Source organism: Malus domestica, chromosome 17, assembly GCF_042453785.1.
Source record: "Malus domestica chromosome 17, GDT2T_hap1".
Lineage (NCBI taxonomy): Eukaryota > Viridiplantae > Streptophyta > Magnoliopsida > Rosales > Rosaceae > Malus > Malus domestica.
This window is the reverse complement of record NC_091677.1, coordinates 19,659,119-19,730,722: the sequence shown is the minus strand read 5'-3', so window position 1 is coordinate 19,730,722 and position 71,604 is coordinate 19,659,119. Positions and strand designations below refer to the sequence as shown.

General features: G+C 37.0%; 6 protein-coding genes and 1 long non-coding RNA gene across 20 annotated transcripts in view; 4 read left to right on the top strand and 3 right to left on the bottom strand.

Annotated features, from left to right (window-relative positions):
• Positions 1-17,053: 17,053 nt before the first annotated feature.
• On the top strand, positions 17,054-19,760 carry LOC114822678 (uncharacterized). Of its 2 annotated transcripts, none has more exons than XR_003770835.2 (4): positions 17,054-17,248; positions 17,508-17,607; positions 18,176-18,512; positions 19,279-19,760. XR_003770835.2 is itself a non-coding variant. In XM_029097586.2 (4 exons), exons 1-3 carry the CDS (start codon positions 17,216-17,218, stop codon positions 18,389-18,391), a joined length of 309 nt encoding a protein of 102 aa, XP_028953419.1. In that variant the 5' UTR covers positions 17,054-17,215; the 3' UTR covers positions 18,392-18,512; positions 19,279-19,760. The 2 variants fall into 2 exon arrangements, 1 of the variants encoding a protein (XP_028953419.1); XM_029097586.2 differs by having other exon boundaries at positions 17,508-17,567.
• A 14,877-nt stretch (positions 19,761-34,637) lies between these two features.
• Positions 34,638-40,154, top strand: LOC114822711 (inactive protein kinase SELMODRAFT_444075-like). 7 transcript variants are annotated; one of them, XM_029097716.2, is made up of 10 exons: positions 34,638-34,761; positions 36,074-36,452; positions 36,949-37,103; positions 37,191-37,285; positions 37,430-38,469; positions 38,642-38,802; positions 38,906-38,982; positions 39,084-39,231; positions 39,319-39,468; positions 39,598-40,154. In XM_029097716.2, the coding sequence occupies exons 2-10, from the start codon at positions 36,272-36,274 to the stop codon at positions 39,868-39,870; spliced, it is 2,280 nt and encodes a 759-aa protein (XP_028953549.1). In that variant the 5' UTR covers positions 34,638-34,761; positions 36,074-36,271; the 3' UTR covers positions 39,871-40,154. The 7 variants fall into 7 exon arrangements, with proteins under 7 accessions (XP_028953549.1, XP_070672767.1, XP_028953548.1 ...); XM_070816666.1 differs by having other exon boundaries at positions 34,665-34,793; XM_029097715.2 differs by having other exon boundaries at positions 34,665-34,855.
• A 3,808-nt stretch (positions 40,155-43,962) lies between these two features.
• LOC114822712 (uncharacterized) lies at positions 43,963-44,851 on the bottom strand. Its single transcript, XR_011577749.1, has 2 exons — positions 44,712-44,851; positions 43,963-44,188 (listed from the first exon to the last, which is right to left on the bottom strand). It is a non-coding gene; the product is annotated as an uncharacterized lncRNA (long non-coding RNA).
• Positions 44,852-45,226: 375 nt separating this feature from the next.
• On the bottom strand, positions 45,227-46,093 carry LOC139187450 (PRA1 family protein F3-like). Its single transcript, XM_070816667.1, has one exon. The coding sequence runs from the start codon at positions 45,960-45,962 to the stop codon at positions 45,402-45,404; it is 561 nt and encodes a 186-aa protein (XP_070672768.1). The 5' UTR covers positions 45,963-46,093; the 3' UTR covers positions 45,227-45,401.
• Positions 46,094-52,887: 6,794 nt separating this feature from the next.
• LOC103453554 (phospholipase D alpha 4) lies at positions 52,888-56,115 on the top strand. Its single transcript, XM_008393094.4, has 4 exons — positions 52,888-53,062; positions 53,370-53,930; positions 54,008-55,205; positions 55,554-56,115. The coding sequence occupies exons 1-4, from the start codon at positions 52,970-52,972 to the stop codon at positions 55,997-55,999; spliced, it is 2,298 nt and encodes a 765-aa protein (XP_008391316.2). The 5' UTR covers positions 52,888-52,969; the 3' UTR covers positions 56,000-56,115.
• A 3,653-nt stretch (positions 56,116-59,768) lies between these two features.
• Positions 59,769-60,820, top strand: LOC139193407 (uncharacterized). The gene is made up of 2 exons (XM_070816407.1): positions 59,769-60,035; positions 60,293-60,820. The coding sequence occupies exons 1-2, from the start codon at positions 59,769-59,771 to the stop codon at positions 60,818-60,820; spliced, it is 795 nt and encodes a 264-aa protein (XP_070672508.1).
• Positions 60,821-65,701: 4,881 nt separating this feature from the next.
• LOC114822546 (protein FLX-like 3) overlaps positions 65,702-71,604 on the bottom strand; it is a 7,432-nt gene continuing 1,529 nt past the window's right edge. For 2 of the 7 annotated variants that reach the window (XR_011577765.1, XR_003770611.2), the window contains exons 3-6: positions 71,571-71,604; positions 70,894-70,973; positions 70,519-70,742; positions 66,540-67,557 (exon numbers count right to left, since the gene is read on the bottom strand). The exon at positions 71,571-71,604 is cut by the window's right edge and continues 112 nt beyond it. Coding sequence is in view for 2 of the 7 variants with exons in the window: in XM_029097044.2 (XP_028952877.1) it covers positions 70,659-70,742; positions 70,894-70,973; positions 71,571-71,604 (198 nt within the window). In the remaining 5 variants the exon portion in view is untranslated. Of the gene's footprint in view, positions 66,436-66,539; positions 67,558-68,897; positions 70,148-70,336; positions 70,743-70,893; positions 70,974-71,570 lie in introns of those variants that run through there. The other 5 variants (XM_029097044.2, XM_029097043.2, XR_011577764.1 and 2 more) reach the window with 4 other exon arrangements.

The window sequence follows — 71,604 nt, the reverse complement described above, 5'->3', positions numbered from 1 at the left end:
AATTCTTCTCACCGATTTTGTTTTTTTTAGAATTTTTATTTTTATTTTTAAAACATGATCTTTTAGCCATACAAAAAGATAAAAGGTTCAGATCGTTGATATCACGTTCAGATTTTGTGGTTAGAAAAAATATTGCTCGGAGTTTATAAAGTATTTAAAACTATATAGCATATCGACTCAAATTTCAATTAACCGTAAACATCGGAACGTAACAACAACAATTCGAACTATTCACTTTTATGCATCCGCTAAGAAAATCATATCTTCAAAAAAGACAATCTGAAAAACGAAATCCGGTGAGAAGAATAGAGTGTAAACGAAAATTAACAGTTAAATATAAATCTTGGGTTTAGGGATTATGGTGTCGAATTTTGGAGTTGACCCCTTCACGAAAGTTGTAAAGTTTGTCATTACGAGTGATTTTATATTTTTTCTTTACATTTTTCACACTTCTATATTAATTATTAATTTTTATTAATTTTTCACTCAAACAATAAACACTATTCATGAGCATTTAGAGGGTTTTAAAAAATCTAAACAATGATGTAGCCATCATCTAAGCGTAAAAGATGCAACACGAGCGTTTGTATATTTTTTTTTCACATTTTTCACACTGTTACATATATTAATATGAATTTTTATTTATTTTGCATTTCCCTAAAAACACTATTCACATGTAGGGTTTTAAAAATTCAAACAATAATGTACCGATCATCAAAGCATGAAAGATGCGATCACAAGCGTTTGCATTTTTGTTTTCACATTTTTCACACTTGTAGATAATTATTATGAACTTTTTAATGGGCTTTGGAATTTTTTTAAATCTCCCTTATGTGAGATTAAATATTATGGCTTTTGTAATAAAGTTTTTTTAGTAGTTTAAAATTATCTAACTAACTTTTTTCTTTTCGGGGTGAAACGGATTACCCGCATATAAGCCTGTTAAGAACCCGTTTTAACTTGTGACCCGACAACGATCAAATTAGTTAACGTGTTGATTCGAAATCTGTTATTTTCGCGTCATTTCGAATTGAGTTAACAAGTCGTATAATGAGATTTTTAAATATTCTCTCCTTCCACCAAAAAATTGTGGTGGAAAATGACAATATTTAAAAGCCTTGTACTATGAGGCCCTCTTTGTGGTTCTCAACTTGTGCCCTAGAATCTTATGCATGTGAATTTGTTCTCATCGAAATTAAAATACGAAATTGAAAAAAAAAATGGTGGAAAGTGATACGTTAACGCCTTGTACTATGAGGGCCCGTTTGTCATTTTCATCTAGAGCCCTAGAATTTTAGACATATTAATTCGTTCTCATCGAAATTAAAATAAGAAATTGAATTTTCATTACTCTCACTCTCACACATGTACTCACTAAACATTGGAGAATCAAAAACTAGGTCAGTGACAAGAATTTAGAAGTAATTCAATAGTTGTGCCTGTTAAATCCTTATAGCTGTACATCTCATGCTTTATTCATAAAGTGCATATAATACATCGTAGCGTGATAATGTTTTTGAAATTTAAAACGCTCCATGATGAGTTGATATTATATTATATATTTTATCCTATTCCTAGTTATAATTTAGTGGTTATGTTGTGAGAATTTTGATACTTTGATTTATATTTTTAATGTAGGACATTCAACTACCTCTGGAAGAAAACATGATCAAACGGACGAATTTTGGAGTGATTCAAATTGGAGGACGTTCATGTGTCTCTCAACTTGTTCATGTCAAAGTTTTATAATTTTATACCGAGCAGTTTATTTATGACGATGAAATAAAAAAGCAGCACGTAATGCTGTCAAAGTAACATTTTGGACTTATTTGGGCTTTTTGGCATTCAAGATGGTGTCTTTTGGGTTTGAGACCTTCTACAATTATGTTCACAACATTTCAAGCTTTAATTCAAGTCATTTTGAGCCTGTTTTGGAGCCCTAGAAGTCCAAAAACGTGGTTGATTTGTGGCTGGACAGATCTCCCAAAGTTAGAATAGGAATGTATTTCCTAGTTATTCTATTATGTTTCCTAGTTTTTAGAAGACCTTTTCTAGTAAGGATTTTAATTATGTAGTAGTATAAATAAGGTTTTTAAGCCATTAGGTTTTAAAGGACAGAAGGAGAGGAGAGGAACACATTTGGAGAACTTTGCTAGGCTTTGACGATTTGTATTTCAAGGTGTTTTCTATCCTTGTTTTTAATAATATTTTATTTTATGATTGTTCGTCTAATTTTCATTTGTTAGGGTGAGATCATGAGCCTTGGGAAGAATATGTAGTTTCTTTTCAATTTACTTGTGATATTATGCGTAATACCTTGAAAATTTAAACATATGAATTAGATATTCATAATTATGAATATGTGGAGAAAATCGAAAATAAATCGATTTATGGTTATGAAAATTTGATTAGAGAAATTTTAGAATTTTGTTTCTGTTGTGGTCTATTTTTATCTAACAAAGGGAGAGGGGCTGGCGGCACAGGAGAGAGGGAAGAGAGATGTGTGTTTGTAGAATTGTAGGGGAATGTGTGTTGTTATCCCTCCTACATTGTGCCTTTATTTATAGTGGTAAAGGGAGAGAAGATATTCCTTCTTCTCCAAGTAATACAAGTTGTAATAGGAAAGGATAACTAGAATCAAATCTAATCTAGGATTTACACAATCATATTTAAACTAGGAATGTTCACAACACTCCCCCTTGAGTGTGTAAATACTCAAGGTAGATTCAACATCATGCAGAAGTTAAGGAAGTCGACTCATCGGCACTGATTCCAAGGAACAACGCTTATTCTCAATAAGGTAGGAATTTGCATAAGTAGTAAGTCTCACTAAAAAAATCCTCTAAGACTATGGCAAAAACCCGAGTAGGGACAAAATCCATAGTCTAAGGAAAAATGTATGAGAAATGCAAAGTCAAAAGAAACGTCTACAGAACATCATCAGGGATATGACCAGCCCGAGGTGGGTGCCTCGTTAAAACCTAGTTAGGTAGTAAAAACCCATTGGGAAAAATGCTCCTAATCGTAGGGAAAAAGAGTACATTACGATCAAGCAAGTATCTACAAGATACTCTCCCTGAGTTTGACATAATTCCAAAGAGAAATAGCAAAGTTACAACTCAGAAAGTTTACGTATACCAATTCCATGAACAAGCTTCTTAAACGTCGCCTTCGGCAATGATTTGGTGAAGAGGTCGGCCAGATTGTCTTATAAACGGATTTGCGTGACTTCAATCTTCTGATGCTCTTGTTGTTGATGTGTAAAGAAAAACTTCGGCGCAATGTGCTTAGTGTTGTCTCCTTTGATGTAACCCTTCTTGAGCTGTTCGATGTAAGCTGCGTTGTCCTCAAAAATCGTCGTCGGGGCATTAACGGCGGGATGAAGATCACGGGAGCTTCGAATATGGCCCACTACTGCTCTCAACCAAAAGCATTCTCGAGTTGCTTCATGTAAGGCGAGAATTTTAGCATGGTTAGATGAAGTGGCAACTAAGGTATGTTTAGTTGACATCCAAGAGATTGCGGTGCCTCCAACGGTAAAGACATAACCCGTTTGAGAACGCGCCTTGTGCGGATTAGATAAGTATCCAGCGTCAGCATAACCAACAAGGCGAGAATCAATCCGATGAGCATAGGGTGTGGCATCACTCGAGGATTCGTAGGGATAGAATAAGCCCAAATTCGTAGTACCCTTAAGGTAACGGAAGATGTCTTTCACACCAGTCTAGTGTCTACGTGTTGGTGCATTGCTGTATCTTGCCAAAAGATTAACAGCGAAGGAGATGTCGAGTCTAGTGCATTAAGCTAAGTACAATAAAGCGCCTATCGCACTTAGATAAGGAACTTCAGGCTCCAAAATCTCTTCATCATCCTCATTCGGACGAAAGGGATCTCATTTTGCATCTAGCGTACGAACGACCATAGGAGTACTCGAAGACTTCGCTTTATCCTCATTAAAACGGCGCAACACCTTTTGGGTGTAGTTTGATTGATGTACTAGGATTCCATCCGACACCGAGACAATATCGAGTTCTACCTAGATCTTTCATCTCAAATTCTGACTTCAGGTGCGAAGCAATTCTTGCGAGCTCTTCAGGAGTTCCAATGAGATTCATGTCATCGACATATACTGCAACAATCGCAAATCCGAAATGTGACTTCTTAATGAACACACAAGGGCATAGTTCGTTGTTCACATATCCATGACTAGTCAAATACTCACTCAGACGGTTATACCACATTCTTCCTGATTGTTTCAAACCGTAAAGTGAACGCCTCAGCCGAATTGAGAGCGTGTTCCGGGGTTTGGAAATATTTGAACCAGTTAATGTAAGTCCTTCGGGAACTTTCATATAAATTCCGTATCAAGATCCCTATAGAGATACGCGGTTACTACGTCCATCAGCTGCATATCCAATTTTTCGAAAACTACCAAACTGATAAGGTTGCTAAAAGTAATCACATCCATAATGGGTGAGTAAGTTTCGTCATAGACAATCCCGGGGCATTGCAAGAAACCTTGTGCTACAAGACGAGCTTTGTAACGCACAATCTCGTTCTTCTCATTACGCTTCAGAACGAAAACCCATTTGTAGCCAACGAGCTTCACATATGGAGGAGTAGGAACTACAGGTCTAAACACCTTACGTTTCGCAAGTGAATCGAGTTCGACTTGGATTGCTTGTATCCAATTTGACTAATCAGCTCTACGTCGACATTCATCAATGGAACGTGGTTCAATGTCATCGCTCAACATGATCTCAGTAGCTACTGCAAATGCTAATGCATCGTCGACAATCATCTCATTTCTACGCCACACATCATCTAAGCTAGCATAATAGACCGAAATCTCACGATTCTCGGGAGGAGGATTCGTCTCTTCAAGGACACTTCCGTAATCTAGAATTTCCTCATGAGTTGGGTAGAATGAGTAAGCGATAGTCGGATTCACGGTAGGCTCTTCAGGACCTTGTGCCGTGGTTTTCCTCTTCCGGGGGTGTGAATCCTTTGAACCAAAGGGTCTTCCACACTTATGTGTAAGGTCAGATGATTGGCTAACCGCTAATGTACGTGGATCACTAGAATTGGCGCCCCGGGCTTCCAGAAGGGCAGTCCGTCGTACATTTGGTACATCCATCTTTGCAAGCGTATTCGAAGCTGGAATATGTTATCTTGTCACGCGCGCTAGATCGGTGAAAGAATCTGGCATGCTCTAAGCAATGCTCTGGAGATCTAATATGGGCTGCACTTCAACTTCGGACTGAGTGGTGTGGGGATCTAAATGAGACAAAATGGGAGTCGTCCACGATAATTTGCGTCGTTCATTAGGAACGTTGACGTTCTTATCTCCCCCTAACAACGGGAAGACTATCTTATAGAAGTGAAAATCTACGAAACGAGCGGTAAACAGATCGCCTATCAAAGGTTCTAGGTAACGAATAATCGAAGGAGAATCATATCCGACATAGATTCCCATCCTTCGCTGAGGCCCTATTTTTGTACGTAAGGGCGGCGAGATCGGCACATATACGGCACAACCAAAGACGCGCAGATGCGATATGTCGGGTTTCTTATCCGGTGACCAACTGAATGGCACTAAATGGTTATGTCACAACAGGCCTCAGGCGGACCAACTTTGCTACGTGCAATATTGTATGGCCCCAAGCAGGGATCGAAAGTTTGGTACGTATGACCAATGATCGAACAATCATTTGTAAGCGCTTAATGAAAGCCTCTGCCAGGCCTTTCTAGGTGTGAACATGGGGTACAGGATGTTGAACTTCAACCCTAACCGACATGCAATAGTCATCAAAAGTTTTAGATGTGAATTCTCCAACATTATCCAATCGAATAGATTTGATCGGATAATCAGGGTGGTGAGTCCTAAGCTTGATAACGTGAGCCAACAGTTTGGAGAATGCAGCGTTCCTTGTGGACAACAAACACACGTGTGACCAACGTGTGGAAGCATCAACCAAAACCATAAAATAACTAAATGGTCCGCAGGGAGGTTGAATCGATCCACAAATGTCCCCCTAAATCCGTTGTAGAAAAATGGGAGGATTCGAACGAATCTTGTCATAAGAAGGCTTAGTAATAAGCTTTCCCATAGAACATGTTTGACATGCGATTTCATGGATCGAACCTAAGCTTCAGGTTAGTGGATGCTCGTGTGAAGATTTGAGGATACGGCGCATCGCTATTCGTCCAGGATGTCCCAAACGGTCATGCCAAAGTGTAATTTTATGCGCGGTCCCTGTGGTAGGGCCGGCCACATAGTGGCATTCTATGGGGCGTATGGTCGTAGTATACAGACCACTCGGGATACGCTCCATCTTCTCGAGAATACGCTTCTGGCCATATTCGTAGGAAGTTATGCATAGAAATTCAACTCCGTTTTCTACGTGGGTTTTAGCGTGGTAATTGTTATCTCTAATGTCCTTAAAACTGAGTAACATTCTTCCGGAACGTGGAGAATAGAGTGCCTCAGCAATGGTCAAGATTGTACCATTGGACAACATTATACGTGTCTTACCGTATCCTTCTATCAGGTTGGATGTGCCTGAGAGGTTGTCAGAGGTGCATTCTTAGGTATGAAGTTAGTGAAATAGATGCGTTCACGCAAAACAGTGTGCATGGTTGCACTATCTGCCAGACAACTAACTTTCCCACTAGTCATACCTAGAATGAAAAATTAATTTGAATCGGTCACATGCATAAAAGTTTATAAAAACAAATATCAATTCAAAATAATTTCATTTATTCAAGGTTTAAAACTTAATATCCAAAACAAATTGCCAACTAATAATCTAAAACATAAAGGAAAATTGTTCAAAATCAACCAAAAACAAAGGGGGGTTCGGCGGCCACTAGGTGGAATTCGGCCCCAATGGTCTTATTTTAACTAAAAAAATAAGTCTATATCTAAGATTCTAATCTTCCATATGAGTGGTATCCTCCTAAAAGTCAGAAATCTCCATTTTTGTAGTCTTCGATTCGTCCACTTGCATGAAGTTTGAACGACGAGAATGATATTCATCTACAACCTTCTTGGGAGCTCGGCAAACACGGGACCAATGGTCCTTTGAACCACAGCGATAGCACATATCGTCATCTATGGTTTTGGGTGCTTTGCCCTTATTCTTGAAGTTTGGGGCCTTGGGAACGAGGTTTGGGCGCTTCTGGGCTTTGTTTCCTCCCTTGGGTGGGCCTTGGCTCTGTTGACCTTGGTGGGATGGCTTCTGGCTGCCCCTACCACGCCTCTTGTGGCATTTTGGGTGCTGATTAGTGTTATAATGTGCTTCAGGCATAGCAGTAGCCCCAGTAGGTCAAGCTTGATGATTCTTCATCAACAGCTGGTTCTGCTTTTCAGCAAGAAGTAAAACAGAGATCAAATCCGAAAACTTGGTGAACTTCTTAGCTCTATATTGTTGCTGCAGGACAATATTAGAAACAGAGAAGGTCGAGTAGGTCTTTTCCAGGAGATCCTCTTCAGTCAAAGTTTCATTGCAAAACTTGAGAAGTGATCGGATTCGACAAACTTTAGAATTATATTCATTCACAGACTTAAAGTCTTGGAAGCATAAGTGCTGCCAGTCGTGTCTTGCTTCAGGCAAGAATATGTCCTTTTGGTGATCGAAACGATCAGCCAAAGCGACCCATAATGCACGTGGATCCTCCTCAGCAAGGTACTCAGTTTGCAGAGCGTCATGGATATGTCTTCGGATGAAGATCATAGCAGTGGCTTTTCTAGCTTCGCCAACAGGTTCATATGTTGCTTCTTCAATAGCAGGATGCAAGTTCTTTGCAGTGAAGTGGAGCTTCACATCTTGAACCCACTTGAGGTAGTTCCTTCCAGAGACCTCCAAAGCGGTGAAGTCGAGTTTGTTCAAATTCGACATGTTCCTATCACAAAATAGATTGACAAGATGTGGTTAGTGTAATGGAGAAAAAATCAATCCATTCACATAGAAGTAGAACATATAGGTTCTAATAGACATGTATTGGTTTAATTTTGCATGAAAAACTTCGGGTTTCATGGGTGATATGTTTAAGTGAAAACTTCAGGTTTTCAAACAATGCATGTTTATAAGAAACTTCAGGTTTCAAAGTAATTATGAACTTCAGGTTCATATATTCCTGCAGGTAAACACAAATATATATGCAAACAAATATGCAACAAGTATATTCAAAAATATAACTTTAGGTTTAAAATTATAATTGAATTAATTTATTTATTTGGACTTCAGGCCAAAATAAAATGTGGGGAAAAATATAAAACCCATTAGGTCTAAAATAATTTAGACAAAAGAAATTCGAGGTCCAAAAGAAAACACTAAGCCACGGGTGGCTTGAAGAATTGGTCCGTGAGACATATGCCCAAAAAAATTAGGCTGGGGAGGGTCTCGGGGTGAGCTGCAGGCTCACGGGGTGGACTGGGCTGCTTTAAGCAGCCAAAAACCTTTTCTTTTTTTTTTCGCGGGCCGCTTCAGGCTGGCCCAAAAAAAAATTCCTTTTCTTTCGGGCTGGGCCGCTGCAGGCGAGCCCAGAAAACAAAAAAAATTGTTTTTTTTTCTTTCGCACGGGCCGAGGGGCTGGAACCCACTAGGGCTCTGGTTGATGGGAACAGAACAACCCAGCGGTGCTGGGTGTGCTTAGCCGAGGAAGAAGCCAGGGTTTTAAACTTCGACGCCACTGTAGGTGGCCTAATATTGGACGGGAAGACTTGTGGATACCCTTCTGGGGTGTTTTCGATTATGAATACAACATGGAGATATTAAAATCGCAAGTGTTCCAATCAAAACCTAAAAAAAAATTGAATCGAAATTTCAAAAAAATCTCGATGAGATTCCGGCAAATCTCAGTCTAATTTTTTACGTGGGACGACTGCTGGTCGTCGGCGACATGAACCAAAGGTTCAAGGCAATGGCTGCAGGCCATGCCGAGGTCGAGGACACCGTGAAAGGTGTCGGGTTTTGTTGATTTTAAACCTCGGAGCTTGTGGCTCTGTGGGTTTTTATGGGGAGAAGGAGAGTTGCATGCTCTCTGCTTGTGTGAATACCCCATCTGTAGGATGGTGGTCACGGGTTCGATAGAACCCAGGTCCCAATCACGAGAAGAAAAAAAGTGTTTTTTCTTTTCAATTCAATTAGATTATATGCATGTATAATTCAATGAATCACATATTTACTTTGATGCATATGCAAATAATAGTTTCAATGCATGTACATATGTAAGATTTAATTCATGGAAAATATCAAATTCACATAATTGCAGCAATTTTGGTTATGAGGCATACACAATTTATGTAGAATCTAAAATACGTAAAACGTAAAGTTGGGTCATGCATCATGGTGAATGTTCATGCTATCAGGGCTTGCAAAATATCGAGTTAAAAGTCTTTGTTTTGAAAGAACCTGATTGCGTGATGATATGGATGAACTGGTTTGATGTAGAAAAAAAAATTATCCAACGTCAGATTCCTAAGCGTAGCGGTAGGAGCGTGCTGATAAATTGTTGTGGTCTATTTTTATCTGACAAAGGGAGAGGGGCCGGCGGCACAAGGGAGAGGGAAGAGAGATGTGTGTTTGTAGAATTGTAGGGGAATGTGTGTTGTTATCCCTCCTACATTGTGCCCTTATTTATAGTCGTAAAGGGAGAGAAGATATTCCTTCTTCTCCAAGTAATACAAGTTGTAATAGGAAAGGATAACTAGAATCAAATCTAATCTAGGATTTACACAATCATATTTAAACTAGGAATGTTCACAACAGTTTCTGGGATTTATAATAATTTACGTCGAAAAATTTATCGATAAGTGGAAAAGACGAAAATGTCCCTAGTTGACTAAATTTAATTTTACGAGGATGTATTTTATCCTCATATAATTTATCATATTTCTTGATATAATTGGATGGAGCTCGACCCTACGAAAGCGTGGGCGAAAACTGTTTGTGAATCGGAGTTGAAATGAAGAAATTAGAGGTTAAAAAAAAGAATGAAGAAAAAGAGAGAAGTCTGGAAGCTGCCAGATGGCAGCATGAGAGAAGAAGGAGTATTTATTAAGCCATATGTGGGGCTGTGAGGGGGGGAAGGAGGAGAGTGCCCAATGAGAGGAGAGAAAGGAAGGGAAGGGAGAGAAGGAATGAGCATCGGATCACTAGATCCGGTTTCCTTTCTGCGATCCGACCCGACGAAAACAAGGGTTTCCGACTTCTCTCCAATCAAATTCTGGCAAACTAAGCCATGACGCCTCCTAAGAAATACTCCACAACCCTCCCTCTACCTATTACAAGCCAAAAATCGGGTGAAATTAGCTTTGAAAATAAGAAATCCCGTAGTTGGGTGCGACGGGTTTGTGGTGGCGATACACTAAATTTGAATGTAATTCCGACCACCACCACTATAAATGGACTCCTAGTGAACCCAGGTACATTTCCCAAGCCTTGGTTGGGCCGGCGGAGCACTGGTGGCGACGAATCGAACCACCCAAGTTCTAGGGTTTCCGGCGAGTTTGAGATGAATTAGGGCTTTTCCTGGCCAAATTCTACTTTGGTACAGGTATAAAAGTTGTTCCCCTTGACTTGCTCTACATTTCTCTAAAATTTGAGAATTTTTAAAAATAGTGAAATTTTCAGGCGGGTCAGGGCAACCGACCCCGCGGCAGAGCGTAGTGAGCCGATGCCGTCTTTTTAAGCTAATTTCGATAATCTAAATCCATATTTGATATGAATTTGGTGTGATTCCCTTGTTTGAACCTAGTTAGTGATTGTTAGTTACTTGAATGTTTTTCGGAATGAGTTAGAAAATGAATTGGTGAACTACGAAGGGCTTGATCCCGCTCAAGGGTACGTAGGCAGTCTAACAGAGGTTAGATGCAACCCTAAATAATTGAGAATTAATCTTTTGTTGAGAAGTTGTTTTAATAGAAGAAATTTGGGGATTTAATTGATAATTTAATCGTATGTTTTGATAATTAAAATTTGGATATAGTTTTGTGAGGAATTTGTTTTCTTTAATTTGCTAATTTCTTTAATTATTAAATTCGTTTTTATTATTTTAAATCACAAAATCAACATTTTCTCAAACTTCGTTGTAAATAATTGATTAAGATTTGGTTTGATACAAATTATTCATTCAATCTCTGTGGAGAACGACCTTGCTAGAGCCATCTATACTATGATAACCTTGTACTCTTGCAAGTATTTTTAAGTGTTTTTATCCCTACTTTTGCAAGTGGTAAAAATCCTATCACTCCATAACTAAGAACAAAATTTTTGAATCTCTGACAAAGTTTTAATGTCGCCATGCAGGCTTGGAACATTGGTTCATGATATCTTAGCTTACCTAGGAACGATGTATCGTTTGCTTAAAATCTCATATGCATGCATCAGCATCGAAGAGCAAGATCACCAAATAAAACAAAATAAATATCTGTTATTTTTGCACGAGAACAAACCAACACAAAACAAAACAAATAGTATTATTATTCAAATAAAACAATAATGTTGCTATTTTGGAAAACAGTATCAAATTCCCAGGTTCCATGCAGAGACTGCAGAGAAGAAGGATTCAGCACTGCACGAACTACATATATTGGCCATGGTTGAGCCGTAGTTTTCTGCTTTGGAGACAAGAAAGGCCCAGCAGCATTCAATGACTTTGTAAAATTATATAAAACAACATCAATATAATAAACCCAATGTGTTCATGAAGCTCAAGACTTATTTACCCTTATTAATTTATCAATATTCAATTATTGGGTTAATTATATAGTTTGCAATTCGAACAAGGTTTGGGGGTTTGAAGTTCCAATCCAAATTCAATCCCTGTGTTTCGAGCTTCAATTTCTAGTTTAATCTGTATGCAAATTCGAGTCGACTTTTTATTCCAAATTGAGTTGAGAAGTACACTCGAAGTTGTCATTTCATACTTTGAATTCAACATGAACTCTAATTCGATTAAATAGTAATTTTAAAGTTATATTAGTTAATTTGTTATATGTAAAATGTCATACCTTCTTATATAAATATAATCACGATTTGTAACACATTAAAAAGTTTAAAACAAAAAACAAAATATTTTTTGCACACATTTTTTTATACAACAATATATTTACATTAAGGATGAAAAATTTGGTTGTGTGAAATTGCATTTCTGCCCATATTTCTTATTCATGTTCTGTTTTAATTAGAGGGTTAAACTGGTAATTTCATAGGATTTTAGTTGACAACGAGTTTTTTATTAATTAGTAAAGATTATTATTATTATTATTATTATTATTATGTATATATATAAAATGAGAGCCCCAATTTGGTGAAGCATTTGATAAACCAAAAATGCCCTCACTTCATACACTATACCAACGTTAACTGTCCAATAAAATTAGGGTCAAAATTGTAATATAATACAACGAAATTCTACTGTGCGAATAATATATGCACTCATCTGAACAATGACAATTTTCAACCACTAGATAAAAATATACACACTTAAAATTCATTGTGACCCTTAGATCAATCCTCCCACAAATACTGCATCACATTCTATCTTTCCACCAAAACCAAAATAACAAGTAAATTGATAAAAACTGACAAACACTCCCTCCAAATTAGAGTAGAACTGTCAAACACGTTGTCGCACAAAACAGAACACCGGTTGCAGCAGTTGCAAAGATCGGAGATAGAACCGCCAATCTACCACACGTTCTAGAGGGGATAGCGATTATTCCAACCCCAAATGCACAGAAAAGAGGAAGAACTCACTTTCGTCTTCTGCACAAACCTCTCATCCACGTGTTTTTCCAGAGTTTCTTCTGCATCCACACTCAATTTACACAAATTCAGGTGATTTTTTTTTCATAATTTCTACCCTCCAATTAAGTAATATTACCCACATGAATCTGCTTTTCCGTTTGTTTTGTTTATTATTCTATATAATTTAATAAGGAAATTCGAATCATTGATGGCGTAGGATGGGATTGCTGGGCGTTCAAAATTGCTCAGTGATTAGTGTTTAATCGACCACACTGCTTATATTATTTAAACTTAATTGTTGTCATATGGGTTTTTCTGGATTCCATTTCTCTTATTTATGTGATTTGAGTCAGTGGTAGTCAGGTGCATGCAATGAGAGACATTTGAGGCTATAGCTGGGAATTTGGTTTCTATCAAATTACTTCTGCAATTGGTCAGAATTTATAGGAGTTACTAAAATTACCCCATTACCAGTTTCTGTTTTACTGTAGTTGGTAATGATTTGTAAGCAGATTGTACATTGAGGTAATGTGTGAATTGAATTCTGATGGTTAAACTAATACGACAAACTGGTAAAAAACCATCACTGAAAAAAGATAAAGCATCACAACTGTAGAGTTTTGCCGAATGAAGAATTAGAACCGCGACGTGGGATTCAACCACCCTCCACGTTCTGCAAACTACAAACCAGATTGACAAAGACTCTTCCTCTACAGAGAACGAGGGGAGGGAGAAATAGAGATACATATTGACAAAGACTCTTCCTCTACATCGACTGATTCTTATCGCAGGTAACTTTCAAACTTGATTCTCAATTTTCTATGTATTCCTTCCAGCGTTTGTTCAAACTTTCAAACTTGACTCTACTCGCCGTGATCAACAACTGCAGCTTCTTGAAACAGCCTTTCACTCGCTATAAACGACAAGTGTGGCTTCTTTACCAGTATGTTTATTAGTCTCTTTTCTAATCAAATTCATTGCCATTAATTAACTGTTTCTCATCGATCATTCATTTCTGATCATATTTTCAATTTCCGTTCTATTCCGATTTATACATCTTTTTCAATTGTGTATGAATTATTTGCTTTGATGAAGCAGAATTAGATTTGCGTTCATATTCAATTCTAATTAATTGACGATGTCCTTTGAGAGCGAGCCCAAACTATCTAGCGATTCGATATAATCGGAGAAAGATTTTCCAGGGTGAACCATATCCTTTACCCGACTATTGAGCCATACAGTTTCTGGTTTCTTAAGGTTTCGGATATCCACTCAATCTTTTGGGACCTGTCTGGAAATCCCCACAGCCATGTGACTTGCGATTCTTCTTCTTAATAAACGACTTAGTTTTTGCATTTTTTGTTCGAATTCAAAGTTTTTTTATACAAATTTGAAGCTTTTCTTCAAGCTTATTCATTATATAGATTCCGAAATTTTTAAATCCTCTCAAAGTAGTAGGGATTTGGAAATGAACTCTGCTAGAGAAGGCGGCTTGCGTTGAAATTACCACAATAACAGTGTTGGGTTGGGAATTTTTTACTGGTTTTTTATTTAATATGTTTTGAATCTTATCTTGCAGCCTGTTGTTTTTCTTCATGGGGTTCAGGAGGAGGAACTTCACCAAGTATTCAAAGTAATCAAAGATTCTTCAATCCCGAGTTTTACCGATCATTCTGTTTGATCAGGTTGCTACTTCACCCTTTATGATAAGTTATTAGATGCATTTTAGTGTGTCCTGCATTTGATAACTGAGTTATTTCGTTATTGCTAGAAAGGTAAATTTTACGCTAGATTGCGATGCAAGGTATGTAACTCGATAGTTTGATGAGTTTGAATTATTTTTTTTATTAGGGCTGTTGCTACTTTTTTAATTACGCTTGACAATTAGCCTGCTTGATCAGGGGTATGATCGTTGTGAATGCCGTATGATTGCAATGGCAAAATTTTATTGATTCAAGTGTGAAATAGATAAACAAATAAGAAAAAACCATGTTCATGCGTAAACCATGTCATTGTCATTGAAAAAACTATAGGTAACCCTCTAAAAATTAATAGATGAAGTCAATGGAATTGAGAGCTATGTAATCCAAGTCCCAGTTGCATATGTTATTGGTGCATTCAAGAGCTAGCTAATTGAGGAAGAAATTCAGAGGTTGATGTAAGTTGTCTGCAAAGCATCATAACCTAGGGTTGAAGCACTTAGCTTTTCTCTACCCTCTTCCATATAATTAGGATTACAAGTTGTTTTAGATATTCAGTTAATTTTGAAGCCCTTGTCAACGTTTCAGTTGCAGAGTTTGATTTATCAATTATCTGCTAAATGCATAGAATTTCATCTTTTTTACTTTCAATTTTGGGTCAAATGTTGGGAAATTTTTACTGGTTTTTTTATATAATATGGTTTAAATCTTATCTTGTAACCTGTAGTTTTTCTTCATGGGGTTCAGGTGGAGGAACTTCACCAAGTATTCAAAGTAATTAAAGATTCTTCAATCCCGAGTTTTACCGATCATTCTATTTGATCAGGTTGCTACTTCATCCTTTATGATAAGTTATTAGATGCATTTTAGTTTGTGAAACTAGGAAGGGCATTCTTTTTGCTTAGTTGTAAGATACTTGAGAAGCCGAATATTACACTTAATCAAAGAACCGAAATGGCAATGTGCTATTTCACTTTGTTTCTTTGATGACTCAAAATTGTAATATGATTGAACTGAATGATTACCTGTTTTCATTTGCATCTCCATATTCATTTCTTTCATTTTTAGAATCATCAACTCCATGATTACCTGTTTTCTTTCATATATGTTTTTCTTTTACTAATTTATGTTTTAACTTTTCGTTCTCTTTCAATTTTCGTAAATCTGAGTTTTAGAAAACACATACAATTCATGTTACTAACAAAACTTTTGATGCTTTTACACATTCATTGGGATTGTGTAATGGTACAAGATTATTGTGTCGTGGTAATTACCAAAATCTTATTGATGCTGAAATTCTAACTGGACAATTTGCAGGATCCAGAGTTTTCTTACCAAGAATCCCTCTCAAAAGTACTAATACTGTTGGGCTTCCATTCGAACTTACAAGAAAGCAGTTTCCAGTGAAACTAAGTTTCTCTATCACTATAAACAAATCTCAAGGTCAGACAATACCACATGTAGGCGTTTACCTTCCAAATCACGTCTTCAGTCATGAACAATGATATGTGGCTTTATCGAGGGGGGTCTCAAAGTCAACCACAACCGTGTTAGTAAAAAATGGCTCCATAATTAGCCAACAAGGTGTATTTACACGGAATGTAGTATACAAAGAACTCTTGCTTCATTCCAGCTAATTATGGTGATTTCTAATAGGTAACAACTTTATTAACGATAACCTTTCAGTATGCATTTCTCACTTATCAATTAACTCTTTTTATTTGATTTTTAATTTTCTCACTATCATTTGTAGATTGGCAATGAAAATTTGAAGCATCAATCATGAACAAATGGGTGGAAATTGCAGCATTGATATCAAAATGGAAACTTTCTTTTCAAAAGAAACAGTGACATATAGACTCTATGGGTATTGTGAATAATGTACATATTGTTATGCAAGATTTATATTTTGACATTTAAGTTGTTTTGTATTTTTCTACGAGTAATGTTTTCATCTACTCTTTTTTTTACATCTACTTACTATTGTCCATGGACTTTAGGTAGGAACTTGCGTCTAAAATCCCATGTTGTTTGACAAGTGCATGAATAACATTTAAATCATTATGTTACGGAAAGTAAAAACGGAAAACGTGATAACTTTTTAGGATATGCATGATAAAAAAAGAGTTCCTCTTTGCACAATACATTTAAAATATATCTTGACAATTACGATGGGAAAAACTAACACAATACACCTTTAGGGGCGCGTAGCACCTGTGATGTAAAAATGCCTCTCGCATGCACATTAGTGCGTGCGGAGAGGCCAGTTATTATTATAAAGGGAGAAGGCCAGTTTAGTGAAGCATTCAAAATGTCAAGAATGCCCTCACTTCAGGGAAAAAAAAACACAAAATCATCCTAATAGAATACGGTTAAAATCGTAATACGCAATTATAATAGGGTTGAAATCGTAATACACACAATATAATATTCAAAGATGTTTTTACAACCGTTAGATGAAAGACATCCCCCATTCAAACAAATTGTGACCCTTCAGATGAAAGACCTTCTACAAGCAGTTGCTACAATGGAAACTGGAACCAACCGCACGTTCAAGAGGCCACAACGGCTTACTCAATCCCCACTATTCATAGAAAAAGGAGAAACGAACTCAACCGCACATAGCCGTTTCTCACATCGTCTGATTTATGCTTCTTCTTTGTCTACTTTCATCGTCTTTAATTTCCTATTCATTTTGCTCAGTTTTTGTTCAATTTCGATAAGGTATTACAGCTCAGAGCCGATTTGCAGATTTTAAAAATGGTGGACGCTGGGCAAAAAACGCTTGGACAGGTAATTCAATTTCAATGCCAAGACCGTTCGTTTCTTTTGGATAATTTTGATCTTCTGCTGATTTCGACTGAATTTTAAAAAAGAATTAATTTGCTTAGTTTAATTTGTAGTTGTTCATTTCTGATGAAGAGCTGTGAATGTTATGAATTACTACAGGTTTAAACTAACGATCTATTCAACAATATGAAATTGCTTTGTGTTTTAAGATATTCATCCGAATAAAGTTTCGTTATTTCGTATGGTGGACATCCATTTGCAGTTCGGAGCCGATGTGCGTATTTTGAAGATGGTGTATGCTAGGCCAAAAAGGCTTGGACGGGTAATTCAATTTCAATGGCAAGACCTTTTCTTTTTTTTGAGTAAGTTTGGTCTTTTGCTAATTTCGACCAAAAAAATTTAATTTGCTTAGTTTAATTTGTAGCTTCTCTACTCGAAGCGTCCTCCCTCCTCCTACTACCCCACATCACTCTCTTTTGGAAGAATTTGTTTATGAATTGAGAAATTGAATTGCTACTTGGAAATTCGGAAAATTTATGGTCTTCGTATGGTATTTTAGGTTTAGGATACAGAAAGATTGTGTCTTTGATGTATAATTAATATTGAATTTGATGAACTTGATTAGATTTTGCATTGTTTTAGGCCACTGCATATTAAGTCTGTGATAAAAATTAGGGATTGTTTGTGTGATTTTTTCCGTATTCATAATTGCTCAGCATAATCAAAAGTAGAGTTTTTTTTTTTTGGTATGCTGGTTTTCAGGTACTCTGTATTAGTAATTGCTTATTTCAAAAGGGAATGTGGGGATATGATAGAGATGTAACCAAATTTCCAATCTTCAACCATTAACTTTTTGTATGTAAATTTTTTATCACGATATATTTTTTGGAGTAATTAGTTTAACAATTGATATTTGTTGTTTTGGTATAGGAATATGGTCAGTCAGGCGATGAATATGAGGATTATGAGGACAATGAGAATGGCGAAGAATATCAAGAGGAAGAGGAAAATTTGGAAGAGTTTCACCCCCACTACATTTGCACCTTACAGTTTCCAGTTGGATTGAAATCCTCCATCTTCTTCCATATGCTCACCAGTCTCCTCCAACGGAATATTCAAAAGGATAAACATGGGATGAAACTGTAAAGCAATAGGCAATTTTGCGAGAAAGAACACAAACTGTAGAGCATAATGGGTTCCTTTGTTTCTTTGCAAATGAATGGAGAACTTTAAGGCATTTCTCATGTGGATTTTTCTTATAGAAAAGGTATGGTATTCTGTATGATCTTACCTTCTTTTTTTTTGGAGTGTCGTGTGATTGTTTTCTAATAAACTTAGGCTATCCATGTTTTTTTTCCTTATCTCTTTCCTATGTTACTTACTGTAGGGATGCATCTGAGTGGTTTTACATGAAATCTAAATGGGAAAAATAAAAATAAAAAATCCTTCTGAAGATAACAAAATGTATACTTATGGCAAGAGGATCAAAGTGCTCCCACACTTCTGATTCTAATGGAATGCACTATGATTACCCAAAAACCTTACACAGTTAAAATAATTGCACTAATTATACAAGAGAAGTTAAACTGTAAATCATATTCAATCATGAGGACAAATAACCCTGCAGAAAATTGTTCATGCCCATAATGTGGTCATCCGAACTTTGTATTGACTGGTCCATTGATTTTTCTGAAGGAAATCAGAATATAGGCATGTTGCTTGCGATATGATTGACATAGTTTAATTAGATTGAAACCAGACATACCCATCTAATGTATATGTTGTATGCATTCATCATCTTTAGGGGCGTGTAGTGCTCATGATTAAAAAAGGCCTCTCACATGAGTGTAAGCGTATGTGGAGATATAAGGTTTTGATCTCCCTCATTTTGATATATGATTGGATTTTTATTGTAGTAGATTCGATTTGGAAAATTACAGTTGCTTTGCTCTTAGATCTCCACGATTGTTTTATCTGTTATTGTTTCATTTCTTTTCATTCCGTGTGTTTTTTTTTTCTTCTTGACTGGCCAGGAACAAGATAAAGCTTTTTGATTGTTTGGATCGACAAGGAACAATAAGCATTTTTGCAAGCCATTTGAACTCCATCTAAATAAGAATTCAAGACTGTGTTGTCTTGCTTAATCAGGTTTTTGTTTTGGGTTTTATATATCTTAATTTCAAACAATTCTATATGGCTTCATTTGTATGCTTTTACTTCAAGTTTGGGTGAGAAGTTGGACGTCTTCTTCATTTGAAAAATAAATAAATAAATTTCCTCTTTTCCATGGTGATCAATGCAAAGAGAATGAACCACTGGAGATCTGCTATGCCAAAGAGAAAACAAGTATGGAAGATGGAGATTAGTTCTTGACTGCTCTCATTGTGGAGGACAGAAGTATAAACATTAAACACAAAGGTTTTTTAATTATATGTGGATTGAGGAGAAAAATATAAGAGTATATGAAATATAATTTTGCTTTCCGTGTGTAGTGAATGGAATAACAAATTTCTATATAATTTTTGTACTTCTGCAAACAAGTACCGTCTAACAGCGAATTGTCAATTTTACCTGCAATTGGTGACAAACAACATTTTTAATGTGTACAACGTTTGACATGCCAATGTCTAAAACCTAATAGAAATTTATAAGTTCAATTAGCATTTGATTAAAAACCAGTGCCCGTAGAGAAAATGATATCAAACCAATGTTTTCGAAGCAGCTGGATGAATTCTAAAAGCCCGTGCTACAAATTGCTTTTCACTGGTAGGATTTCATTTCCTTGCAAACAAAGTTAACTTTCAATTCCAGAGATTCTGGATTCTAATTCAAGATCTTTGGTTTCGTTCTTATCAACAGACAAGGCCTTGATAATTAACGCCCGTAGAAAAAGGATATCAAAACACTTTTGTAATTCATCGTCTCTGCATAAGATTGCAATCACTTATATCTAATACGTACGACCAACAATCAATTCAGTTTTATATTCAAAGCTTCACCATTTTCTCTTGATACATTTTTTCTGCATTTTGTACTGTAATTGCAATCGTACGCATTCCTTTGCTACACCAACTTCGGAGTGAATTAAGGTTTTTTCTGCATTTTGTATTGTACTACATTTTTCTACAAGTTTTTTTTTCAAAAATACAATGTCCAAATTCATTTTAGTTGTACTCTATTTGTAGTGCTGATGTTGCAGAATTTATTGTCATCATTGAATAATGGATTTCAAAGATAACAACATGGGTAATGCTAGGTAGACTAAATTTGTAGACAATATTTGTGATTTTATCTTTCTTAATAGTCGGAAAAATTCAGATTTCATACTTATTTGTTTTGGTGCGTGCGATAAAAAAACATTTGATAATGTGGCACCAATGATAAAAAAAATAATAACAATGGCTACAAATTGGCATACGTGGTTTCGACATATGTAAAAGTTCTTTGGGTGTAACACCCAGAATTACAGAACAATAAGCCTTGACTATGTGCGTTAATTAGAAAGCATGGTTATAATAATAGTTTGTAACACAATCGTAGAGAAAAAAAATATCAAAAAGAGATGATTGAAAAAAAGAAAATAATAAGAAATTGTCATTCTCACATGCATAACCAAAGTAACACATTTTTAGGGGCGCATAGCACCCATGATGAAAAAATATCTCTCACATGTGCATGAGCGCGTGCGAAGAGGCTAGTTATTATGTAAGTAAGCGATCCATCAGTTTAGAACTGCGTGCAAGGCATTCGAGGATTAAATTTTGTAGCAGGCTCGTGTCAGATCCATTTAGTTTCATGATTTATATTTAATAACATGTATACTATAGTCTTTGCATATTTCTGTGTGGCATTGGGTAGTAGCTGGAATTATGAACACAACCGATGTGGAAAACTTGTCAAGGAAATATATTGATTGTGATGTTGTAATGTTCTGAAATTTTGAAATCGTTTTTGTATGCTCAAAATTACCATAATTCTGCACATGTTACTATGCCGTGATGTGATTTATTAAAGACGATAGAGAATGTGTGTACATTTGTCAAATATAACATGTACGCTCAAAAGAAACACAACTTCACAACTACAAACTCATCAGAAATACACTACAATTATGCAGTTATGAAGTATCCACATCTAACCAACATGAAAGACAACACTCGAGAAAATTAAACATTACAAGGCATAGAACTGTCGTAAAAGCACTTTGAGAAAATGACTATACCACCGTCTAATGTTTTGTAATCGTTAAAGCATTGTTATGTGTCACCTATATCATAAATCGAGCTTCGTTTTCAAATTCCTTTTCCATGTATACATTGTGACAACCCGTCCCGAATTATTATATATTTTCTCCCCGAGAGTGTAAAATGACGATAATGCCCTCGTGGTTTAGTGATGTGAATGTACATATTCAGATTTAAATTGATTTTCTTGCTGACGTAATTAAATCGTACTCGACATCATGAGCGCGTTGCCGCGAATTAGGGTCGAATCGGTTCCATAACGAAAATGTTACGATGATTTTAGAGCGAGACTTGGTGGAAATATTAATTTTGGTTGGTTTCATTTATGTTTGGGCCACATAACATTTTCTCTTCCTTTCTCTCATGGCAACCCAATCAAGGCTTGTTGTTATTTCTTTTTGGCCAATCCGTGACCACACATATACACACACACACACACACGAACGTACACCCATACCCTCACCCTCTCCTTTTTTCTCGATTATTCTCTGTCCGTACACCCAAAACCCTCACACACACACACACACACACATCCACTTTCATCAAAACGCTTCAGATCGAACATAGACTTGACACCATCATATTCCTCCTGACCTCACGAGTCTACCCGTACTATTAGTTCAAAGATTAGACGTCGAGAACCCGAGAAACCCGAGCTCCAGCGAGGGGTCCAATTTCCTCTGACGTGATCGCGAAGGATTTATCTGGTTTTGAGACTCAAGAAGGTACTAATCTAACTTCCCTAGTATTTTGGAACAATTTTGGAGTGGTTTGAACATCGGAACACTCGGGTTTGCGAAGTTGCAGGTTTAGCTGGATTTTCCAAGCTTTATTCCAATCACGTTCCATTGATTTTAGGACTCCTCACAGGTAAGGTTATGTTCTACTATTTGAGGGCTTCAAATTCATATAAAATTTATGAATTTTGGTGGAGAGATAACAAAGATATTGAAGTTTGAAATTTCTCCAGTTTCCGGCGTAACAGACGGCAACCGGCGACGGCGACGACGAAGCCACCGAAGAAGGAAGAGAATATTCCATCAACTTTGACGGAATATACTGACAGCGTCAGGTAACTCCATTAGTTTTTAAATGGAATATTTTGTTATTTAACGGAATATTCCCTAACGCCGTTAGGGATTCCGTTAGTGTGCCAAGCACGTGTCTGCGAGTGGCCGGCATGTGTGGCCGTGCCTTGGTCTGCCGCGTGAGGGCGTGTGAGTCGTCCAAAAATTATTCTAAAAATATGGGGGTGTTCGTGTTGTCGAATAGATCACGTTGGTATATTCAAACACGTCATTTGAGGAACGTATGAGAAGTTATTCCTAAGGTTTGTGTATGTGCTTTAAAATTAATGTAAAATTAGTTATTTTGCATATAGGTGAGACGTACCCTGAGGACGAGTGTGGACAAGCAAGGCTAGGGGGCTACGATCCTACTACTTATCAGTGAGTGGGCATTTTCTTTATATATATATATATATGATATGGTTTCCAGAACGTTTTCTTAAATGATTTATGCTTTGAATGCCATGTCGTAATGAGTTGCACTTTGAGTATTGCACTATTATACTTTTGAATTATATTGTGTGATGCTGTGGAGACTCAAGTAAACTTCAGGTGAGTATGATGTGATTGAATGGGTTGTGTTGCATTGGTATCCATATATTTATTTAGAGCTTATCAAGGCTACACCAGGTATTAGTGCTCCTGCCTGGGGATTAGGGCACAGCCTTTACGTGATTGTTCACCTCCCGCACCACACGCTCACCTTGGATCCAAGTTTGGTGTCAGCCTATTGTACAGACCACAATAGGTGGTTTCAACTCGTCGGTGACCTGCGATTTATCGCACAGCCTTCACATGATCGTAGCACTTGAGCGTGTATATTTTTACCTAGTCTATCGTTCATGTCACATCAGGTGACTCCGACTCGTGTGCTAGCCTAGGTTGATGGGCTATCGTCCAGTCGTACAAGTCACATTAGGTGACTCCGACTGGCATGTTATTTTATATTGATTCTACATCTAGCTTACATGATTTAAACGTTATGACATGGCATATTTTGGGTTTCACTGCCCTTATGCGTTGTTTTATATATATATATATATATATGTAGCACTATTTTCTGGAAACTATATGAGTTTTACGGTGAGGGGTTATTATGTTCAGAAAGGATAAATGTGTTTTCAAACATTTGTTTTTGCCCACTCACCCTTCTGTTTTGCGCTCCTCCAGGTTCTAGGTTGTTGATCATCTTTGGTGGTTCACAAGGACTTTTCGACGGTTCTGACATATCCATAAATAAGTAGGAATCTTCTCCCTATTTGTATAATTAGTACTTGTAGCTTGATTGAGTTACTTCCACACATTTAGTATTATATGTAGTATAGCTAAGTCTTAGTTGGTTTTTATTTATTCGCATTTTCTTATTATCGTATACACTTCTGTTGAACATTTGGCTACATCACCCTCACATGACTGTCAGCACATCTCGATCGGGATGTGTCATACATGCTATGAAAAACACAAAAACCACTCCCTCAACACGAACAATAGTCGCTAAAAGCTTTTGGTTTGAGTCATAAGTCATGGACAGTACAAGGACTCTCCTAAACAAAATGAAAAAACAAGTACGACAGTAAAGATTCTTCTTGTCATTTTGGAAGAGCGAACACAAGTAAAAGTTAAAGATGATTAAATTAAAAATTGCAGATACCAAATTGAGGATGAATATTCAATTAATCGACCAAGAATATTGTGGCTAGCACGTTCATTTTTCTTGTGCTACCCATATAACTTGTCTTAATATTACACAATCAGCCGATTTCAAATTTGTATCCAAGTGACAAAAAAAATGGTTTCACACTTCTAGAACCCGAAGAAGGAATATTAAAAAGAAAGCGTAAACACATGTAGTTAAAACTTAAACAAACATATTTAGTCACTACTCAAAGAGATTAATTAAACAAACATAGGGAGGTTCGACTTCGACAGGATCCGGAATGCGTGGCGGTGGCGTGCGATGTCAGCCGCCAAAAACGCCCCTCGATTTATTGGAATAGGATTCTAGTTTTTTGTTTTTTATTTTTATCTCATTCTCTCCTCTTTTTTAGTACTTTAATTTTTATCTAATTATTTTTATAAAAATATTATTATAAAACATTGACGCAATTTATTCGTAATTATTTAAATAAAAAAAACAAGAAAAAATGAGAAAAATTAAAAGCGAAAAGAATCCTCTTCCCGTTTCGTCCCCTTTGTCATGCATGCATTGGGTCCTGTTAGCGTGTACCGCGACTGAACAGCTCATCATCGAAAAATGGCCCGTGCTAGTCATCATTACTATACATGAAATGAATCGACGGGTCATCGCAACCGCTGACACATTGGCGGTGACTGGTTACGGCGAGTGGGGCCCTCGCACGGAAGAGTTTGGATGCGATTGGATGGATGAGGGTGGTGTTGGGTGGGTGAGTGAAGGTCACAATATATGGCAAAGTTCGTAAATTGAACGGGGGTGGGGGCTACAAGAATATGGACAAGAAACGGGCAGGATTTTTGGATTTTTTATTTTTAATAAATAGTGTTAGTGGGTAAATTTATTAATTGTTAGAGCAAGTCCACCCCTAAGGATTTTGCGTTAGCACCTAACGCATTTATTCACTCAAGTGAACAGTAATAGACTGGAGTGAACAGTAATAGACTGGAGTGTACAGTAATAGACTGGAGTGAACAGTAATAGGCCAAGCCATCTCCACCCCTAAAAAAATGCGCTGGCACCTTATTTGGTGTGTTTTTTTTTTTTAAGTTTATTTCGGATAAGATTTTTAATCAATTTCGGATAAAATTTCAAATAAACTTTAAAAAAAAATACACTCTAAAATAAAATTACATACTCATCAAATAAACTTAAAAAAAAACACACTAAAATAAAATTACATAAACTCATCAAATAAACTATAAAAAAGAAACACACTAAAATGAAATTACATAAACTCATCAAATACATTTTATTCTTCAACCACAAACTTTATTATTTATAGAAAAAAAATAACATTTTTTAAAAAAAATTATGTATTTGTTTTTAAATTTTTTGTATTTTTTAATAATTTTTCTGTATTTTTTTATAATTTTTAATAATTTTTAATATAGTTAATTAATATGGACCGTTGGATTTGAAAAATATTCAAATCCAAGAGCCAGGGAGTTGCCACGTGGCCACTTGCCCAATTTCTTGGTCAGTCAGTTTTGAGCTGGCCCAAAGACCAGCATGGGCTGGGCCCCAGGCTGTTGCGCGAGCTGGAGGTAATGGACAGAGTGCTGGGCTGTTTTTTGGACTGAGTGCTGGGCAATGTCCACTCCGGTGGACTTGCTCTTAGAGAAAGATTTGTAGGTATCGTAAATTGAATCCATGTCAGAGTGTATAGGCATGATTTCTTTCTACAACTGCAGTGAAATACAAGGGTAAAAGTCCTCATTTGAAATGCCAGCATTGTGATGCAACTGGCCATGTGAAAGATTGATATTGGAACCTCCATCCTGAGTTGAAACCTGACTTCATGAAGCATGATAAAAGAGCTCAGAAGAAGCCACTATACTCAAGATACAAAGCCAACCTTAGTGCAACTTCCTCTCAAGGTGTCTCAGATTCAATGATGAACTTTACTTCTAACCCTACTGCCTTTATCAATGAATTCATTGTGTACCTTTAAAGCATGAAGGAAAGTGATGGAGCTTCCAAGTTTGGAGAAGGAACCTCAATTGCACTACTAGAGAAGTTTGTTAGGTTCTTGGCTAACCATGAAAGCCTGCCTTCAAAGGATAAGCAAGGTATACTGCAAGCTCTTAAAACTACTCTAAAAATGAATATTTGCATGATGTATGGGTCATAGATTGAGGAGCCACAAACCATAAAGTTTTAGGGAAAGGAAAGATTAACTTAATGTCAGACAAGATTGAGTATAATGCACTATTTGTTCCCTCATTTCTTTTTCAATTGCTCTCTGTTGGAAAACTCACAAATGCCCTAAACTACTTAGCCATATTCTCTCCTCACACTGTAATTTTTCAGGACTGTGTCACCAAGAAGAAGATTGGTGAAGGGTTCCTCTTAGACGAACTTTATTACATATCGAAGAATTTCCAAATTCCAAAGGTAGTTCAAGTTCAACCAAGTCTACCTCAAGTTAAGCACCTATGGCATCACAGATTAGCTCACCATTCAGAATTGGTTTTGTCAAACTTGTTTCCCAATGTTTGTGAAGAGTTAATCCAACATGAAACTTGCCACATGTTTAAGTTCACTGGACTTCCTTTTGGTTCATCTTTATCTAAGTCTAGTCAAGCCTTTGCACTTGTACACTCTGATGTATGGGGATATTTTCTTTAATCCTTTGATGGTTATAAATATTTTGTAACTTTTATTGATGATTTATCAAGAGTTACATGGTTATATCTTTTGAAAGCCAAAAGTGAAGTCATAGAATTTAAAAAAAAAAACTTTCATAATCTTGTTAGCAATCACTTTGCTTCAAAAATTAAAACATTGAGGTCTGACAATGGTTCTAAATATATGTCCCATAACATGAAACATTACTTGAGCATTCATGGAATCATGCACCAAACAAGTTGTGTAGGCACTCCATAACAAAATGGCATATCCGAAAGGAAGAACCGTGATTTACTTGAGAAGACTAGGGTTCTAATGATCTAAATGAATTTACCAAAAAATGGGTTATGACTAATGCATATCTCATAAATCGACTACCTAGTAAGATTTTAAATCTCCAATGGAAGTGTTGAAAGGGAGAAAAATTGAACTGTCTCACCTTAGGGTGTTTGGTTGCACAAGTTTTGTTCACATACAGTCTCATCACAGAGACAAATTGGATCCTAGGGCGAGCAAATGTATCTTTCTTGGTTACTCATCACAAAAAGGATACAAGTGTTATAACCCAAAATTACAGAAACTTGTCGTGTCAAAAGATGTAAAGCTTCATGAAACAAGTCATTACTTTACCAAACACACTGATGCCTCCAATCAGGGGAAGTTGTTTTTTGAGTTTTATCCTTTGCCAAAGGCTGAAGAGTCCATACAAGAAATGGAAACTCCTGGAACTGTTGACGGAAAAGAAGCTCAGCTTATTGAAAGTGAAAGTACTGATTCAAGCAATTACGAAGAGTCTTACATGTCACATGATGAGTAATAAGACATGTTCATTGAAGTTCAACCAACTATCAAACGCAATCTTCCTCGAGTCAGAAATCCTCCCATGAAGCTCCAAGACTATGTCACTTACAATGCACGCCATCCCTTCTCTAGCTACATGTCATATGAGAAGGTTTCACCCTCACGTGATGCTTTCCCAAGCACTATCAGCAGCTACTGTGAGCCTCAAACCTTTCAAGAAGCAAATTGTCATGATGTATGGAAGGCAACAATGAGATATGAACTTAAGGCTCTCACCAAACACCAAACATAGAGTGTTGTTAAACTCCCAAAAGGAAAGAAAGTTGTTGGCAGCAAGTGGGTCTACAAAATTAAGTGTCATTCTGATGGCTCCATTGAGAGACATAAGGCAAGATTGGTTGGTCGAGGATTCACTTAAACAATTGCAGTGGATTATAAAGAAACATTTGCACTAGTGGCGAAAATGAACACAATTGTCAGTGACGGTCAATAGTGGTTAGTCCATGTATCAAATGGATGTGAAAAATATTTTTTTTGCATGGTGATCTCAAGGAGGAAGTGTATATGAAGCTGCAACCAGGACACCCTCAAAGTCATGAACCTAATTTAGTGTGCAAACTACACAAATATATCTATGGGTTGAAGCAATCACCAAGGGCTTGGTATGCCAAGCTTAGTTATGTGCTTGAAGGGTCTGGATTCACAAGGAGCAATGTTGATTCATCTATGTTTGTTCGTAGTGGAACTACAAGTGGTGTTAATATATGTCGATGATATCATCATCACATGGGACAATGATTATGAGATCAACTTCCTCAAGCATTCTCTTCAGCAAAAATTTGCAATCAAGGATCTTGGAGTTCTCAAATATTTCCTTGGAATAGAGATAGAAACATCCACCAAAGGGTTGTTTTTTGAATCAAAGAAAGTATATTATGGATCTTCTCAAGGAGGCCAACATCTGCGATGCCAAACTAGTCCCCACTTTTTCTTGAAAGTAAGCTTACACTTAGCTTGGAAGGCAAGCCACTACCAAATATTAGCTATTATTAGAGGTTAGTTGGTAAATTAATCTATCTTACCATCACAAGACCCAACATAACACTTGATGTGAGCTTAGTTAGCCAATTCATGTATTCTCCTACATTAGATCACTTTAACATTGTCAAAAGAGTCATGTGTTATCTCAAGGGTTCAGTTGGGTGTGGAATCATTATAAAGAAAAATGAAAATACTTAGATCATAGGATATTACACATTTGTTGGGGGAATTTAGTCTTGGAAGAGTAAGAAACATGTTATTGCAAGGTCCAATGCCGAAGCTGAGTATCTATCAATGGCATCCACTACATATGAGTTAATATGGCTTAAAAGACTCTTGGATGACTTAGAGTTTCATTCAAATCAACCCATGTCCCTCTTCTATGACAACCAGGCAGCTATGCATATTGCATAAAACCCAATGTTTCATGAGATGACAAAGCACATCGAGGTAGATTGTCATTATGTTCATGCTCAAGTTCAGTCCTAAGTCATTCAAACCCACTATATCAGAAACACTGACCAACTAGCAGATCTCCTAACCAAATCCTTACCTACAATTCAGTTCCAAAGGTTGCTATCCAAGCTTGGTTCCATCAATCTTCTGGACTAGCTTGAGGGGGAGTATTGGAAGTGTTCACTGGATAATTAGGGTCATTGGGTAAATAGGGTTTTGTCAACCGTCAGTTGTATTTCCATTGGGTAGTACTGATAGCTGTTAATCAGTTGCCAACTTCTTGTGCTTAGCAATATGGATGTAGTGTACACAAAGTCAACTCCTTATTTTAAGGAGCCCTTTTTAGGTTCCCTAAGCTCCTAAGATTAAGGGAGTAAATCAAGGAAGAGTTACCATGTGTGGTTCTCTCTCTTTTGGTGTATATATATCTTGTATCTCTGTAAAGGTTTTCTATGAATCAATATACAAAGTTACACTTTAAAATCAACAGTTTATGATCCTAGCATCTTCTTTGGCGCAGGAAAGTTTTGATCCTGTGCTTGTGTTGGTATGGAGCATTTGGAAGGAACATAATGAATTTGTATGGAAGGGAACATTTCTACACCAAATGGAGGTTCATTGCAAAAATCAGAAGTGGCTTCAGGAGTATCAAAAATGGCATAGAAAGACTAAGTGCAGCAGCAATGTTGTTGCCGTGGTGACATGGAATAAACCAGGGAATGGATGGTTGAAGTGTAACTTCGACGGAGCATGAGAGGAGCAACATGAAGTAGGGGGCGTAGGTGTGGTGTTGTGAGATGAGGCAGGTCCATTCGTGACGGCTATGACGATAAAGTTCGAAGGCATCTCCTCGCCATGGTAGGTAGAACTAGAAGCAGCGTGTGCAAGGGTTTTATTGGCACGAGAAATTAGTACAGAAGCAACGAATTCAAGGGGGATGCTACGATGGTTCTTGAGACTCTTAACAGCCATGCAGCCGATGATACTTTTCCGACGGGCCATTTGGTTAATGATACCCGCCACCTTTTGCTTTCAATACCTCGAACAAAATTGATCCATACACGAAGGGAGCTTATTTATGATCGGATATGCAAATATCAAAATAGAGTTAATTGTTAATAAATCTTACATTATCATTTAATTGTTAATAAATCTTACATTATCATTGTATTTATTACTATTATTTTTTTCAAAATTTAAGGACACTACCCAATTAGGTTGGCAGAATAAAAAGAAGTTTGCCACAACATTATTTAAACCTCAATCAATTTTAATTTTAGCTAAATATAGCTCAAATAATTAGCATAACTTTAGGACATTGAAATGATCAAGTTATACAACTTTTCGGCTAATTCACTCTTCCACCTTCTCCCTCACTTCCTTTTAAGAACCTTTTATTCAAATTAAATTCCCCTTAAATCAAACTAATTTCCTTGAATAACCTTTAATTTAAACAAATATTACACCACTTAGTACTATTGTCTACTTGTATTCTTCTCCACTTGTAAATCAGGGCTGTCCCTGAGAATTTAAGGGCCCTGTGCAAGATTTAGATGGAGGCTCTTCATTTTTTAATACTATATTTTCTTTGTTATTTTTTTTTCAATTTGTATCTATAAAATTTAAATACTACAAATTAGAGCACCACTTTGAGTGGACAAGAGTGTTTCCTGTCTTGAAAGGTCTTCAGTTCGAAATATGTTGCATGATTTTTTGTGTAAAACTTATCAACTTTTAAGTTAATAAATTTGCAAAACTTAAAAATAGCAAAATAGTTCTACAAGGACTCAAACCCGGGCCATGTGCAAGAAGATTAAAAGGCCTACACCACTAGCGCTAATGTGGTGATTATTATTTTCTTGCACATTTAAGTATATAATAGGTATCTGTTTACATGTAAAGAAACTTTGGGGGCCCTTCCAAATCGGAGGCCCTGTGCGGTGGCACCTTTTGCACACCCTCAGGGCCGGCTATGTTGTAAATGAAAGGTCTTAAGTTCGATTCTCACCAAATGCGAGTTTGAACCACATTATTGCAAGTCTATTATGAGGCTTGATTCACTCTCCCACTCCCTTACTTAGATAATATCGTTTGTTCAAAAAAAAAAATTACAAAACCAATTAGTAATGTGTTTTAATTGTATTAGACCATTTTCAAATGAGATATCAAATTTTGAACATAAAATTTAAATTTTGACAGCTTATATGACACTTTGACATCTTTTAAAGTTTTATTCTCCAACCAATATGTCAAATTAAATTATTACTTTATAAAATAAATATTAAACTAATTAAAATTTAATAAAAGACATATAAAGTAATCAGTAATTAGTTCACATTCCTTGATTGAAAAGAAGAAAAAAGTAGGATAATTGCATCGGTCAACTCAACATTAATTAAAATAAATGTTTAAACTAATTAAAAATTAATAAAATACATTTAATAATTAATAAAAAAACATTTGAAGCTGCTATCAAATTTGACAGCAACCTCTTTTGATGTCAATCCATATCATCGTCATATAGGATTTGGCACTTCGGTTGTAGAATATTAGTGTGGTCTTTTTTTACTATTATAGTTGATGTGTATATTTTGACATCTCATTTGGAGATGCTCTTACTTGATATATTCGACAGTAAAAAAATGAAAATTTCTGTACCAATTCACTCAGATTGTTTTATAATATGGCTCACTTTAAAACATGTCACTTTCTCATGCATATCTATATATATATATATATATATATATTGCTGTGTAAAAAAATGAAAAACGGAAAATTTAAGCGGGCAACCACATTTTTGAAATCTAAATTAATTGCCCCTAGACAACCGCTTCAAGTCGTATTTATAAAGGCAAAAAGAGCAACCAAACAATGCTTCAGGCCATACATATTTGCAGATACCCACGAACACTGTATGTGAAAAATCTTATTTTATTTAATTTTTTAATTATAATGTGTGATTAGTTTAAAAAAAATATATTATTGCTACTTCGATTCGTTATGAAGTTAGTGTAAATAATATTTTTTATTAAAAACAAAAAAAGGATTTTATACTAATTTAGCTGTGAGGTTGTTATAAAAAAAGCAAAATTTATGTTTATATAATTACTTTGGTTGATAATCAGAGTTTTATTAATAAATAATTTAGATACAAAAACGATCTAAATAATTTAGATACAAAAACGATCCCGTAAGGCCATCTCAAATCGAATGATCTAGAAGGCCAGAGGGCCGCCGAAAATAGCCCTAGGGCCAGGGCAGAGGGCTCGTGGGCCCCACTAGACAAAAAATGGCCATATGGCCAACTGGCCGGCCCAAACTAGCCAGCTGGCCCTGGGCCGGGCTCCAATTCAAATTTGTAACAGCTAGTTGATGACTGTTAGTCGTTATTTTTATTTATTTTTATATAGTTTTATTTTTTATATTTTTTTTTACAAAATATGTTTTAAACTTTGTAAAAATTCTTTTTTTTCCTATAACTTCTAAACCATTAAACATTACATAACATGAAATAACATGAAACAACATTAAACAATATTCAACAACATTAAATAACATTAAATAACATTAAACAACATAAAAATTATACAACATAAAAAAAACATTTAACAAAATGAAACTTAAACAACATTTTTAAAAACATTTAACAACATAAAACTTAAACGCTTACTCCATGTTATTTTTGCCCCAAAGATGTGCAACAAGATCTTGTTCTAGGTACTTGTTTGTGGCACGGGAACGTATCATTCTATAACGTCTCATGTACTCATTTATAAAGTTACTACCAGTTCTTGGATTGAAAGACAAATTAGGCCCATCATATATTTTTGCACGAGCCATTCTTGACCTATTTGGATCGTCTTGGTTGTCATCGGACTCTCCATCAATACACTCATTTCGTTTATCCTCCACTATCATATTGTGTAATATGATGCAAAACATAATTATGGAGTCCAAATTTTCTCGACTCAACTTTCTTGCTAGTTCTCTAATGATCTTCCACTATGCTTGTAAAATACCGAAAGCTCTCTCAACATCTTCCCGGTATGCCTCTTGGTGTAACGTAAACAACTTTTCGGCGTCATTCCTAGGGTTTGGAATTGCTTGGACAAGTGTCGCCCACTTTGGGTAGATGCCATCTGCCAAGTAATACCCCATATTGTATTGATGACCATTGATATAGTAGTCAAGTTGAGGTGTTTTACCTTTCGTCACGCTATTGAAGAGAGGTGAATGACCAAGAACTGTAATGTCATTTTAGGATCTAGGGACTCTAAAGAAAGCATGCCAAATCCATGTGTCATATGAAGCAACCGCCTCTAATACAACATTTGGCTTTCTCGACCTTCCGCATAAGTCTCATTGCCATCCGGTGGGATAGTTCTTCCAATCCTAATGCATGCAGTCTAATGACCCTATCATGCTTGGAAACTCACGATCTCCAGCTTTGCGAATGAGCTGATCCAGATCTTCTTGATTTGGTTTGGGGAGGTACTCGTCTTTGTAAACCAGAACAATTGTGACACATAATTATTCAAGAGTATCAAGGCATGTAGACTTAGATATACCATGGGTTTCATCCATCAAATCAGTTGGGGAGCTATAAGCCATCATTCGGAGTACAACAGTAACCTTCTGATGAGGTGAGAAACCAGGGCAGCCTGCTCTGTCCTGCTTCTGTCGAAAGTATGGATTGACCTGCCGGACATCACGAAGTATACGCTCGAAGACATGACACCTCATCTAGAAGAGACGTCTGAAATCATCTTCTATGTACACCAAGTTGGGGTTGAAGTAGTTGTTCATCAGATTGGCATGCGTCATCGCTCTGTTTCGTGGTTTGTAAGAGTGACCAGCAATAGAGCCACACCATTGAGGTTGTTGCGCAGTTGGCTGACACACCATGGCCGCAGCTATGGCTGCTGATATGTTTTGTGCGTTGCGACATGCTTCATCTTCTTCATTAGACTCCTCATCTTCTCATCTCATCTATGCCTATTTTTCTTCCAATTTGGAATTGGATGAAGACCCACAGTTGGAATCCGAAGAGGATCCAAAGTTGGAATTCATTGCAAACTTGAATTAAAAGAGATTGAATTGAAATAAATTGAATTCAAAGTTGTGTGAATTATAACCCAATATCCACCCTATTTATAGCCAAAAAAAATTCAAATCCAACGGCTAAGTGACGTCAGTTAGCCATTGGATTTAAATTTTTTTTGTAATTTTTAAATAATAAATTATGTTTGGTCCTATGATCCTTTGACCTTCGATTAAAGACTATTTTTTATGACAAGGCTAAAATGAGCCCTATGACATTCGGTTGGAGATGATAAGAAATATGACCTTATATTGTTCATTAAAAAATTAATTTTTTAGAAGACTAGAGGGTTAAAACGAGCTTTATGGCTAGCTTTGGGTTGGAGATAGTCGGTCTCCTAATCTCCAAACAACAATATAAAAAAGGTCAAATCAGTAATAAAACCAAGAACTAGGTGTATTTTTCACAGCTCACTCCTCGACGGCGATCCACTGCGGAAAATTACAGTGACACCTCTCTCTCGGTCTCTGAGTCTCTGACCTGTGAGCTGTCTGTCTCTCTCTCATCTTTGTGTGTGAGTCTTTGAGTTTTATTGTTTCTGAGCTTGTACAACAATGCAGTAAATATTTGTATTCGGTGATTCTCTCTCTCTCTCTCTCTCTCTCTCTCTCTCTCTCTTCAGTCTCTGTCTCATTGATTTTGATTTTACATTTTATTACCTTCACAGGAACTTTCCCTGCATTACCATTTATGACATATCTATCATTTCTTCAATCCCCACAAACCCTAAAGATTTACTTTCACTTTCCCTTGTTCTCTGTTCTTCTCTGCCGTGAAGGAAGAGTAAAATTCAAGAGTTGAATTTGGTAATGGTTTTTTTTGTTTGGTAATTTTTTGCTGCTGGGTTTAATCTTGATCGCTTTTTCAGGCTTTAATCCATATATAAATATATACATATATATAGAATAGACATATTGTCCCTATAGAAGCTATCCTTTTTTTTTTTTTTAATATTTTCTGGATTTTTAATGGTTTTCACGTAGTGGGTGAAGTGGGGCTGGTTGTAAAATGCCGTATTTTCTTCCAGTTTAGTCTTGGTGTTAATGGGGCTTTCTAAAAAATTGTTGATTTTGTATTGGTTTTTCTGAATTTTTGGGGTGGTGGGTTGGGGAAGATTTCAGGCATATTGTAATCTGCTGATTTGGGTTTAAAATATTTTATGTTAACTGGTACAAATTTAATATTTTATACTTCGATTTTTGTTGATATTTGTTTGGTTGCTGAGAAAACTGAGGAAAGCCAGTAGAAATTTTTTGGATCGGGACCTTGAGTTTACATTTGTTAATTTTTACCCCATTCAACCATTTTGCAGTCCATAATTATTTGATTTTGAACAGAATCTGCTACATATTTGTTGCTGCTGGTGATTTGATTGTTCTTTCTGGGTACATCATGCTGTGGGCTCGGAAAATCTGAAGCTTTTTCTTTGAGGAACTTGATTTGGCCGTTTTTACTTTTTGCCCCACTTGTTTCACCCCTCAATTATTTGAAGGATCGAAAGCAGTCTGATACTTCTGTGTCGCTTTGCATATTCTGCATTGATTCTCTCATCGTTGCTAGGCGTCAGAAAGTGTAAAATCAAAGCACTGTTTTGTTTTTGTTTTTTTGAAGTAGAGAATCAATATCTTGCTTTCAGAGCCAAAAGGGTGTCCAGAACTGGAAAATATTGATACCAATCTGGGAGTGTTCATACAAATTTTTTTACTGTTTGAGAAAGTGAGGATCCCAATTGGGTTTCTAAGTTAGGTTCTTGGGAATTTAGGTGACTTGGGTAAAAGGGTCTTTTCAATGCAGGTTCTACAGCAGCTAGGTTGCTAGAGGGAATGGTGGTGCATGTCTGATGGTATATGTTCGGAATCTAGAACAGTGGGGGGCAATCTAATTATGGAAATATTCGTTTGGATGTGTATCTTTGCTTGTGGTTTTGAGGGCATTTGAGATTGAACGTTTAAAGGAAGGTGATTTTGCAATAGTGTGGTGTAAAATTTGGTAATGAGTCGAGAACCGAAGCGGGGGAGGCAGGAGAAGGGCTCCGATGACGCTGAGAAGGTTGTTGTCACGGTTAAGGCCTCCAAAGAAGTTCCTAAGACTGCTCTGGTCTGGGCCTTGACTCATGTTGTTCAACCTGGTGACTGTATAACACTACTTGTGGTTGTGCCCTCTCAAAGTTCAGGTATCTTTACACTTTTCTAATTTTTGCCTATTTTCGTGTTTAAGGAATATGTAATAGGTGCGTTTTACTTCAATGCATAGATCCTAATAGTTCTCTTTTTAGTTTTACCATCCTACTTTCAAAAGGGGTTGGTACTCTCTGTTTATTGCCATTAGGACTGTGTAGTAGCTCATTCTTTTTCATTGATTAACTTTTAATGTTTTCTTCGTTGGTGAGGTTGCCTGTATGTTTCTCATCGACTCTGACTACAGCTTACGATGCAATTTGAATTTATTTGAGTTATTGGAGGAGGTTATCAGGATGTTTGATTGAATTGTTCAAGTACACAACTCTACTAATTGCTGTGAAAAAAGACTTGCACTCAAGTTTTAGTAAAATTCTGAAGTCGAACCTTAGTCTTTAAGCTCTAAATCCAGCAACTCTTTCCATTTTCGCAATTTGTTTACATGTTACAAATTTTGATGCTGACAACTTATTCATGTTCCCCAATATTCAGGTAAAAAGTTATGGGGCTTCCCAAGATTTGCAGGGGATTGTGCCAATGGTCACCGGAAGTCTCATACAGGAACAACCTCTGAGCTGAAATGCGATATATCAGATTCCTGCTCTCAGATGATCCTTCAGCTCCATGAAGTTTATGATCCAAATAAGGTAAGTTCAATGATATTTAATAATACCTATTAGTATTCAAAACGTACATTTCCATGTATATTGATGCCTTGTTTGACTATTTTGCAGATAAATGTCAAGATAAAAATTATTTCTGGATCACCTTCTGGTTCTGTGGCGGTAGAGGCTAAAAAAGCTCAAGCCAGTTGGGTTGTTTTAGACAAGTAATGCTCAATTTGTTTATCTTTTCCACAAATAGGATTATTACTTGTAGTTTACTACTTTATTAACAGGATTCTGGATCACCATGTCTTGCGTTGAAACTATATACCTTTGCCTAAACATTAATGGGTTTGTGATTTTTACAGACATCTAAAACATGAGGAAAAACACTGCATGGAAGAGCTGCAGTGCAACATTGTGGTTATGAAGCGTTCCCAGCCAAAGGTTCTTCGCTTGAATTTGAATGGATCATCTAAAAAGGAACCTGAATTGGCCAGTTCCTTGCCGTCTGAGCATGGTGCAGGGTCTGATAAACATCCCAACCAGAAGAATAATTCTTTGAGTTCCATTCGAGGGCCGGTTGTGACTCCAACTAGTAGTCCAGAGCTTGGGACACCATTCACAGCAACTGAGGCTGGTACCTCATCGGTGTCAAGTTCAGATCCAGGAACTTCACCTTTTTTCATTCCAGAAAAAATTGAAGATCTGAAGAAAGTGGAATCATTAGTTAGTAAAGAAAACAAAGTACTTGATGACAGTAGTTCAGACACAGATAGTGAACATTTATCATCTTCAGGTAGTATGAGGTTCCAACCATGGATAGCTGAATTTCTTGATTCTCATCATCCATCCTCGCAACACATGGAAGAAAGCTCACACAGAAGTAACGATAACTCGAAAGCATCTACTTCCAAGGCCTTTTTAGTGAAATTTTCAAAAATTGATAGAGATGCTGGAATTGGAATGCCCAATTATAGAGCTGACATGGAGTTCAGTGGAAATCTGAGAGAAGCAATTTCACTGTCCAGAAATGCTCCTCCAGGCCCCCCTCCATTATGTTCAATATGTCAACACAAGGCACCTGTATTTGGAAAGCCTCCAAGGTGGTTCAGCTATGCAGAGCTCGAGCTTGCTACCGGAGGATTTTCACAAGCCAATTTTTTGGCCGAAGGAGGTTTTGGTTCCGTTCACAGAGGGGTGCTACCGGATGGCCAGGCTGTTGCTGTCAAGCAACACAAATTGGCTAGTTCTCAGGGTGATCAGGAGTTCTGTTCAGAAGTAGAAGTCCTGAGCTGTGCTCAGCACCGAAATGTTGTCATGTTGATTGGATTCTGTATCGAGGATAAAAGAAGATTGCTGGTCTATGAGTATATATGCAATGGGTCATTGGATTCTCATCTATACGGTAATATTTCTTTTTCCGACAGCGGTAAACGTATTTTGTATTGAATGATACTTGCTGTCAATTTTTTGTGAAACTATATTGCGTACTTATAGCCGACCCCACTTAGTGGGAAAAGGCTTTGTTGTTGTTGTGTATATTGCGTACTTACAAAGATCTTCTGGGTCTGTTTCAGGGCGACATCGTGAGCCTTTAGAATGGTCTGCACGGCAAAAGATTGCTATAGGGGCAGCTCGAGGGCTACGATATCTTCATGAAGAATGCAGAGTGGGTTGCATTGTGCACCGTGACATGCGACCAAACAACATCCTCATCACCCATGATTTTGAGCCACTGGTACTGCGAACTTGTAGTCCTGTTTTCAGATGCATGAGTTGTGTATATTGTTAGCTAGTTAGTAGATAAAAATGTTGTTGACTTTATCCACTTTCCTTGCTAGGTTGGGGATTTTGGCCTCGCAAGGTGGCAGCCTGATGGGGACACGGGTGTGGACACAAGGGTAATTGGAACATTCGGGTAAATCTCAAATAACAGCCCTTGCTGATGCCATTTCACCTTCCATCCAACTCTGTTATATGCTGCTCTGCATTTATCTGATGATTTGTTCTGTGTTGCAGATATTTGGCTCCTGAATATGCTCAAAGTGGTCAAATTACAGAAAAGGCTGATGTTTATTCCTTCGGGGTGGTCTTGGTGGAACTTGTTACAGGGCGAAAAGCTGTGGACCTTAACCGGCCTAAAGGGCAGCAATGTCTCACTGAATGGGTATGATAAAGCAAGTTGTAAATATACATATGTTTGTTCTAGTCTGTTGCTCGATTTTTATTGCTTATAACTTTTGATCCAACACAGGCACGCCCGTTATTAGAAGAATTTGACATTGATGAACTGATTGACCCCAGACTTGAAAACTTCTATTCCGAACATGAGGTTTACTGCATGCTGCACGCTGCTTCGCTATGTATACGGCGGGATCCTCAATCTAGGCCTCGCATGTCTCAGGTAAAGAGGAACTCCGGAAAAAAGACATCCGAACTTGTTCTAATGACTAGCAGTTACAGCTCACTTTTAGGATTAATAGGCAACTTATCTTGAATCTAAAGACATGTATGTTTGTCCATGTTCTTTAAGGTTCTGCGCATGCTAGAAGGTGACATGATGATGGACACGAATTACATGTCAACGCCCGGGTATGATGTAGGATGCCGGAATGGTCATGATGTGGGATGCCGGAGTGGCCGACTTTGGTCAGAGCAGCAGCAGCAGAAGGAACATTATAGCGGCCCGCTACTAGATGAGGCGATGGAAGGGTACGAGAAGCTCTCTCTTGAGAATTTAAGGCCAGGTTTTAGGGAGAGGGAGAGGGACAGGGCAAGGCGGACTTCATGCGAAAACCATTTGTGAAGCGCTCGCCTTTTAGAACTACCACATATTTAGTGGACTAAAGATGTGATCTCCTTTTTGTAACGTAATCCATAAGTCCTTTGATATTTTGGTTAATGCCACATGCATTTTACTTGTGTATAGTAAAAAGAAGAGAATAGCAAGGTTTTGGAAACTTTTATTGGTGAATCTAATGAAAAATACCACTTCAAGTCTTCAATCGTGTTCCGTTAGCCATAAACAACGGAACCCTATATGGAGATGAGAAGGATAACAGCTACTCACTGAGATGGATTGTTAAAGATTATTGAGAATCAGTGATTTGAGTTACAGATTTCATTTTGATGCCAAATTTGGGTGACTCACTTGAAACAGTTGGCAAATAAGGTCTCAATCAAGCTACTGAGATTTCCACCTCTGAACTTATCATACTTATGACAATTCAATTGCCTTAATTCACTGTGTAAGCTATGTCACAATGCTGATTTGAAAGTAGCTACTATTGTGAGTGGTTTTATCTTAAACAAGGAGACAAGTTGAGAAAAAAAAAAAAAACAGTTGTTCACTACAATTTATATTGTTTATAGGAACTCACATGAATGATAGGTTTCATTAGCCTCCTAAACCAATTATGGTGTTTACGTTCGAAGGCATTTTGAACGTGATCGCCTTTTTGATGACCCTGATGACTTTTGTGAAGAGAATGATATTGACGATGATGAAGAATAGTGCAACTATCCAGATGAAAGATTGATGAACGCATCTAGTTAGACTACTTTTATATTGAACAACTTCTGAATTATTCTATTTGAAGTATGTATCAATTGATTGATGGTATTTCAAGTACATTAATAATGTCGTGCAAATGAATCCTAGCTATTTTGTTTGAAATATTTCAATATTTCAAAACAATTTGTCGTACTAATTAGTATTTGAGATAGGTTTCAATTAAGATATAAATATTTTTTTTGAAACAAAGTATATTTAATAATTGACCTTTTTGCCAAAAAAATTAAATTAATAACACATCCATTATTGTACTAGAAAAAAAAAAAAAAACACATCCATTATTATGCATTTTTTGGTCATTTTACAAAATCACAATGTTTTACATAAAAATTTACCAAACATTATAACAATGCTTGTTTTTGCTAAAAGCACCTTTACAACTATAGTTTACCAAACATGTACTTTATTTTACAACTGCTTATTCTCAAATAACAACATGAGCAGTTTTTTTTTTTTTTTTCAAATCACAATAATACCAAACTAACTCTTAGAATTTTGGACAAAATGTTGGTTGTAAGTCAATTCAGATGAGAAGTTAACTAAGGTGCGAAGTTGGTCGTACCAAGTTTTACAATTAGTAGTGGCCGTTGTGGCTTGTGGGTTCAGTGAGATGAGTTAACTACTTAACACAAGTGGTGGATTAATTTTGTGACGAAGATCTTTTTCTTCAACTTATTGAGTTCCGAGTTTAAACTTTTTCCACTTTATTTAATATAAATTAGTGTAGAATATCGCTTGTATTAAACAAATATTAACTCTTCAAATTTTGGTGACGTGGTCCTCACTCGTTCGTCATGAAGAAAAGGATGGAGCCGCCGGGGGTGAGGTCCAAATTTATGGCCTAAATTAAAATGCAAGCCCATCCCATCTTTTAATCAACATATATGAAGGGTAAATTACACTTTACTTCTCAAATTTGGTGCAATTAGAATTTCATGCCTCACATGTAAAACATTTGATAGTAGCATATTTATGCAACTTTGTTAGCTTGTTTCTTTGCATTTAGTGAGTTAGTTTTTGTTTATTATAGTGATTTAAGCTATTTTTGTGTGTTTGTAGGTCCAATTGGCAAAGGTGACAAGAAAGAGCAATTTGGAGCAATTTGGAGTAGTTTTGGACTTGGAATGGATAGCATACATATGAAGCATAATGGATGGACGTTTTTGAAGTTTAAAGAGGCTAGGTATGTGCTAAAGAGATGGAAAAATTAATTCAAGACATAGAAGATAAGGAATCAACTAAAATGAAGGAACATTATCTTAACCAACCTTATCTTATCCAACATTATCCAAACTAACCTTATCTTATCTTATCCTACTTTATTTCCAGCTGCAAGGGGGACTCCTTTTCATATTAAACACCTCTTATCTGATTTTTAGGAGTCCTAAAACAATGCTAACAACTAATCCTTTTCCTCCACAAACAATGTCGTGTATCTACCCTATAAATACAACCTTTGCCGCAAAATTGAGGGGGGAGAGCTTTAGAGAGAAATTCAGAGATAAAAATATTAAGAGTGTCGCAGCTTTGCAAGGAAGGAGGAGGAGAAGCTTGGAGCCATGCCTGCCATTTAAGACCTTTGGATTGCTGGAACGTTTCTAGGTGTATTTTATCCTTAGTTTTAGTTCAATATTTAATTTTAATTGTCTTTGTTTAATTGCAAACATGTGGAACTAATTTCGTTTTAGTTAGAGGTGAATTCAAAGCTGAACATATATGTGATATGAATTGATTACATCCAGTTATTGTTTCATAAATCGTGAATGCAATTTACTTATATATTTGATTGATAACTTATTCTTGTGTGTTGATTAAGGAGACCTACTTAGTTTGCATGCAGGAATGCTAAAATATAAGGGAGTTTCACCTAATAGTTATGAACTTATATTTACAAGTAGTGGAGGTTGCTAGTCACGATCGCATTAAATAAATTCCTGACAGGAGTATCATGTAGTTCATAGTTACGAATGCTTTGTCAATGCTTATGATTTTCATAGAACTTAATGATCTTTGATATGTATCTCTATTATACAGTTCATGTAAGGAACTTGATAAGAATAATTTGGTTGTGTCGCTGAGTCTAATTCAATGAATTTAGGAAAATCTAATGGTTAATTTGTCCAGTTCACGGTTAACTTGGAGCATTGTCATTCATGGTTTAGAGTTCGTCCAAATCACCCTTGAGTTCTTGTTTCGAGTCAATTTAACTTAGTTTGTGTGTTTTGAATCAGTTTAGCTTATTTTGAGTAGTTTAAGTTTAGTTTTCTATTTTTGAGTCTAGTTTAGTGATTTAAAGTTTAATTTGTGTAGATTAACATTCCTCCTAATCCCTGGCCTAAAACGATCCTTACTTACACATACTACAACTATCAAGAAGAAGGTTTAAGATTGTGTGTTATTTTATATCACATCAACATTATAATCTTATACACAAACTTTAAGATTTCATTGCAATATTATGCGGTGTAGTGAAATGACGACGTATTATTTTTTTACAGAACCGCCTAGTCTGCCGCCAAGGCCGCCTAGCCCACCCAATCGGCCGCCTAGACACCGCCTAATACCCTTGATGATTTATAGAATGTTTTTGGAAGAATCATGGTGACGGTCCACTGCCCAACACCTAGGCATCCGCCTAGAACGCTTTTTAGAACACTAGTTAATCGTAGTATTGAATGACTTATCTCCCTCGTTATTAAAAAGATTTATTTATTTTTTACACAACCAAGTCCTTTAAATTTTCTTTGATTTATTAAAGGACTTGGTTGTGTAAAAAAATAACAACTCAGAATCTTGTTCAGTTTAAAAAGATTCTGAGTTGTTATTATAAACTAAACGAGATTCTGAGTTGATATTTAAATTTTTTTGATTTATTAAATTTTCTTTGATTTGTTAGTATAAAGAAAAAAATGTTCGGAAATCACTTCTCCAAATGAAGTATCCAAAGCTAAAGTCAATTTTAACTCGGGACCCAAATTTTCTAAACCGAACTTATTTTTATTTACTTTGAAATCTCTGTTTTATCCCACATATAAAATGGATTTAGAAAGAAAAAAAGGAAAACAAAAAAGAAACCCAACCAAAGTCACCTCAGACATCCACCCTACGCTCCGCAAACCCAAACACACTCAATGGTCTTCACCCCTTCCCCAACCACCCAGCAACGCCACTTGCACCTCCCCTACCACCCACAATCAAAGATCCAAATCTCCTCCCACCATTATATAGAAGCAACACTTCGTTCACTAGGATGCTTGCCTGCCAAGAAGAACAAGCAGATTGCCGAACAATGTATGCAAAATTGACATAACTAGGACTCTATCGAAAACCAACGAGAAAACAAATTAACATAAAGCCTTTCCCCCGCCAAATACAATCTATCAAGAAAAATAAATAAGTATACTGCATGAATGCACGAAACGGCTTGTGTTGACGTACCGTTTACCTCCTCAGGCTCCTCTCAAATTAACTGCTCAGAAGAATCTGTTGAGAATCCCAACTTTACCATGACTTCTAAACGTTCCATATCATTCAGGTAAAGATAACCAACCTACATAATATGAAGCGTCAGTTTATGTTAATAACTCAGAATCTCGTTCAGTTTATAATAACAACTCAGAATCTCGTTCAGTTTATAATAACAACTCAGAATCTCGTTCAGTTTATGTTAACAACTCAGAATCTAGTTTAGTTTATAATAACAACTCAGAATCTCGTTCAGTTTATGTTAACAACTCAGAATCTCGTTCAGTTTATGTTAACAACTCAGAATCCCGTTCAGTTTATGTTAGCAACTCAAAATCTCGTTCAGTTTATGTTAACAACTCAGAATGTCATTCAATTTATGTTACCAACTCATAATCTCGTTTACTGGGTAGTGAATCATAAGTTACCTAGAGGATTGTAATTTCAAATAAGCATGTAGAATATCAACAAGTATGGTGCCATCAAGAACATGCTTGATTATTATGAAAAAACGAACTTGCATGCGTGTGCGTGTGTTTCTTTTTTGGATTCAGATGAGAGTGAACCAAAATATGTTCAAGGAAACCACAAGGTCCAAGGACACTGACCAATGCTTCCAGTGAAGATGCTCTGTTATAAACTGCTGAACCAGCACGCTTTAGTTTTAGCTGAACCGGTATTCTTTCCCCACCGGAGAGCATTCCTGAAGCAAAAATTATCAAATGACACGAGTCAACAAAACCACGACTCCACTTGAAACATATATATATATGACTCCGGAATCAGAAGATCCCCTCCACATAATGAAAGAATGATGCAGATCGGGATCCTGCAAGTTATACTTGATCCGTTTCTGGAGCAGTGCATCCTGAAATGCAAAGACAAAATTTTAGTAGTTCCTTAGAAAAGTGTGTTCAACTCCAATCTAAGAAAAGAGCAGTTGAGCATGTTCAACTCCGCAGAAACATCTATGCCACTCAAGTTATGACGACTGGTTCCTCCAGGGTCGGCTCATCGGCTAGTTCATCAGCATGAGCGAGGACAAGTAAAAATACCATTTGACAAGGCAGAACCAGATTACACAGACACACGAGCACGTAGGAAACAAAATCGGGAACAAAAATGCACAACAATTTTCCACCATAAAAAAAAAAAAAAAAAAATACTAGATTCATCACAAACCAACAAATTGGGTGCAGCAGCAGAGTGGCGGATACAATCAACAACTTCGATCACCAAAACCCATAAATTACAAAAAAAGAAAAAGAAAAAGAAAACAGAGAATCGAATTGGAGTATTTAAGCAGAGGAAGATGCAGGCGTAGTCAACAACGCAGAGTTCTCTTCGTCCACCGGCAAGTCATCCATCTTCCTCAACGCCGCGTGCGCAATCACCAACACAACCCCAATCAGCAGCGCCACCAGAATATTCACCGTCGCGTGGGTTAAGAACAGCAGCACGATCGTCACCACCGCCAGCACGATCAAAACGACGCGGTCGTCTACCGTTTTTCCGAACAGCAACAGCGGCTCGTCGCGGAGGAAGTAGAGGAAGAGCCAGGCGGCCATCATGACGACGAAGACGATGAGCGAGATCGGGTGCCAGAGCAGGCTGAGGAACAGGATCAGGAGCACCACGATGGCATAGTTCATCCGGAAGTAGGCGACGTTCGATCGGACCCGCCCGAAGGCGTCGGAGAAGGAGGAGGGGAAGTTGAAGGACCGGAAGTTGAACATCAGCTTCCATGGCCGGCGGGCGCCGAGGCCGGCCCTGATGCGGTCCTTGGCGCGTGAGATGTACTCGCCGGAGGGGCCTTGGGAAGACGAGGAGGAGGTCGGGATCGTGCCGTAGGTGGTCATCGGACGGTGGTTTGGGCTTTGACTTTTTGACTGTTGGGAGGGAGTTGAAGGTTGACAGAAGAGCGAAGAAGAAGAGGAAGGCGAAGAGACAGTGGAAATTGGGGAGAGTGAAGGGAATTAAATTATGTGTGAGTGGGGTTTTTATAGGGTGGTGGTGAGGTGCACTGTTTTGATGGTATGTGCATGGCATGATGTGTGTTGTGATTGGTTGATGTTGATTAAAGTTTGGACAACTTTTGTGTTATGTGAATTATTTATGGGCATATGGCCATTATTTCATCTTGTGTTTTGTCTGCGTTTGATTGTTTCTACAATATAGGGGAAGATGCTACTAACCTTTTCAGTCAAAATTTTTTGGGCTATCTTCGCAATTTTTTGGGAACAACAACGATATAGTGATTTCATTGATGAAAATCGAACAGTATAAGAGAACCAAACAATACAAGAGGATGTCATATTAGGTACATAATCTCCAATAACCAATCTTGATATGGAGAGGAATTTGCACAAACTAAATCAATAAATTAACTTCAACATGACACCACCAACAATTACCCTAAACACAAAGAGCAAACAATACAAATCTGATTTTTGAATGCTACAAGATGATCAAAATCGTCTAGTTTCAAATTCATTCATTAAATATTCTTTGCAACAAATCAACTAAATCATAAATTGTTTAACTGTTCAATTAACATTGGATAAGAATTGATCTCAAATTATTTGAGAGGGTGATGCCCTACAAGTGATTCAAACTCTTGGTGGTATTCATACCAGTAGTCCCTAACTAGGATTGGTGGCAGAAGATATTAGAATTGGTTCGGGCAGCTTTATGGATTCTCAAGTTGTCACATCCGCTATTTTGCCAATTTGATGGCCTATAGATTGGCCAAGTTAGCCTTATTTTCCGCTTTTGATGTATGTCGATACGAGGAGCCTCCGGATATAATCTAGATTTCTATTCTCGATGATCGTAAGCTTCGATAATGTCTTCTAATAAACTCACAATCTCTTCACCTAAAAGAAAAAAGTTGAAATTTCATGTTTAATTGAAATAATATTGTTTGTCTTTTATTGAATAACTATTGGATGACTAAGTTGTTGGGACATAAAATATCCTAACCTGTTAGAGCATGCCACATGTATTCTCAGCTCAATGTGATTGTCATGCCCTTGATGGACCATGCAGATATTATCCATACCTTGATGGGCTTACGGGCCTCTATTCTGCAGAACGCCCAAGAAATCCACATTCATCAGCCCTGAAACTCATCTCCCGCCAAACAGCCTAAAAGCGAATAGCCTTGATATACTATTGGCCTGTCAGTTAGTCCCTGTGCTTGACGGGAATTGCTGAAGTGTCCTCCAGATGTATGTTAGGGAGCATCCTCTGCAACGACCTTGTAGAATACTTCCACATTGGTGTTGCATACAAGGTACCGCATCTGTGTTGCCTAGAGATATGCTCAAGAGGTCTGCTCACTAAAGTTTGCACCATCCTAGTAGAAGAACAAAGGTTTGCTTAGCATGGCCTGCAACTCTATTGTTAGGCTGCATACGAAGAGTCTCTCCTATAATTAGCAAGTCAACTAGGAAAATCGATAGTCGCTACTTACTACTCATAACTCTTTTAATTTAGCTTATATCAACCCTTTTCTCTGACTTATGCATTGGAAGTCCTTTGGCGAATACCCTCCATTTTTGTGGGTGTTTGTCAATTAGCTTAATTGTTGAAATTGTTTCGTCCATGGCAAAATTTCCATCCACACATGCCACGCACTTAAAGAACTCATAATTAAGAGTGATGTTTAATGAGAACCTTATAATACTTAAACTATTTCATTTTTAATTTTTCATTGTTTTAAAAAACTAAAAATAGTTACCAAATGAAATTATATTTAAAAGCAAGTCGCCACTTACCATAGTGGACAGCTGGGTTTGAATTTCGTTAGTGATTAATTTAACAAAATTTATTGTTTGTCAAAAAAAAAAAATTAATAACAAAAATTGAAACTGAGATGGTTTTCCTAGAGAAGTGAAAGAGAATACATAGAACTAATTATTCCATACTCTAATCAAGTAATCCAGTATCTACCCTAAACTCAATTATGTTGTGCAAAGCCAAAGAAAGATGTTACTTTCACACGAATAACGTAGGTAGACGACGACATAGGAGGGAAAATAAGCAGGTGCACCGCATTATTATGTGACATCAAACATTCTAAAGTTGCCTTGTACAAAATCTTGGGCCCAATCTTCAACTACTCTTCAAGAAGGGAACGGTTGGAGCATTGTGTCGACAAGACCACACTAAGCTCCGTGGGGACGAGAATGAGAAAGCGACCTATGGGTACCAACGCGGTGGAGGCCTGCCCTCAATGCCACGTGGCTTGCTGGAACCACAGCCAAAAAAGTAGTTGAACCTTTTCCTTTTGGACCAAGGTGCCCCTTTCTACTACTGGAAGCCAGTTGTTCAGACGCGTGGCAGGATTCTATTGGGCGAAATCTGGTGTTTTGGCAGAGTTAGCCAATGATAAGGTGCCACGTCAGAATGTCGAGGATCCTGTAACTTTAAAATTGCCGCATTGGGTAACTTAAACCAGGGCTGTACAGCGAGTGCGGGCCTCGCCTCGCTGATGGTGGAGAAATCTACGTTTCAGGTTGGTTGTCACTGTTATTCTTCCGGATAATGTTACAGAAATTAAAATTTTAAATTAAATTTAAACATTAATTGATTTGTTACTAATAATAAATAAGTACATTGAACGACTCTTAATCAATAACCTAATTATCTACAACTACATTATTTAGTTTGTAAATTCGATTTAAAAATTTAATCTCTCTACATTACCCTATTTTTTCACGCTCGACCAAAAAACATGTTACTTTTTCACGTATAAATATCGGTTAAAACTTTTTAAGTTTTAGCTTTCAGTTTATAGTATGGCATGGACAATGATGGACAAAAGTAGGATGGAAGGAAATTGACTTAAAATTCATTTCAATATGAACCCTTCTTCATTCCTCCTTTACTTCACATGTGTATCTTCTATCTATATAGTACAAATATGAAAACAAAATACACTAAATGCTTATTAAATGAGCCTACAGTCTAAAGACATTACTCATATTCATAGCGGAAACAACTTTATCTACTAAAAGTGTTGCAACCAGTAACACTAGAGTCAATGTAACAAGTAAATTAGAATTGTACTCCAACATTACCTAAGTTGCCTTGTTCGTGGGCATGTCCGAGTAATAGTAGTACGGGAAGGATTGAGGAAGGAAGTTGGGATAGAAAAATTTGAGTCAATAGGATGAAATTAGTTTGAAATGGAGGAGAACAATAAAAAACAGTTGCTAGTTTTGAGGAAAGAAAAATGATTGTCATTCTTTTATATATATTTTTAATGAAAGAACTAAGTCACTTAGTACTACTTATAATAGTCATGATGGGCGAAAGTAGGCCAATAAGGGAAATTTTTGGGTTTCGTTTAGGTAGTTGCCGACCCATGCTCTATGGGTCTGGCTCCGGGGCTAATGGAGATAAATCCCAAACTTCATGTGTCAAATTGATCATCTGCGTAAAAGTTATAGGAGGATATATAATAGTAAGTTTCAATTTCAACAAAACAAAAAGGCCTAATCGGATAAACAGTCATTGTGGTGATAAGATAATCGGAAGATAGCTCTCATGATAAATAAATTAGGATTTAAACTCTCGTGGTAGAGTCCGTTAGCAAATTTAGTCCAAAATTAATTTTTTCATTACTTGACTGTTAAATATAGGGATAAAAATGTATTTTAACGTGTACGCCTTCTTCTTCATCCCTCTGCGTTTCATCTGTTTATATCTTAAAACAACCCCTACCAGAAAACCACATAAAATAAACCATGATCATTAATCTCTCAGCTTCTCCACCCTCCTCTTCTTTCTCTCTCATCAAGTTATCCAATTCCAAATCGCCCATGTGTGATTTTCCATCAAAACCCAAAACCTCTATCTTCTTCCATTTGCTGCTAATTTTCTTCACCAGACCTTGGTTTTCACTGCAAGGATCGATTTTTCATTGAAAATGGCAGGTGCCCACATGGGAAAAGGTTCAAGTTTAAGACTTGTGCGATTCTTGGGTTCGACTCTGGCAACTTTGAAAGTGCTCAGTTGGTTTTGGAGGCAGCTGCAGTGTTAACGGCCATAATTATTGTCCATGAGAGCGGTCACTTCGTTGCAGCTTATCTCCAAGGCATTCATGTAAGCAAATGGAAGAAGATGGAGGTTTTGGGTGGTGGTTTTTGGGTTTTGATGGAAAATCAGAGATGGGTGATTTGGAATTGGATAACTTGATGAGAGAGAAAGAAGAGGAGGGTGGAGAAGTTGAGAGATTAATGATCATGGTTTATTTTCTGTGGTTTTCTGGTAGGGGTTGTTTTAAGATATAAATAGATGAAATACAGAGGGAGGAAGAAGAAGGCGTACAAGTTAAAATACATTTTTATCCTTGTATTTAACAGACAAGTAACGGAAAAATCAATTTTGGACCAAATTTGCTAACGGACTCTACCACAAGGGTTTAAATCCTAATTTTTTTACCACAAAAGCTATCTTCTGATTACCTTATCACCACGAGGAATGTTTATCCGATTAGGCCAAACAAAAATACCAAAAGGAAAAAACAAAGGATCTAAACTCGAAATACTAATATTAATTGCATTTATTGATTATATTATTGACCACGATCGACTCTTAAAAAAAATGAGATTTCATTTTAGTCGCATTTCTTGCTGATCCTATTATTTGTTTAGATGTGATTTGGTTACTTCTCGCTTTAGAGACAAATGTTAACATAAATTTTTTAATATACAATGATTATTTTACATTAATTAAGGGGCGTGAAATTGGACAAAGCTACACAATGTACTAGTCATAATAATTTGACATCGAATTCGGTATCCATTGATATTGAACTCAAGAGACACCCCTACCACCATTTACAAATAGGAAAGAACATCACTAGATCGTAACGCTAAGTATCACATAATAAACCATATTGTAATTGAATGAATTGCTTTATTATTTGAAAAGTAAAGAAGTTTCGTGTTTTCCATGTTTTGCTATCTCCGTATTTTTTAAATCACATCTTTTTTCCCTCATTAACCAACACTTACGTTGCTTTTATCATCTAAAATCAAAGTGGTTAATTATCACCTAGATGAAAATTAATAAAGTAAATCTAATACATTTTTAAAGTAAAATTTTCTTGAATAAAATGGGATATTGATTGATATTAAACAAATTTAATACATTACAATCCGATGGTATTGAATTGAAACTTTGATATAGTTGATAATAATGGTAATTATGTGTATAAATACGCAAGAGAAGAGGCATGATGACAAATACATTCATTAAGATATTATCGTTACGTGTCAAGTCAATAATATAACACTATATTTTATATTCTCCATATAATATTGTATTTAGACGACACATTGGTGTCTCAACCTTGTGCCCTATTTCTAACCCAAAAACAATGGATTGTATCAAACTCTGTAGGAGAAAGTTTCCTTAGATTTTCTTTTCAATAAGTTAAACTAATATAGATTGCAATGAGAGGAATTCACACCCGACTACCTAAGAGGGAGCCCATCCGTTCTATCTAATATGGTTACGTCCACAGTTGCAAAGTCCAACAAACTTTAGTAAACTCTTATTAATCCTCATTCATTCCTTACAACTTAAATCCTTATCACTTCCAAATCTTCATGGGTTCGTTTGGTATGTAAGATTGAATTTGAATTGATAAATCCTTAATTTAAAGGTATATTAGAGGTGAGGAATGTAAATATTATGAACAACTAGAGAGTAAAAAGATGAATTACTCATGAAAAAAACTTATCCATTCCAATTCTCTTCAAAATTGTAGGATTAGAAGGGATGAGTTTTCTTCATGTCCAATCTTCTTCTAATCCCGTCCAAATAAAAAATCATTCAATTCTATCTTCAACGTGCCTTAAAAATTAAGGAGTAATCCATTACAATCCAATCTGAGCCCTCCCCAATACCCATCATCACCTATTTGTCCTCAGACTCCCAAGTCCCAACCCATTAGTTAGTTTTGTAATTTTCCATTTTGGTATGAACTTTTCATCATTTTCTTTCTCCTTTTGGGTTCTCCTTTGTAACATTGACGTCCATACATGTTAACGTACCTTGAAGTCATTATCACTAATCTCACCTCACACTCATCATCCTCCCAACCACTTTCTTGTACATAAAGTTACCCTTCACTCCTCTTAAAAAAAAAAAAATTAAATAAAAAAAAAACTTTCCAATAATTTTTTTTGGGGTAAATAGGCTTATTGCCAATTTTGTTGGGTTGGGGAACCCCCTTTATCATACTGATGAAAAAGAGTTGATTTTTTGTATGATGGCATGGTTTGAATTCAGGCAGTGGTTAATTTAGCATTTAATTTAATAAAATCAATCGTATGACAAAAAAAAAAAACACTTATAAAAAGTTTGGCAATTTTGTATCGCAAGTCAAACTAAAGTTAAGGATGTTAATCCTAACATTAGACTCTTGCTTGTCGGGCTGTCTAGTGTATTGTGATCATCATGTCATCTAAATTTACTCTTAGATATGGCTCAAACTAATTAATTTGTAATAATTAATCTAATGGAAGACTAAACAAATGGGACACTTTGGGTTGTTTTGGGAAAGCAATTAATTAATGTGTTGTTCTTTTGAGTTTAAGATACTTCAACTTGACGTAAAAACTTGTGATGGAGTTGAGGGTTGCCTCTAAGACTGTACATTCAAAGTTTCACAAGTTTTTCCTACTCGTTGCGGCTGCCAACCTTATCATTTGCACTTAAAGTCTCGTTCCCATCGATCTTCTATATCTGCAAACACACACGAAACTAATTGACAAGCTCTCTCTCTCTCTCTCTCTCTCTCTCTCTCTCTCTCTCTCTCTCACCCCAGATTGTTTTGAAGGCGAAAGCTATGGAGGGAAAAGTACATAAGTTTCTCCATGGAACTCTTGAAGCTAACATCTTCCATGCCACACCTTACTCACCACCACCATTCCCCTTCAATGTAAGTATTGTCACAAGCCAGCTATCGTTGTCATTTTTTTGTATGTTTACAATTTTATCAGCAACTATCGTTCATGAGATTTGACTCAGCACACACCTCCTCTAGTAAAGTAGTACCGGTAGAGAAAACCGTCATGTTTTACATATAGTTGTTTACCGTGTAGCTATTGATTATTATAAGTTTCCAATGCATTATACATGCAAGAGGTAGAAGGCTAATTTATCATTCCTTTACCATTTGTTGTCTCAAACTCAAAGAGTTGGGTTTTTGCTCTAACGGAAAATTGTGTGGAAATCTTGTTTTGCAGTGTATTTTTGCCACTGGGAAGCCTGCATATGTGACCATCAAAATAGACAACAAGAAAGTAGCAAAGACGACCCATGAACGAGACCGTGTGTGGAACCAAACCTTTCAAATCCCTTGTGCTTATCCGCCTGATTCGACCATTACCATTACCATGAAAACAAAGTGCTCCATCTTGGGAAAATTTCAAATTCAGGCACATGAGATACTAAACGAAGCAAGTTTTATCAACGGTTTCCTCCCTCTTGTAATCGAAAATGGGAAGCCAAATCCAGAACTCAAGCTCCGGTTCATGTTATGGTTTAAGCCTGTGCAGTTCGAACCAACTTGGGGGACAATAACTGATAATGGTGGATTCAAGGGGCTGAGGAATGCATCATTTCCACAAAGATCCAACAGCCATGTCACTCTTTATCAAGATGCTCACCATTGCTCAACTTTCAACCCTACGCCGGAGTTCTGTGGGACTCCGAGAAGACTATGGGAAAATGTTTACACAGCCATTGAGGGGGCAACACATTTGATTTACATTGCGGGCTGGTCTTTCAATCCTAAAATGGTTCTGGTAAGTAGAATTTCAAAAGCTATAAATTATTACTGTGTCTTTTGTTTTCCGGAGCCTAATATTGTGCTCTTAATTAGGTCAGGGATCTTCAAACAGACAACCTGCGTGCGCGAGGGGTGAAGCTCGGTGAATTACTAAAGCAGAAGGCTGAGGAAGGTGTGGCAGTGAGAGTAATGCTTTGGAATGATGAAACTTCTTTGAAAATCATCAAGAACAAAGGAATAATGGGAACACATGATGAAGATGCATTTTGTTACTTTGCACACACCAAAGTGATATGCAAATTGTGCCCTAGATTGCACCACAAGTTTCCCACAATCTTCTCTCACCATCAGAAAACCATAACTGTAGACATCAAATCTAGCACCAGTGCAAGTGACAGAGAAATCATGAGCTTTGTTGGGGGTCTAGATCTTTGCGATGGGCGCTACGACACAGAGCAACATTCGTTGTTTCAAACCCTCAATACAGAATCACATTGTGCTGATTTCTACCAGACCAACATTTCCGGGGCTAGCCTTCAGAGAGGAGGGCCTAGAACGCCGTGGCATGATGCTCACGCTTGTATAACCGGTGAGGCTGCTTGGGATGTACTAACAAATTTCGAGCAACGATGGACTAAGCAATGTGATCCCTCTTTATTGGTCCCTTCTATCACCTTAACAAGCCTCTTTCAACAGACTTATGCAAGTAAACCCTCTGAGAGGGGCTGGAATGTTCAAGTTCTTAGGTCAATTGACAATGTTTCAGCAGGCCAATTGTTTCAAAACCTAACCGTGGAGCATAGCATTCACGACGCCTACGTTGAAGCAATTAGGAGCGCCGATAAGTTTCTATACATCGAGAACCAGTATTTCATGGGAGGGTGCTATCTGTGGGAGAACGATCAGCATTGTGGATGTAGAAACTTGATCCCCGTTGAAATTGCACTAAAAGTGGTCCATAAGATCAAAGCAAAGGAGAGGTTTGCAGTGTATATTGTGATTCCGATGTGGCCAGAAGGGTTACCTGAGAGTGAATCTGTGCAGGATATACTTCATTGGACTAGAGAGACGATGTCAATGATGTATAAATTGGTTGGAGAAGCCATAAAAGAAAGTGGGGTTGAAGGGCATCACCCGAGAGACTATTTGAACTTCTATTGCCTTGCCAATAGAGAAGTTGAGATCCAAGGGGAGTTTGTTCCCCCTCAATCTCCTTATCATGCAACACAATATTGGAATGCACAAAAGCATAGGAGGTTCATGGTCTATGTTCACTCCAAGCTCATGATAGGTATGTATATAAATTTCAATATTTATTATTTTTAAATAGTTATATATATCGTATTTACCAATTGGCCGCATCTCCTACAGAAGTGAAAACCTACTATTAGATTCACGTAGTTTACAATTTTGTGAGAAACACAATCATTAATTTGATTAGTAAACATAATACATGCACCGTTACTTATTAATTGATTCCAATTTCTACTTTTTCGTCAACTTAAAGTTGAGTAATCCTATATATAGTCCGGCTTCTATTAGAGATATTATCTATAATATGGTACATTTAATAATGTGATCTAAGAAACTTAAATTATTAACGTAATTTCTCTTTGTTGTGGTGCCTACTATGTTCTAGTGGACGATGCATACCTTATCATAGGATCAGCAAACATAAACCAAAGATCCATGGATGGACACCGAGACACTGAGATCGCAATTGGATGCTACCAGTCCGACAATGGCGATAACAAGACGATGGGGAGCTCGAGAGGCGACATTGGAGCATACCGGATGTCATTATGGTATGAACACACAGGTCGTGCCAAAGAATTGTTCAAGCATCCTGAAAGCTTGGAATGCGTGCAGACGATGCGTTTTATCGGAGATCGGATGTGGAAAATTTACAGTGGAGAAGAAGTGATCGACATGGAAGGTGTTCATCTTGTGACATACCCCATAAATATAACAGAGGAAGGATATGTTGAGGACCTTGTGGAAGGTAGTGGTGATCATTTTCCAGATACAAATTCTATGGTGAAGGGCAAGAGATCAAAAGTGATCCCACCAATATTTACTACATAGTCAATTAATTAGCCATTTTTAATATATATATTATTTTTTAATTCTTTTAAGAGTTATTTATCAGAGTCATTGTTTACAGAAAATATAAAACTATACAAAATTTTCATTTGGCAAAACCTTTTGGTTGCGTTGCGTGAATAGGGAGAGTACTATTTTGATGTCAAGATTGCAAAGACTAAATATTAGCCAAATTAGTAATATTTGAGGCATCAAATTGAGTTTACAGAAATTGATGAACCATAGGGTTTGAGAAACTGTGACAACCCGTCCCTGATTTTAAGTTTTATAAATTTTAAAATAGTGATTTTACGAAAATACCCTTGGAGGCGGGAATGTCTGACTTTTGTTGACCATTCGAAGTCATAATTAATGTTTCTGAATAGATCTTGAAGCTACGAACGCATAAGCGAAAACTGTTTGCAATTCCGGATTGTAACGGTATAGTTATAGACGTTTGAAATTGTTTACTCAAATTTTAGTTTTGGGAATTGTAACCAATCAAATTAAAGGGGGAATGACTAATCAGAAATTAGAGGAGAGAAAGATACCCAATTAGGAGAGGGGAGATAAAGCTCCCAGCCTTCTCTTCCCGTCGCCCGTGCACCAACCCGACTCTATTCTGGCGATTTTCACCATTCTTCCCGTCGAACCACCATCATCCTCCACCTGCAACCTCTTCCACAACCTTCCCTCTACCATCTCCACCCAAATTCGAAGGTTTTTAGGTCCAAAACCGTGTAGAACCTCACCTGAGCACCTGAGGTGCTCGACGGTGATTCCTCAAATCTAGCGAGTTTCATCACCCACCACTATCCTTAATCAACTCCCCTTGGACCCAGGAACAAGACCCAACCAGTGATAGGGGGCGTTGGAACGCCGGAGAAGTCAAATACGAACTACCCTTCTAGGGTTTCCGACGGGTTCGTGGTAATTTGAGGCTTTTTCTAGCCAAATTGGACTTGGCTACAGGTATAAAACTTGCTCAACTCATTGAAATCTTCATTTCTGTGAAATTTGATAATTTTTAGAAATATTTGATTTTTCCAGCAAGTCGGGGTGGTCGACCGCCCTGTGCGGTGGTGCGTGGGTCAAGGCACCCGTTAACCTTCCTAAGCTAAGTTTGATACCCCAATTCCACAGGTGAAGTCCGATTGATGAAATCTCATTATTTGAACATAGTTTTGATAGAGACCGCCACTTAATCCTTATATGAATTGACGATCTGACCGTTGGATCGTCATCAAACTTTAATTCATTATAGTACGTAATATTTGAGGATATTAGAAACTTACGGATTGGGAATCCAACTTATGGATCTTCCCGAATTGCTTAACTGTTTAATTCAGAACTTATTCTTGTATGTTGATTAAGGGTGCACACTTAGTTTGCATGCATGAATTTGATGCTAAAATATAAGGGAGTTTCACCTAATAGTTATGAACTTATATTTATAAATTGTGGAGGTCACTGGTCATGATTGTGTTAAGTAAAATTCCAGGCAGGAGTATCATGCTGTTCATAGTTACGAATGTCTTGTCAATGCTTATGATTTTCATAGAACTTAATGATCTTTAGGAAAATCTGAGGGTTAATTAGTGTTGTTCATGGTTAATCTGGGGCGTTGTCATTCATGGTTTATAGGAAGAATAACTGGAAATCGATTTGTATGCATATGTGTCATGTGTGGAGAAGGACCCTCTAGCTAGACATTCACCCTTTAAATCATCAATTTCGTCCAAAGTTATTTAAAGTTTTAAATCTATTTAGTTTCAGTCTTAAATTTGTCAAAAACCAACTCCCCCTTTATATTTTGTGTTTTTAGTTAGAATCTGTCCAAAACTGGTTTCTTTTTAGTGTTTTGAGTCTTTTTAGTTCAAATTTTGTCCAAAGTCATCCTTAGTGTTAGTTTTGAGTCAATTTGTTTGTTTTGTGTAGTTTTGAGTAGTTTGAGTTAGCCTTTAGTCATATGAGTTTAGTTTAGTATTTTTAAGTCTAGTTAAGTGTAATTGAGTTTAATTTGAGTCGATTAGCAGTCCCTTCTAATCCCCGGCCTAGTGGACATTCTGGGCCGGGGTGTGTCGGAAACATCGATATTTTATTGTGATAATTAAGTGGGCAAACAGTTTCAGATTGAATTGAATTTTTGTAAGAATGATCTATGAATCAAGAATTACAATATAGATGGTTTGAATCATTGAACTTGGTATAGAATGAGTCCCATAAGTAATCCCATTTTTTGAACAAGGACAAACTTCTCTTGTCACTTAGTACTAAGGTATAGTTGTATTCATCTTTACTTGTAAGTGAGAGGTCTTAGGTTCGATTCTCGCCAAAGATGAATTTGAACAACATTATTGCTAGCCCATTGTAAGGTTTAGCCTACCCCTCCCACTTAGTGTAAATAATATTGTTTGTCCAAAAAAAATAAAAATATGCATGATCCCTCACAAATTTACATAAGTGCTGTTGAAAATACTTACTTAGAAACGCTTTTATTCATAAGTTTTTCATTTGAAGTAAGATTTTTTTTTTATTGGAAATCATTTTAAAGCAATTTTTTTGCTAAAAAATTTAGAAGTATTTTTAAAATTTGTTGTACAACATTACTAGAAGTGTTTTTTAGTTATCTAAAAACGTTTTAAGCCTTTCAAATTACAACGAATCATTGACTAGAGAAACAAAAGGAAAAAGCACCCAAAAATATTATACAAAATTGCTTAGTTTGTTGAAAACGTTGGCATTGTTATGAATGCCCGCACACACACGCATTTTCAATGCCCATACTGATTGAAATTGACTTTAGGGATGCAGGAGATCATATTTTCCAAAATGGTACTATAAATTTTCAATGTATAATTAATGCATCAATATATATATAGACAGAAAGAAAAAAAGACATCATCTATTCCTCCGTCTTTTATTTGTTATCCTCTTGTGCTATAATTTTAATGTGACATTTTACACCTGCTTCACTACATTCACTAAAAAGGTTATCTCTCTAACTTTTATATATTTATAACACGTTATCAGACTCTCTAAATATAACTATTCCTCATTCCTCTTTGCCGAAAGAAATCATTTCTCTTCGCCGAAAGAAAAAATATTTCCTCAAAGGTTTTTACTGTTTATCTTCTTCATCTGCCTCAACTGCACGATATACCCTCGCGACGAACTGTTTGCTCCATGCCTGCTTTTAGTTTTCAACTTAACAGTTACATATATCTTTGATTTCTTGTTTGGTGTAGATCTTGATTACTAACCCAGTATTTATATTAATTTTACTACAATCCAAGATGGTGTCGTACAACCGCCCATCTTGAACTGCAAATGTAATCTTACTGCGATCCAAGATGGTGCGGTATCATCGCCTATCTTGGACTACATATCTAATTTTACTGCAATTTTAGGTGGAGCGGTATTATCGCCTATCCTACCCTGCATATTTACATTTGCCTACTGTTTAATTTCATTGCAATTTAAGGTGGTGCGGTATAATCGCCCACCCTGCTCTGTGTATTTAAATTTTTCCTGCTACTTGAGTGGTGCGGAATAATCGCCCATTTAATATTATATTATTTCAATGAGAATGATGTGGTACAATTGCCCTCCTCATTCACCCTAAAAATCTCGAGCCAGAAGTTTCGAGTGCTTATCATTTTGGCCGGAAGATAAAAAAATTGTAAGAACTAGAAGTTCTAACACTATATTCCTCTAGGAATACATATTATTGTACGATTTTACATATCTCATTTTTCTTTTAGAAAAGAAAATGGCGAACTTGGCAAAGCTTAATTATGCTGCCTTGGACATTAACGGGAAGAACTATCTTACCTGGGTACTGGATACCAAGATCCATATGGAAGCAGGGAATCTTGGAGATACCATCAGGGAAGAGAACAACTCATCCTCTCAAGATCGGGCGAAGGCCATGATCTTTATTCGTCGCCATCTTGATGAGAGACTAAAGAGCGAGTATTTAACGGTTGAAGATCCGTTAGCTCTCTGGAAGACCTTGAGAAACAGACACCAGACAATGGTGATTCTTCCAAGGGCTCGCTATGAGTGGACTCACCTAAGGATCTAGGATTTCAAGTTAGTGGTAGAGTACAATTCTGCGTTGTTCAAAATTACATCTCAGATGAAGCTATGTGGGATACTATTACTGAGGAAGATTTGCTAGAAAAGACTTTCAGCACATTTCATGCCTCAAACGTGCTCTTGCAGCAATAGTATAGAGCTCGAGGCTTCACTGAATACAACCAACTGATATCTGTGCTCCTGGTAGCTAAACAGAACAATGAGCTCCTGATGAAAAATCATCATTCCCGACCTACTGGATCTGCACCATTCCCAAAAGTGAATGCTGCTTCCCTCGAAGTGAACGCCACATCCTCTGGTGATGATAATCATAAACAAAGACGTGGCCACAAGCGAGGTTGGTGGAATAGGAAAGGCAAGAACCATAGTGGTCAGTTTCACAACCAGGTTCTAAGGCAAAATTCAGGCCCGAGCTTTAAAAATGTGAATCGCCATAAAGGCAAAGCTCACATGAACAATGCTCCTAAGAACTCTGAAGAAGCCTGCCATAGGTGTGGTGGCAATGGGCATTGGGCACGTACTTGTTATACCCCAAAACATCAGGTAGATCTATATCAAGCATCCCTCAAGGAGAAGGGTGTCGAGACTAATTTTCTCGACCAGGCTAAACCAATGGATATACCTGATCCAATGTGTGACTTATCAGGGCAGTTGAACACAACCCAGCTAGATGTTTCAGACTTTGTTGTGGAAAAAGGAAATGAAGTATACCGATCCGACTGAATTGTTTATGTTTGATGTACTTTTATTATGCTGAACTTGTAGTTTAAAACTAGCATTTCAGATTCAATAAAAGTGGCATGTAAATTTCCTGTTATAACTTGCTTTTAACTCTGATTCCCTTACTCAGAGAGCATGGATAAAAACTATGGTCATTCTCAAAACATGAGAATTGGCAAAGATATTTGTCTTGCAGACTGTGCAACTATGCATACAATCATTCGAGATTGAAAGTATTTCTCAAGATTGATGCTTACAAAAGAAAGGTTAACAACAATATTAGGACCTTCAGATGTAATTGAAGGCTCAGGGAAAACCCATATTATGTTTCCAAATGTATTTCTCAAGATTGATGCTTACAAAAGAAAGGTTAACAACAATATTAGGACCTTCAGATGTAATTGAAGGCTCAGGGAAAACCCATATTATGTTTCCAAATGGAACAATATTGTCCATATAGAATGCATTGTACGCTACTCGATCTACTCGAAATTTGTTGAGTTTCAAAGACGTACGTTTAAATGGATACCCCATCATTTTTGCAAAGAATTCAAGGTGATATTTGTGGACATATTCAGCCATCCTATGGACCATTTCGATATTTTATGATTTTGGTTGATGCATCTACCAGATGGTCACATGTTTGTCTCTTATCTACTTGAAATGTAGCTTATGCGAGACTTCTTGCTCAGATAATTAAGTTACGAGCATAGTTCCCAGATTATCCCATTAAGTCAATCCGACTTGATAATGCTGGTGAATTTACGTCTCAAACCTTTGATGATTATTGCATGACATTGGGCATTGATGTTGAACACCCTGTTCCTCATGTCCACACTCAAAATGGTCTAGCAGAAGAATTGATCAAGCGGCTGCAGTTAATAGCCCGCACTATGCTCATGAAAACAAAATTGCCAGTTTCTGCATGGGGATATGCCATCTTACATGCTGCATCATTGATTCGATTGAGACCTATAGCCAACCACCAATACTTCTCAGTATAACTTGTGTTTGGACATCAGCCAAACATTTCACATTTACAAGTTTTTAGTTGTGCTGTTTATGTGCCTATTGCACCCCCGCAACACACTAAAATGGGACCTCAGCGTAGACTGAGAATTTATGTGGGTTTTGATTCACCATCTATCATAAGATATTTGGAACCCTTGACAGGTGATATGTTTACAACTCGTTTTATTGATTGTCACTTTGATGAGACAGTCTTCTCGTCATTAGGGGGAGAAAAGACCGTTCCAGAAGAACGGAAAGAACTGACATGGGTTGTTCCCATATTGTCTCGTTTTGATCCACATAGCACTCAATTTGAAAATGAAGTGAAAATGATTGTTCATCTTCAAAGCATTACTAATCAAATGCCAGATGCATTTAATGATGCTATGAAAGTGACAAAATCACATATACCAGCTGCAAATGCACCTGTAAGGATTGATGTCCTTGTTGGACAAAATAAAGTGGCAGCGACTGATTCATCTGGTGCATGCCTGAAGCATGGTAGACCCTCGGGTTCAAAAGATTCAGCCCCTCGAAAGAAAAAGACAAGGGCACAACTGAATCCAAATGAAATCATTCAGGAAGAGAGAATGAATGACAAATCTACAATTCATGATTTTGGACTTCCGGAAAAAGAAAATGTCCTTGATGAGACACATGTCCCTGAAGAGACAGCAGTACATGAGAGCAAAGAAATCTCTATAAATTATGCATGTACTAATGAATTGTGGGATCAAAATGAAATAATCATCGACGATATGTTCGCATTTGCAGTAGCCACTGAAATCATATTAAGTGATGATATTGAGCCCCGCTCTGTTGATAAATGTAAACAGAGACAAGATTGGCCTAAGTGGAAATATGTAATCCAGGCAGAATTAAATTCCTTGGAAAAGCGAAATGTTTTTGGACCAGTAGTCCAAACCCTGCCTGGTGTAAACCCCATGGGTTACAAATGGGTATTCACAAGGAAAAGCAATGAGAAAAACGAGATTGCAAGATATAAAGCACGACTCATTGCACAAGGTTTTTCGCAAAGACCTGGAATTGATTATGAGGAGACATACTCTCTTGTAATGGACGCAATTATGTTCCGTTACTTAATAAGTTTAGTGGTTTCAGAAAAACTTGACATTCGACTTATAGATGTTATCACCGCATATCTATATGGAGAATTAGATATTGACATATATATGAAAGTCCCAGAAGGACTTAAGTCGCCCGAAACAACTAACATATCACGAAGTATGCTCTCGATCAAATTAAGGTGATCATTGTATGGGCTGAAACAATCTAAACGAATGTGGTATAATCGTCTCAGTGAGTATTTGATCAAAGAAGGATATATCAACAATGTCATTTGCCCTTGTGTGTTCATTAAGAAATCCAACTCTGGATTTGCTATAGTGGCAGTATATGTCGATGATATGAACCTAGTTGGAACCCCTGAAGAGCTTAATAAAACTGCTGAATATCTGAAAAGCGAATTTGAAATGAAGACCTTGGAAAAACGAAATTTTGTCTCGGCCTGCAGATCGAGCATTATGTTAGTGGAATTTTGGTTCACCAATCAGCTTACATTGAAAAACATCCTGAAGCGATTTGGTATGGACAAGGCTTATCCACTCAGCACGCTAATGGTCGTTCGTTCTCTGGACATTAAGAAAGATCCATTCCATCCAAAATAAGATGATGAACTGGTCCTTGGTCCATAAGTACCATATCTGAGTGCAATAAGTGCTTTATTGTATTTAGCATAATGTATTAGACCAGATATAGTTTTTTTAGTCAACTTGTTAGTAAGGTATAGCTCTGCTCCAACAATTCGTCATTGGAAGGGTGTCAAAGATGTATTGCGATACCTTCATGGGACAACAAACATGGGTCTCTTGTACTCAAAGAACTCCACAAATGACTAGGTCCTTGTTGGATATGCAGATGCTGGTTTTCTCTTTGATCCGCATAAAGCCCGTTCACAAACTGGATATGTGTTCAAGAATGGAGATACAACAATCTCATGGCGCTCAACAAAGCAAACATTAGTTGCTACATCTTCCAATCACTTAGAAATACTTGCTTTACATGAAGCAAGTCGTGAATGTTCTTGGTTAAGATCAATGATCCATCATATTTGGAATTAATGTGGTCTAACTTCAAAGACAGACAATCCAACTGTCATTCATGAAGATAATGCAGCATGTGTTGCCCAAATGAAGGAAGGATTCATTAAGGGCGATAAAACTAAAAACTAAACACATATCTCCAAAGTTTTTTAGTGCACGTGAGCTTCAGAAGGCTAAAGTTATTGAAGTAAGACAAATCTGTTCTAATGAAAATATGGCAGATTTGTTCACCAAATCTCTATCAAAATACACGTTTCAGAAGTTAGTGCAAAGTATCGGATTACGTCGACTTACCAAACAACTAAATTTGGAGAATGCAGAATCAGGGAGAGATATATATCAGGGGGAGCATCCATGATACATGCATGTTGTACTTTTTTTCCTTCAATTAGGATTTTTGCCACTGGGTTTTTCCTATTAAGGTTTTAACGAGGCAACATAAGCATACTTAACACTATATCAACAATCCCAGTAAAGTTGTACTTTTTTTCCTTCGCTATGGTTTTTTCCAATTGGGTTTTTCCAAGCAAGGTTTTAACGAGGCAACTAATGTTGGTATGTGGGCATCCAAGGGGAAGTGTAGAAAACGTTGGTATTGTTATGAATGCCCACACACACACACATTTTGAATGCCCATACAAATTGAAATTGACTTTGGGGATGCAGGAGATCATATTTTTCAAAGGGGTGCTGTAAATTTTCAATGTATAATTAATGCATCAGTATTGGAGTTGCTCTATAAATAGAGCACTCTGTATACTTTCAATATATATACAAACAGAAAGAAAGAAAGATCAATAACATCATCTATTCCTCCGCCTTTTATTTGTTATCCTCTTGTGCTATAGTTTTAGTGTGACATTTTACACCTACTTTGCTACATTCACTAAAACGGTTATCTCTCTAACTTTTACATATTTATAACATAGTTATGAATATCATTTGATCCATATCCATTATCCACTAGCTACCCCAGGTTGCTTTGCTTAGTAATTAATAGACCGAAAGAAGGGGAAATTGCAAATTTGCAACGCAACCTTGTCCATTGCGTCTCGAGGTGGAAAACAATTTATATGGTATGCGTACATCATAAGTAACGTTTTATGACAAAAGTTTACACATATTTTTAGGAATTGTTATTAGCACTTTAAATATTTTATATGTAGAAAAAAAAATATTCAATTACGAGGAGTGGACGATAAAATTTTTAGAATACCAATAACAATTTCTTTATTTTATTTTATTGACATAACTGGAAATCGTATAAATTCTTTATTTTTTTAAATTGACACATTTAAGAATGAAAAGATGAACCCAATATCAAATCAAGGGTATTCATTTTTTGTTATAATTTTAACTTGAAATTAGAGTGTGGGTCCTTTGATTCAACTAAGTTTCTTGTTAAGCTCATTAGCACTAACTTTACAATAACGAATAGAACACTACTTCGCTAATAGAAAAGCAGCAACTGTTGTTGAACTCCAACTATAGATGTATACATGTCTAACCGGTGTTCCAATTTCAATTATTTGGATGCATGTCTATATGTGATTGGGTTTCAACAGCTGTTTCTATTCTTCAACAGTGAAGTAGTATTTTAAGGAACATCCATAAAATGATGTGTTGGGAATTGGGATGTGGCAAAATGGAGGAAAGTTACAAGAACCCACATTCGATTCTTCTCTCATCAAAGACTACAATAAACCATGTGTTATGTCTACTCTCTAGGGTTATAATAGTCAAATCAAAATTAAATAATTGAAGGATGAAGAATTAAATTAATCCAAAAAGTGTTGTTGCCAATGTTCTGTTGAAACTCTTTCTAGATAGAGTAAGCTCGCTAATGATATTTGAATTAAACTAACCATAACTGCGAGAAGGGGGATTGAAGGTCGGATGCATAGTGAGAGCACATCCGCTCTAATTTCTTTTCCGGCTACTTATATTAGTTGCTGCTTCTTTTTTTCAAGCAAAAAAGAAAAGTGTGATGAGTTTTGTAGACAATTAATTCCTCTGATGTATTACTTGTACGGTTCTACCCAACAGCTGCGGTTACTTTCGGGTCAGGCAAATGGCAGTTGCTACTTTGTTGGAATCCGGAATCCGGAATCCGGCATTCAGATGCCGGATGAAACTCTATCCTTCGAGACTGAAAATGTTGACTGTTCTGTGCTACCGTAAGCCGGAATCTTAGAATCAGAAGATAGGCTGCGTTTTAGGATTGCTTTGACCAACAAAACGGAGCTGCGTTGATATGATTTTTACCGCCTTGAAGGTTCCCCTACTTCAACTGTCACGAGCATTTCTGGGATTGACCTAGTAAATCCATCCACAACATCTTCAGGACGTCGTCCAACAGTCGCAGCATACCGTGAGAAGATTGTGTCACCGGGTGGCCGGCCACAATCAGGAGAGGAGTGCATGGGAGCAAGCGGGACAGCCAAATTACACCCCTTCTTTTAGGGAGAAAATTAACCTGCAAGTCTGAATTAATCTTAGCTGTTGAAACTATTTAACCTTCTAAACTAAATTAATCCCAAAGACTTGCAAAAGAGAGACGAGAAGTAAACACCGATGATACAGAAAAGTGAAAAACCAAAGGGTCATTGGTGAATTAGCAACGGAAGACTATTGAAAAGGATGTTGAATGTTATACAAAATGCGTATACGAAAGAAGAACAGCCCTGCAGCCGATCATTTCATTGTTGTACAGCAAAGTACAAGGGCGCACCTAAAACTTCAAAAACATGAACGAGAATATGACCGGACAAAAGATGCTCCAATCAATCTCCTATTCGACAAGTGAAAGTAAGGCGGAAGGTGAAATCCATATTTACAAGCTCCAGTAAGACACATGATTCCTCTATTTTGCTACGTCGAAAAATCAGTTGTATGACAGTTTTCTTTGTCAAAAAGGTTTGACATCGAATTGCCTAGCGAGTGTATCTCAACCGAGCGGCTTTTCTGTATGGATCGACGTCTGGCCCCCCATTTCTCGTGCTGGTTCGACTCCAGCTCGTGACAAGGCCCTTTTGGTCATATACCTTGGTCTTGCTTGTTATTGTTATATTCAGTTCCTTTTGACCTAGGAGTTGTTCCCGGGCATCCCCCCAAAAAAGGTTATTATACATCCCAACCCCATCCCTTGGATAAGTAGAAGCTAACATCAGGCTATTGGCGTTTTATCTGCATCTTCCCGACCAAGACGGATTTTTCGGGATTTATCTTTCTTAGAATTGGAAGAAAAAGATTGAAATGACTGTTCAAAATTTCACCTTTACCCTTGAGAATCTTTTGATCGTCTGATGGCATCCTTCGGTGATTTATGCGTATCTGAACTCAAGTAAAGGAGATGGGAAGTATGCACTCACTAGCGGAAATGACAACCTGCATGGGGCATCCTTACACCTTCGGGTCTTCAACAACATTAACAGGTTGCATAGACTTTGCTATTATCACCAATTTCAACAACTGGCTAAGATATTTTCTTCCATCAGTCTTTAAGTCAAACCAACCTCTTGTATAAATCACATTTACGTCTATTCTCCTCCGGTACAGCAGGTCCACTCAATATTTGTTTAATGCATTTGAATACGTGCCTTCCATCTGCAGCAAATGAAGGTGAAAATATTCGTTAACATACAGCTAAATTGTGAAACTAATATGATGAGTAGGTAAAACCATCAATTAAAGACAACATAGTGTAATACAGGCAAAACTTTAGTGAAAACTATGACAAGCATGCGGAATTAACTGATCATAATTCACCTCGTAGGCGAGGTTCTAGCAGTATATGGAAGGCAATCAACAAATCAGCAACTGAATGACAATTTCAATAGAAGTTGTTGAATTCGGTCAAATCTATCTTAGTTCCTAGCAGACCATACAGAAACATACTCAGCTACAACTTCTCAATCAAAATGTTCTTTAATCTAAATCTTCAACAAAACAATCCACCAGAGCAGGTGGACTGGGTCTGTCTATATTCAGAAAGCAATTTCTTTCACTTCCAATGATGATCAGACTGTTGGGCAATAACCATCTGAAGATTTCCTCATTTGAGAATAAAGACTATGCTCATGTGGCTACGTTTAGGAAAAAAAAACTATCAAAGTTTTTCCTATTAGATGTCAGCTACAAGCTCCAAGACCAATCATTATTGCCGTATAGACTATTGCTTTTCATCATGAAATTCTGTAGCTAGCAGCCGTATCTCCAGAGGACTTGTGCCATTGTCTGATAACTTCAGAAACATCAACTCCTACAGTTACAAGAGAACAATTTAGACTGTCTAATGGAGTAACAAAAGAACGGCCCTATACTTATCCAATCAAGATAGATCCCATCTCCAGACTCGAACTGAAATTTTCATTATAAGAGGTGGACCCATAGGCTGCTCTAGTCGACAAAGAAAAATACCCCATTTCCCTTCTGACCAGATCTCACTCTTATCATCCTTTATAAGAATCTATATCTGATAAGTGGTAACAAGTCCATTCAAGAGAGTAGAAGCACGATCTCACCTCACCTCATTCTTTATTTGTTTCATCAGCTTTTCCAACGCAAGTTCTTCCAGAAAATCAAACTGAGACATTAACGTGACCGGCCAAAGGTATTCTCTAAAAGAGGCAACCAACTAGAGATGTCTTTCTATAGATAGTCTGAAACTCATATCCTATAAGCCTTAATAAAGCAAGATAGGGAACAACAGTCTGCATTACAATGAAATAATAATTCACTAGAAAGTTAACGGTACATTAGTTGAAGGTAGTTATAAAATCTAGAAGAAAGAAACTATTAGTTTTAAATAAAAGCAATATAACCAGTAGTCAAGGATATAAAAGCGGCAACATACAAGCACAGAAAATCAAATACTATGTCCAGCTAGGGAAGAAGATGGAAGACTCCATACCCATGAAACCCATAAAAATAAGAAGAATACTTGCCTCTCAGTTCCAATGGCAGGCCACCATCCTTTCTTGAGATAGTCCAGCATCATCTCATCGCGTGGAGCAACTTGCCATATTGTAGGGGTGGCTAGAAATATCTTGATGGAAGTTGCAGATTCACAGCTCAAAATCAGGAACAAGAAACTTTGCAACAAGACATGACAAAGTAGCAAGATTACTGACCAAGCTCCTGAATTTTTACACTATGCTCAACAGATACAAGAATACTACTAGTCCATGAATCTCCATCTACTTTTAACTGAATATAACCTATTTATCTCCACTCTGCCACCCACATCCACCGTAACTAATCCACATATTGGAAAGAAGAAAACACTGTACAACTCTGTTTCAATAACCAAGTTCAAAATAGGAATATAAAGCTCCAACATCCAGCCCTTTTATTTGGACAAAGTTCCACCTCTATATAAAACATGTCCTCAGGCTAAAAATAACAACTCCCAATTATCCTACTCAACCATACCCCTTACACTGGAGTAAAGTTAACTACTGGAAAAATCTAACTTGGCTATTTAGAGCATAAGGAAGAGCACTAAAGAGTGGTCTACAGTACCTTCACAATATAAAGCACTTCAACCAAGCCCCAGAAAACTTGAAACTATACAAACAACCCTTTGGTACACTCTCCATCATAACAGGGGTCCCATGCACCACAGATAAATATTGAGAACAATACACCAGATACCAGCTGTGCTGCAGAACTACCGCAACGAGGGCCTAAGCTGACCACATTTCCAAAATCCATTATTCCAATACCAGCCAAAAGCAATGGGTACTACCAGGAACTTCTCAATAGTGCATAACAGAAAAATCTAGTGCTTATCCAAAGGCCACTAATCCAGAGCAGTCACATAATGATGCTGTGACAGAGCTGCAGATACTAACCTGGGAAATAATCCATATGGAATCCTGGGGTCCTAGTCAAAATATAACCTACAAATGGAAAAGCCTGACACTTACTTCCAGAGAATTGCAACTTCTTAGGCCGTAACTACCCACCTAAGAGAGATCACGAGTCCTATTCAATTGATGCATATGTAATAGCATGTCCACCTCCAACACCCTGATAAATTGATGCATAAGTGATAGCATGGCCACCTCCAACACCAAAACCAGCAACAAGGAATTTCCAAGAAATAAACCCACATCCCCAGAAAACTGAACACCGTACATGTTCTGTTCATCAATTACGAATCGACACAACTCGAATCCAACAATTGCATCATCTACAGAAAACAGGTTGCATTACATTCATGCAATACAATGATCACATAGCTTCCCTTCAATTGCATATCAGACATGCTCCAGCCTCCACACAAGTTCATAAAAGAAAACACTAAACTATAGCACCATTCTAAAGTTTGATTCTACCAACCAGGAAGAGAAAGGAAGAAATATAATCAAGAGAACATTGCTAGATAGAAAACAATCCTTTTTATAAGTTACATGGTCAAATGACCAATATAAGATATAACTGATGCAAATTAGGACAGGAAATTGCAAACATTATACTACAATCACAGACATGGTAATTAACGTCTAGTAATCAAGCAAAGAGATAATAAAACCCTATATACATCAGTTTAAGATGACTAACAATGTATTGAGAAAAATAAGTGGCTACTGATCTGCCGTGCACGCATAGATGCTAAAGCTTCTTGACCACTTAGGCTCAGATGACGAGCAACCAAAGGTGGCATGTATAACTCTGTCATTGAAACAATAATCACCCAGATGTCAGCGACGAGTCATGCGAGGCTTTTCAGAACCTCCCCATGAAGCTGGACCCAGGCCATACATAGGCCCTTTGTCAGCAGCACCCTAACACATAAGCATAGAGACAATTTAAGAGAAAAGTGTAAACCTAAAAGCTACACCATTAGACCATTTCTGAGAAAAGAGATACCAAGGCGAAAAGCAGCTGATTACGAAAAAAATAGAATTGGAATTCCAATCATACAAGCAAGCATACCATGTGCATCGCATATCCATCTCCATATGCAGCAGGAAAAGCCCCTTCTGGGCTGGTGAAATTCATACCATATTGTCCACCTTCAAAGAAAGAAAAGGATGAGATATGAATTATGAGACTGAAAGCAAGATGTCACACCACAATCCCAAGTGCATAAGAAGCTCTTTTTTTTGCTCCACGACATGACCGTTGGGAAAACAAATTCAAATATCGCCCATGCAAAGAAATAAAAATAGTTAATTTCTGTAATAGTTTCTAAGAAATACAAGATCTCAACCCAACTCCCAAAAGTGGTTGTGGAAGATGAAATTCATTCCTCTATTCAACACCAGGCAGAGCTCAACGAATCAATAAACATGAAATTAAGTATTTCCACCAAAAAGAGGAATATCAGAGCAGAATGTGATGCAAAATTTATATGTTGGTAACTTGGTAAGCAAAATATAATTGTTTCACCACTGTGTGAGTTTGTCTTCAAGTGTTGTGTGTTTCTTTGCAGCTGTGCGCCTGAATGTGTAGTGTAGTGTCTCGTGCGTGAGAGAGAGAGAGAAAGAGGGGTTTACCATTCTAATACATGTTTTCAGAAGCCAATTTTACCATATAAGTGAAGGTTCAAGAAATGTACCATATGCAGGAAATAAATACCTCTAGAATACGGTAAGATAAATAAGTAATACCTGTACCCCATGGTCTACCATCAGCCCTAGAAAG

Coding starts and splice junctions, on each gene's coding strand:
- LOC139193407 (XM_070816407.1), top strand. CDS start 59,769: ATGGCGAACTTGGCAAAGCTTAATTATGCTGCCTTGGACATTAACGGG. Junction 60,036..60,292: donor GAAACAGACACCAGACAATG/GTGATTCTTCCA, acceptor GTAGCTAAACAG/AACAATGAGCTCCTGATGAA.
- LOC103453554 (XM_008393094.4), top strand. CDS start 52,970: ATGGAGGGAAAAGTACATAAGTTTCTCCATGGAACTCTTGAAGCTAAC. Junction 53,063..53,369: donor CACCACCATTCCCCTTCAAT/GTAAGTATTGTC, acceptor CTTGTTTTGCAG/TGTATTTTTGCCACTGGGAA. Junction 53,931..54,007: donor TCAATCCTAAAATGGTTCTG/GTAAGTAGAATT, acceptor GCTCTTAATTAG/GTCAGGGATCTTCAAACAGA.
- LOC139187450 (XM_070816667.1), bottom strand. CDS start 45,962: ATGACCACCTACGGCACGATCCCGACCTCCTCCTCGTCTTCCCAAGGC.
- LOC114822711 (XM_029097716.2), top strand. CDS start 36,272: ATGAGTCGAGAACCGAAGCGGGGGAGGCAGGAGAAGGGCTCCGATGAC. Junction 36,453..36,948: donor TGTGCCCTCTCAAAGTTCAG/GTATCTTTACAC, acceptor CCCAATATTCAG/GTAAAAAGTTATGGGGCTTC. Junction 37,286..37,429: donor AGTTGGGTTGTTTTAGACAA/GTAATGCTCAAT, acceptor TGATTTTTACAG/ACATCTAAAACATGAGGAAA.
- LOC114822678 (XM_029097586.2), top strand. CDS start 17,216: ATGGTGGACGCTGGGCAAAAAACGCTTGGACAG. Junction 17,249..17,507: donor GGCAAAAAACGCTTGGACAG/GTAATTCAATTT, acceptor ATCCATTTGCAG/TTCGGAGCCGATGTGCGTAT. Junction 17,568..18,175: donor GGCCAAAAAGGCTTGGACGG/GTAATTCAATTT, acceptor GTTTTGGTATAG/GAATATGGTCAGTCAGGCGA.